Source organism: Brassica napus, chromosome A2 (assembly GCF_020379485.1).
Source record: "Brassica napus cultivar Da-Ae chromosome A2, Da-Ae, whole genome shotgun sequence".
Lineage (NCBI taxonomy): Eukaryota > Viridiplantae > Streptophyta > Magnoliopsida > Brassicales > Brassicaceae > Brassica > Brassica napus.
The window spans coordinates 26,194,560-26,263,377 of NC_063435.1; the positions used below are offsets into that span (position 1 = coordinate 26,194,560).

The window sequence follows — 68,818 nt, forward strand, 5'->3', positions numbered from 1 at the left end:
CCAAATCCAAATATCACAAACTCAATAAGATGTTTAGTGGATATCCGGATTGAGGTTTTTAGATAGAAAGGAAAAAACAATATCAAAATCGCTGATTTTTAAACTTAAGAAAGCAAAAAAAAACGAAACCAAAAGTAAATTTTATCTTAAAGAAAATATAGCATGTGTCTAATATGTGAAGTGTATAGTTTAACAAGCAGTCGGGACTGTAAATATGAAAGAATTCTATGACCTCAAGCTGTAGATTTCATATCATATAACATGTTTGACGTTTCCAGTAGTCGCATAATCGATAAGAACATTTTACAAAACTAGATTCTTCTGAGTAATTAAAATGCCACGTTAGATATTATAACCAAGGTTTTTGGCTACATGCTTTAGAACAGCGCTTCTCAAGGTCACCTGTTCAAAGCTTGCCGTCTACAAGGTAAAATTAATATTTTACATGTTCTATAATTGGGCTCAAGTGGATAACATCCCGAAAGCCCACTACTATTGGCAATTAGAATAAGGCGGCCGAGATTGCTGAATAGATACCATTATAGCAAATGCTAAAAACAAAAGACGAGTCCAATTCATCAAATCAGAATCACTAATCTCCTGCAATACTACAAATGCTTTCCCACATGCCATTCAACAAGTCTTATATATAGAAGTAGAAAGCTTCCATAAGATTAAAGAAAGAATGGCTGTTTAGTGCTTATTCAACGAGTGACAAAACAACAGACATGTAGACAAGACAACAAACAAAGAGACCAGACAGTTGATGCGAAGCGAGAATGATTTTATAACTAAATGAAAGCAGAGGAATTAGACCCCAAAATCTTCTCATAATCAAAAAGGAAAGAAGGTCACAATACAATAAGAAGTACTAAGCAAACTGAATAAAGATCTTGACTTCCCTCACAGATGAATTATTCTTTCACTTCTTCCTGAAAGAGCATCCCTCAGTGAGCCTGGCTTTACCACCAGTGGGCTGGCACAGAACCGTCTGACAGTTTCCACACACTACAACTGTTTGCGAGTGGCTGAACACTGTCGTTCTGCAAAATAATAATTACACTGTTTAGTCTCTTTGCTAATACTAATCTCTCCAATTAATAATAAAAGTCAAACAGTGTTCTTACAAAACACTAAACAGATTCTTCCTAACACTGTAATAACAATCTATATTCAACACCTAAACTAATACTCAACATACGAATCAATGAAGAGAGGATTAGAAAACTCACATGTTGAAGCATCCCTGGCACTTAACGTCCTGAAACACAAACACAAACACCGAACATCAGACTTAATTGTGTCTTAGTGATTAAAGAGAGAGGGAGAAAGACGTTACCATGAAGAAGGAGTTAGGAGACTGCACGAGACGCTTGAGCTTGTGCTTTCTCTTCTCGAGCTCAGCTGGAGGGTTGAGCAGATCGATGTCGTTTTGGAGAACCTAAGAGAGTTTAAAAAAAAACTCAGAAAATCATCAAGAGGAAGAGAAGAGAGAAAGTACGAGAGACGGAGAAAGGAGATTTCACCATTGTTGCGTTGAGGAAATGCGACGAAGACGACTCTGTGAAAACCCTAGACGGAGGATGCAAGAGAAATCACTCTAAAATGCGGCGGAGGCAGAAACTATTTTTGAGGACTGTATATATATGGCTGTGTGTGGGCCTACGTTGGGCCCGATAGGCCCAGGCCCATTACTCGTTCTGGTTCGGATTGTAATGAGAACTATCCCAAAGACAAGTTCACCAGACATGTCTTCACTCCTGCTCCAACAGAGACTGAAGATTCAAAGCTTGTCTAGACTCTAGACTCTAGTATCAGTTTAGCATGTGTGCGTGACTCATGAGTCTACCTCAAATAACTTAGTGAAATAACATATTCGCCATTTGACATGAATGGAATCAATATTCCATGAATTCTACAATTAAATAGATAAAATACGAAGAAAATCATTCCATAAAAATTTTGATTATAAATGAGTGGAATGAATTCTATTTCTTTTTTTTTTTGTTTGTATTCCATTTTTATAATTCTATTTATTTTAGTTCCTTCAGTTCCTAAACATTTTTTACCAGTTACATCCATTGTATTTGCACGTTTGTAACATGTTAGATTTCATTAACAACAAAAAAATTGAGTCATAGTTGAAGAAATTGGTAGACATGTTTGGCTTTGTCATGGCCTATACATTTAGCAGATATTTCATGAGAACAATTGTTCTTTGATCTGATATATCCATGAGAACGAACTTGAGACTAAAGGAACTAAGATACCTTTGTTCCTGGAGAAGACATTGAAAACTAAAGCAAAAGGTTATTGCTGAACACCATAGGATCATAACTGAAAGTGCCTGAACAGCAAAGCTATGATATAATATATCTGACGTGTTCGACCCACCATTGTATCCACAGAGAAAATGGTCCAGACAAAATCTTATTACTTTCAGCGAGTAATATTGAAAAATGGTTCCACAATCAAATTTTCCATTTTCTATAGAATCAGTTCGAAGGAACAAAAACAAAAACGATACTCTTTCACTAATTCTAACGCAATATTGATCTCAATCATGTCTGACTGGTATATCGATTAAGAAAGATGGTCCAGAATTAGGAAGATGCAGAAGCAGTTCGCTTCTCATAATCGCCTTGCTCTTCTTTAATAAACTCCTCGAGCAGTTCACGCTGTCTTTGCGTTATATTTCTGCCAAATAACATAAACCAAAACATATAACAGATTACAAGATGCGTCAACGTGAAAAAACTACAGAGCTCTACTTGGGGATTTATGGGGGAGGACTTACGCAGGGATGCTGACGTTGAAATGCACATATTGATCCCCAAATTTAGTTGACTTTCTTGCTCTAATACCTGTTTTTTTGTATAGTATTTCATTTGATAAGTACACAAACAGAGAAGATCACACTCACAGTTTCAAGGATTCTATAACTGACGACACAAGGAAGAAGAAAAGAAGCTCACCTTTATTTCTTAGGACTACCTTCTGACCAGGTTGGGTTCCAGGACGGACCTGCACCAAAAAGAGTTTCCAAGTTTAGAATTCTAAGGCAGTTCCAAGAGCAGCCTTTAAACTAAACTGAAACTGTAATTAACTAGCAATTAACCGGCAAGTTACGGTAAAATTTAAAAACATGTAAGAAATGTGAAAAAATATTCAGAAACCTTCACAACAACATCACCGGTGAGGGTTGGAACTTGAATGGTTCCTCCAAGAATGGCCTGACAAGATGAAGAATATACAATTAGTTAAAATTGGTCTCATGGACACTACACTAGAAGTTCAAAGCACCTATGAACAATTTAGAGACATGATTGATAAGAGATGTTACTTCACCTGAGTAACACTGATAACCGAATTCACATGAATATCTGATCCCTCTCTGCGGAACACGGGATCTTCACGAACCTTAAAACGAACACAACCGAGTTATTGAGAATGTTACTCAACTATGATTGTCCATTGGAAAGGTTGTAACTAAGTAAAGTCACCTTAAAAATAACATATAGATCTCCAGGTTGGTCACCATCAGGATCAGCCCCACCAGACTTTGACACCTTTAAGGTATCAGTATTGTCAACCCCTGCAAAGATTCAACAAATGTGTACAACTCAAGAGCTTGAAGGAGAGTGAAGACTACACAGACTTTTTTCAGTGCTCTAAAAATCGATCTCAAATCGGATTTAAACAAAATAAATTTTTCTAAACCGATAACACTTAAAATATCAATCTAGACATCCGCTTAATCAATAATCTTAATTAAAAGGTCTAGCGATTATGAATAATATATGCAAAAAAAAATAAAAAAATTACCTGGATCAATATTGACTTTCACTGTCTTCTGTCCTCGAACCACTCTACCCCCTCTACAGGATTTGCAAATACTCTAGCAAAACCCCAACATAAGAAAATTGATGAGTGGTCCAAACCTACTCAAAGGACCAAAACATTTGGGATGATTCTAATAGAAAATGGTATTATTTAGACATACATACACAGATAAACACTATTCATATGATATATATAAAGTGTAAAATGACATACCGAGAAGGTTTGACCAGCTCCACCACACTTATCGCATGTTCGTTGGATGCTTAACATACCCCTTCTCATTGTTGTCTGCAAAAACGTAACTGTCTCACCTTAAAAACCATTTAAAAAAAATAATCATAATTACAGTGGCCAAACTAGAGTTTTTGTAACATGACACTGACCATCCCAGAGCCGTTACAGGCTTTACATCTCTCACGTTTGGTGCCAGGAGGAACACCTTGTCCACCTAAATGTAAGAGGACGAACAAAAATTATAACTTTAGATTGATACAAATATCAACATATAAATGATTGTAAGAGTATATACATACCACAAGTGTTACAAGCAAGTTCGGTTTGAAAAGTCACGGTTTTGGAGCATCCTTGAACAGCTTCCATGAAAGAAAGCTCAAGCAAAACCTTACACAAGGAAGAAAAAAAATAAGAGAAAAGTATTAATCATGGAGCATAAAAGTTATTCTTAGAAAAAAAATAAGCAGATGGTAATATACCTTGACATCTTGGCCTCCGAACTCTTGCTTGTTCCTGCTGAAGATCTGATAATTTAAAAAAGAAATAGTGTTTTAACATTTGCATTCAAAATATCAACGAATATGAACTGTAGAAAATATTATTTTCTATGGAACATATTAGATGAAAATAAAAGTATTACATCGAAGATATCAAATGGATTAAACCCTTCACCGAAACCTCCATCATTTGGATACCCACCGCCGCTAGCATTTTGCTCAAATGCTTCATGCCCAACCTGCAGACATTACAACAAACTTATATCACATCTGCACAAACACTACAGCTTGTAATAACGAAATTCAAAATAAAATAAAATAAGAGGCCTATGTACCTGGTCATATAGGTCACGCTTCTCCTTATCTTTCAAAATCTAATCCAAAAAAAAAAAAAAATTCCCTTCAGTATAAGATTCTAAGGGATGATACTAAACAAGTTCAAACTCACTTCATATGCTTTTGAGACCTCCTGGAACTTCTTCTCAGCTTCAGGGTCATCTTTATTCATATCAGGATGGAGTTTCTTAGCTAGCTGCAAAAAGAAACAGCATCAACCAATGAGAAACAAGCAGACCTATCAAATGAACAAACTAAACGATGCAAGCACACAACCATACCCCATAATAAGCCTTCTTGATTTCACCATCTGGAGCATTCTTGCTCACTCCAAGAACTTCATAGTAGTCCTTAGCCGACATAAACGAAGAACCTGATTATTCAAAAGAACGTTAGAGATTCAATTACAAAACTGTCAGAGACAAGGAAGCTCCAAGGCTAACCTGTTCCATGAATAGACCTTGTCGAACCAAAACTAGAATTAAAACCTCCAAAATTGATCCATTTCCGACCATCCCCTTCATTACAAGAACATAAAACAATGTCAACCTCTCCGACAACAACTCAATTAGACTCATTAACACACAAAAACCAATTCACAAATTTACCAGATTTGGAAGCGTAATCTCCAAGAAACTTGGCAGGATTGGTAGTACCAGTATTCAATCTCCTAAAGCTCCCGATAGCTACTCCCCTGAGTCTCTGCAGATTCCAAAGAACTGAGTGTGTGAGAGAGATAGAAAGAGAGGTAAAGAGAGTGAGAGAGAAGAACCAACCTGATTGGTTAGATCTTGTACAAGAGTTGAGGAGAGACATCGACGAGTCAACAAGCGAAGAACCCTTGCGCCATTGGTAGGGATCATTCTTCCTCGAAGCCTTTAAAAGATTCGATTTTTATTAATATCTAATGCTCGAATTAAATGGAGATTTAAGGTTTAGGGGAAAGCATCAGACAGAACAGCCAACGACTTAAAACCCTAGCAAAACCCTGTTTTGGAAGATGCTGCTGCTTCAGAACTTTGTAGAAGACGCAGTTTCTGTTTTGTTCGCCACACAATGCCGGGTCAACCCGACCCGGAATATTATTACACATTTAATGGGCCCACCGGCCCATTAAAAAGCCTGAACTCAATTAGTAATGCTTCTTCTTATTCTTTAATCAACTTGTGGAAATTAATTCACACAAAGTTTTAGGATTATTACATTGGAGTAAATTTAGGTTATTACAACAATAATTTACAATAGATTAATGTCATTTTTGGTTAAGAGACATGATAGTGATTTTTACATAATTGGATTATTGATTAGTAACAAGGAGGCAAGTTAGGAGGTGGAGGCAGAATCTGCTGGTTTAGTCCTCTTCCATTCATGACAATGAAGACAACTTTCATTCCCCACGTGAGATGTCTATCAAAGTGGCAGTGCATGAACCATACCCCTACAAACACACAAATTACAAACATGACTATAATAATGAAGAAGACACCAAGGTAACGTTGATCTAGGTGTATAACGAGGACCATGTCCTTCACATATGCAAATGGAACTTTCTAGAATTCTAAAATTGTAAAGAGTTAATATAAATTACATAAACCTTAGTTTTTTTTTATCGTTCATATTTTGTTTGGCTTTTATTTCTTGAAATGATATACATTTTTAGAAGAAACAATTATTTATAAACCTTTGAATTGTTAAAAACAGAAATTTTATGTAAAATGTTTGTAGGTCCAAAAATTTAAGGGCCGGGCATGTTTATAATAATAAGCTTGTATGGATAATGCAATTTACGTACCAGGATTATCAGCTATGAATCTGATAGCGACCCAACCGTTTCTTGGCACAGTCGCAGTGTTTATGTACGGAGGATCTTTGAGATTATAGTTCGACGGATCTTCAGTTACGTTATAGTTACCAAACCCGACACCAACCTCGTAGAAACTAAAACCATGGAGATGCATGGGATGATCGATTCCACCACCAACTAAACTCGTCCCTTGGAGAACAATCTCAACACTTTCCCCAAACTTAAGTATTTTCACCTCCGTAGCAAATCTTGGAGTCTGCAAAAACAACGGTTGATCATCCGCGGTAAAGTTGAAAACCAGCGGTGGAAACTCCGGAAACCGCGTTCCGTAAACGCCCCTAATGTGATAATAGTAAGCTTTTAGTATGTCCACGTGACTTGGTGTAACGAACGATATGTTGTTCATACTCGCCGCTAGTCTCGACCCGTTTGGACCTTCACACAAGTTGTTGGGACACATAAGGTTGTTTATTGAAACCGTCGAGATTATTCTACGCGAGATCTTCACGGGAACTTGTCCGGAGTATAAGCATTTGATACTGGTGAAGAATCTAAACGCTGCTGATGTGTCATTGTAATAAGGAAGGTTTGGGTAGCGTTTTGAAGACGATGACGTTGAAGAGGTGTAACGTAAGATCCCTATAGTTGTGGAGTTGTTGAAGTTGATGTTAGGGTTGCTATGGTAAGCTCTGGCAGCCATGTAATAAGTACTTTTTGGGTTTTGGTCGGCGTGTAATAACAAGTCTAGCGTTTGGCCTGGAGAGATGGTGATGTAAGTAGCGTTTATTGGTTTGGTGTAGTGGCCATCGGCGGCAACCACGGTGAGGTTGTGTTTTGCGATTGCGAAGAAGAGGATTAAGTTCAGTGCGGCGTTTACCATCCGAATGCGATAGGTTTTGCTTTTCTCCACCATGAGCTCGAATGTATCTGTTTAGCATATAGATATGCATGTCAAATAACGAATTATTTAATAAATTTAAACTTTAAACATATGCATATGCATATGCATAATGCATTCATATTGCATTTTTCAAATATATAACACAATGTATTAAAAAATGCAGAGACAGCTCTTTCGGTTGAATTAATATCCCTCACGTTTTCGTTATATATCAATCAGTGAGAGACTCACAATTCCTAACGAGTTTAACAACCAATATAATCAAATACAGTTAATATCTGATCAAATCCAGATTAACTAACCTATATATGTACCTAATTGTAAAATTTATTATGTTTTCATCCCCTATATATTATTTGAGAAGCATTGCAACATTTTTTTGTAGCCACATGTCATCACTAGAATGATTCTTAGAATCCTTAGAGAAATAGGTTGGTCCATCTAAATATATAATAAGCTTTTTATTTAACCAAAGTAAATACATTATTAATGTGCTTCATTATTTCCTTAAATAACATTACAGAATTGCCTAATGTGACTAAAGTATATATGACAATTAATGATTTTGAATAATAAAGATTTGATAAAAATAAGTGTGTATTATAATTATATTTGTTTAATTTTAAGCTATTAAAATAAATTAAACAATTATAGTAACCATATAATAAAATTTTTTAAAAAATTATTTATATATTATATTTTGAATTTTTAAAAACGAGTATAAATTACTAAAACTGTTAAAAGTTCCACATTCAAATTTTGTGATCTATGATTTAAAACTTTTGTTATGACATGATACAAATAATTAAAAAATAATATAAGTTGAAAGTCTCATTTAATAAGTATCAAAAATAAAAGATATATAAATATATGTATCATTTTAAATTAAACTATATGCCATATAAAATACATAAATATCTTAATTTTGAAATTTACTTTGAACATTTTTTGATAAAAAAATTGAAAAAATATTGACAACTTAATTTTTCTAAATATTATAAATTACTTAAACCATTAATTCCACAGTGCAAATTCTGTTATCACTAATTTAGACTTTTTGCTATAACAAATACAAATGATAAAAAAAAATATGAGCAAAAAGCATCATCTGATAAATATTAATATTAAAATATACCATATATGTTACTATCATTTAAATTTAATTATATATCATATCAAATAGAAAAAATATTTTTTCGATTTATAAAATTTATTTATATGTTCGCACCAATTTAATTATATAAGTAGTAGATAATGACTTTTTTATTCAATATATATTTATTATTTCATAATATGTTATAAACATATAATATATAAAATAATTTATATACATAATATTCATCCCGCGCAAGGCGCGGGTCTTAACCTAGTATTATATTAGAAAGAAAGGTAACGATCTTTTGCTTGCATGCAAACATAATTAATTAACGCTATATATTTTGTTTTATCATATCTAAAACTATATTCAGTTTTCTTAACTAATGGACATTCGAGTGTCTGTAAAATGAAACATATATATTTCTCTATCTGTTTAAACTAAAAATCATGATAAAATTATTTTACGGATAATTACTTAAAGTATATAACGTTTTAAAGTAACTAAGTTTGGAAAAAAAAAATTTTGTACTAAAATGTGTTTGATCAAACACTATGATTAACTAATTAGATGAGTAACTTTTTGAAAACATGGACTTTTTATTTATTTTTAGATTACTTGAATCTGTTAAAGCAAAATAACGATTACTTAAAACAGATGCTCATTTGAGTAATTTTATTTCATTACCCGTACATGTCTTTTCATCTCCATTAAAGTTGGGTTTATTTGTGAAATAAACAAAAGAAAAAGGAAAATTAGATTTGTAATAAGATGGTAGAGAGAGATAGGAAGAGAGAGGGTAGGGTTTTGATTATTTAGTGAATTATAGTTTTTTGGGTTATTGGGAATAATTTCCCTTTAAAGTTTTTATCCAACAGTTCTAATCAAAAACCAAAAAAAAAACTTTAAGAAAGTACTCATTACATGAAGGGATAAGATTATTAATAATAAAACCTGATTTAGAGCAAGGATACAAGAAACCAGGATGTCCATTGATGGTCAAAGCATCGGAAACATTTGGGTCACCTCCTGTCCTCATGAACAGCTCCACTACTTCTCTCACATCCTTCTTCCACCACTCTCCTAAACATTTTTATAAAATTTTAAACATTTTGTTCAGTTAAGAAAAGTATATAGTATATGCTTTGTTTTGTACCAAAAATCAAAGGGACTTCGTGATCCGATTTTGGAAAAGGGAGGGATTTCGGGGGCCGAGGATACACAAAAATAAGACCGTGTACGGTAGCACGCGTCCAAGAGCTATGAGCATGCCACCAAACAGTCGTCTCTTCGGTGGAAAATATGACTTCATAAATGAAATCAGACCCAGGTCGAATTGGGCATTGTGTGATGTATTCTGGTCCATCTGACCATGGGTTTCTCGGCTGCTCTACACCATGCCTGTATTTATTCAACCACCGAGAGAATCGTTATAGGTTTGTAATAGGCACGGTCGGATTCGAGATTGAGAAAACTATAAACATTTTGGGTTATTTTCAATAAATAATTTTTTTGACAATTCGGGAGTCACTTGATCTATTATAATAACTTTAACATTTGAGGACTAAGACGTCGGGATTGGCCAAAAATAGACTCTGGTAATTAGTATAATCTACTCAAACAGGGAAAAAGACGGTGTGGTTTTAGATTTACCAATGCATGGTGATATTTTCACTAGCTCGGTTACGAACGTTAACGTAAATGGTGTCTCCTTTGTAAACCTTTAAAGTTTGTCCAGGAAACCGACCATTAACTGTTAAAATCTTCTTCGTGCTACACAGTTTCTTATATGGAACTTCCTTAACCTGCCAGTAATCAACTCTTACTTTATGACCGATCCAAGTTAGTTTACTCACGTCCTATTTAGTGATCATTGAAAAAAAAAACTCACCGTGAATGTGTGGCGATGTGCAGTGCAACTACTGTAGAGGGAAAGAGAGATTAGAAAGTAAATGAACAAGGGATGTGACATTTTGAGAGTGCTTTAGCAAATGCTTATTGGAACAAAGGTTAAGCGGAGAAGATAGAGGCTTGCGTGTGTATTTTATATACGCCTCTCTCCACGTCTTTCTCAAGTTGGTTAGTTTCGTATATAAGAACTACGGAATTACAAATTTACAATATTAGTATGTTCTTCCATTGATGTTCATACACAAATCCTGTATTTATAACGTAAACGTTAAATATAAGATATATACTCCACTATATATATATATTATTACTAAAAATCATGACTATAGTCTATATATGTTGTTGATCAAAAAAAAGAAAGGTCTATATATGTTATATAGTAGTTTGAATAGTTAAATAATTTTATTAATTGTTTTTAACGATTTAATTAATTAAGGTACGTAAAACTAGCAATGTGTTTCTAGAACAATTTGCGAAATAATTTTATGAATCTGAATTTTTTTGGTCGACAATGACAATAAATGTAACATCTCGTTTGTCCAATTTTAACTTATGGGTTTCACATTGTCAACAAATATGTAACTACATCGCTTTGGTCAAACGAAACGTTCAATTTAGCTAAAACAGTATAGTCGTTAAGAGTGGGAAAATGAATTTTCATTAATTTGAGTAGTAGTTAAAAATTATTACTATGTATTCCAGATCATTTGAGAACTTTTAGGTGTATTTTAAACATCTTAAATTTAATCGCCTAACCCATTCTCATACCGTTCGAATATATTGAGTTACCTCAAACATATAACATTTCAACAGATATGTTGTACTTGTATAGGTATGTGACGAAACAATTGAAACTTATAATATTCCATTGCATTTATGTCACTATAAATAGTCGAAACTGTTACTCAACTATAGAGATATATCCTTGGAAATTTCTAATGTATCTAAACTACATAATCGAATCTTATTTGATATCTAACACAAACATGTTCGCAAATGGACAAGTTTGATTTCTAGTTAAACAACATTGAGTTTGATTAGTTGAAGCTTTCTTCCTTTATAGAAAATCCAAAACAAAAAAATATTTAGAAACTCGTTAACTTGTATTGTTGTGATGTTCGTAATATCCGTGAGCTAGCATTACCCTAAAGCGAAGGAGATGTTTATTACCTTATACCGAAATAATGTTATAAAGGTATCTTTGCGAATATTTGCCCAAGTTAATGTATATATGTACAACACTGAAACTTTTAAACCGAGACTGGTGAAATGTCGATTTATATAATCCATTACCGACAGACTAGAATACACTAACTTTTCTTCTATACTTCCCATACACACGTAACATTTTGAAATTTGTCAAAGCTAATCCTTAGTTTTATTCCAAGTGGTTTCAGTTGTCATGCTTATCTTCTAGCTCGGATTGTCCTCGAGAAATAGGGTGCCCTAGTCAAGATTATTATTTTAATTGATTTATATTTTAAAAAAGGAACTAGATGTAGTGTAGTCAAAGTCTAGGAATGACTCGATCAATATTAGATTAGATGAAGACTTGTCTATTAATATCCTTCATATATAACAGAATAGCAAATAGGGGTATAAATGTGTCATAAAGACCAAAAGACTTGAGACTCGAGAGGATACATGTGCCACTGCCCCTAAGGAAACTAACTCTATAAGAATACAGTAAAGATACTGCATTGCTTCAAGAAACATAACTTGGCTTCATGAATCTCTGAATCAAACTTCAGAAAGGGGTACTCCTGGATGAGATCGACGTCCTGCTTTTGACAATTCATCAGAATCATATCCCAAGATAATGGCTAATACGATGGATCAATTTAATGTTGACTTACCAAGCCTGCCTGCATTTAATCGCTTCTTCCCGAACTCTACGTTTTGGATCATCAAGTGCCTTTGTTACCGCTTGTAAAACCTTAAAAGCATACTTTCAAAGTCATGAAAACTGATTTCTTTCTAAAACCTGTGTTAAGATCTTTCAACTAACCTCTCTTCTGAAAGGATAGATTCTTCTATGGGGCAATTCCAACAAAGTAGCAAGACACTGAATCGCCGTCTCCCTTACAACCTGCACACCATTTTAACATAAAAGTCTACTTATAAGATCCAAGAATCAATCCCACTGGGAGCAAAAAGAAGATACAGAAGATGCTTATGCAGAGAAAATGATTTGTTACCATTAGATGTGGGTATGATGTAAGCTTGACCAAGCATTCAATGATTCTGTGTGCATTATCACTGACAGATTGTTGTCCTGCCAAACAGAGCAACGAGGTTTCATATAATGCAATAGCTTTCACATTCCAGCATCTAATTTTTCTTACCTTTAATATCAGTAAGCGTTCCAGATAAAACCAGTAATAGACTGAAAAGTGTTTCTTTATGCTCAGAGTCAACGCTCAAGACAGACAAGCCTTCCAGTATCACCGGGAGCAGCTGCACAGACAATGGTCTACTAAGAAACTGTTTATAAAGGTAGAAAATACAAAGTCTATCTTGAGGCTTACCTTTTTGGTATTGTCCAGTATGACCGTGACTGGAACATTTGATATAACATGCGCGAGAGCGACATGCAACATTGTTCTGAAACAATGACGAAACTAGTTAGCTGGAATTGGTTGTTACAATACACAGAAGTTTAACTATCTATAATGTGTACTTAAACTTGGCGCAACAACAAAGAAAATAAAACTATTATGAGTTTCATTCAAACCTACAGCATATAAAGAAGTAACTAGAAATAGAGTTAAAGATTGGTCTACCTTGAGAGTGGAGTCTGGGAATTCACAATCAACGACTCCAAAATAGGGACTGTTATAGAGAAAAACCGTTGCTTATAGAGTGGCCGTATAACTGCATGAAACTTTCTGTTCAGACACACTTCCGAATCAGACATTAGTGTGAGGAATGCATCAGCTGCATGTTTCAAGGCAGAAGGATGTAGAGCATTCCCGGAACTGTTAGTTGATTTTAAGCATTCCACAAGTACATGAGCTATCTCATTAACTCTTTTATCACCCCTCATGAGTAAACCTTTCCCAATCCACGCTAGACCTGTGATGGCGCGGGTCTGAAGGTCCAGCGAACCGTAGAAACCTAAACATATCTTTGCCAAAAGTGTCTCACTTCCACCGATACTTTTACTAGAGTCAACAGAAGAAGTATTGTTTCCAGATGCAGAACTCTCGTGAAATATTGTATCACATGCTTCTTCCAAACCCGTTCCCAATTTGTTAACCATTGAACCCAAAGCTTGAGCCGCTGAGATATAACCCTTGAGAGAGGATACCATAAACAGCTTTATAAGTGATTTCACATCTGCAAAGGACGCCATGGGAGATGCACCTATGACAGCCGACGCAAATAGTGAAAGTATCAACTCATCCCTAGTGGACAGGTCACGTTGTAAACCCTCTAACGCAGCAAAGGTCAGAGGTATCGACTCCATCGCTGGAAGCGTGCTTGATGAGATCACATTATAAGCTTTTTGGATTATACTATTCTGTGAGTCTACCGAAGCAACTCCTACAATTTGCCGCATTGTTTTCATTGCTGCCTCAACAAACTCCTGTAGTAGAAGAGCAATACATTCATAACGTCAACAACAGATTGAATCAAATCTACTTTGAAGAGAAACAATTGGTATAAATTTTATAGGAGCACTTACCCTGCCATTAAAATCATAACTGAAAACGACAGAGGATTCAATTTGATTCCACATACTGATAGCAAAATGCACCAAGCTTTTCTCGAGACCATCGATCTCTGTCAGACTATCGGAGGTCAAAACAAAATACCACAAATCAAGATTGAGGGGGAACGAAAAATACAGTATAAATTCATATTAAAACCAACAAGCAAGGCAATCGATAAGATGTATCATACATAATAGTTGGCTCTTTATAAACAACTAAGAGTCTAACTAAATACACACGCTGAAAAGCTAGTTTAAGAAAAGTTTGGGTACCGTGGAAGCAATTTATTGGTCACACACTCCAGGAGCTGAGAACAATTTTCGATTGACTTGAAGTTTCCATTGACCTGACAAGTGTTTTCCAAATAATAGTTAGATATGAGGAAGCTTTCAACCCTTGCTTGTTGGAGATAGAAACCACTTAACGAAAATATAATGAAAACTTTCCAATCTAGAGTCATGGGGGCAAAGACTTACACAGAAATCAGAGAAACTGGAACAGAAAGCTTCTTCAAATCCTTGAACCATTTTCTCTACATACGTTGGCCTAGTAGAGCAAACTTCTGAAGTTGCTTCTAATATCATTGGATGTGGAAGAGAACAATGACTAGAGCGAACCAGCGAGACCAAATTTTCTACAACTATACCCATGTAGCTCATAGCCTTTTCACTCTCATGATACTGATCAATAAATGAACCCATGCAGACCAGCGCTTTCAATGCCAGTTCCCATTTCACTGTTTTGGCACTATTGGCTGTGATGATTGATGTTAAAGTCGTCAATATCTTCTCGAATTCAGATCTCGATACAGGAGAAGAGCCGCCCCGGAACATACCCATAGCCAGCAAACCCTTAACTGGATATTGATCAAGGAAAAAAAATTAGTTAACAGGAATAAAACAAGGAAACCTAGAAGGATATGTTAAATATCTGTTAAGTAAGCACATGCATTCACCTCCAAGATATGCATCTGCACTACAGTCATCATTAGAGCTTTGTACTGCAGAAGTAAATGCCTCGATTAGTGAAACTGAGAACCTGTTAACTATAGAGCACCATGATTGCTGCGCGCTTTCAGGTGTTGAAGAATCTTCCTCAGAACTCGGAATAAGATCTTTTGATGCTGTAAGAAGTTCGATGCAAAGATGAAGACCTCCATGGTAGAGTCTAGTAGAAACCGTCGAGTTTTCGTTGTGCACAAGATCACCAGATGACGTTTTCTCTACAATCCCTAGAGTATTCATAAGGCGGACGAAAAAGGTTTCAAAGATTGTATTGCATGACTCAACAGAAGCTCTGGCAGACACAGACAGTATCTGACTGACAACAAGAACCTCCAGTTTGCTCGTGTCAAGCATTTCTTCATACCGCGAGTATCTAGAAATGGTATCGAAGATCATCTTTACACGTATATCATCAGCAACAAGACCTAAAAACGAGATATCTTGCTTAACAAGCCTCTGAAGGAGATTAACAGCTTCTCTGTGGATCTCACCCATTTCAAACCCTGGACTAGTGAGGGATTCTAGACCAAAGGACAAATCTGTCCCGGTGGAAGCATAAAGTGCATCTTTTATTGCCGACCAAATGCCTTCATAGTGCTTCTTCATTCTGCTTACTCCATAGTTCACAGCGCAATCTTTCAGACATTTCAAAGAATCAACCTAGACAGATTTTAATGGAACAAAAGTAACTATACTTGTCCAGCATCCAGAGTAGCAAATCATCTAGAAGGAGTATTTCCTCTAGATGGACGAAGATCTGATGTATTATAACAGAAAACCACATGTTCAACAAACCTTTGCGACTGGTAGAGAGGATGAAAGCTTTTCAAGAAGCAACGGAATAGCATACGGTTCAAAAAAAGGAGTGGAAGAGATTGCCAGCTGCAAAATTGAATGAAGTACATCAGTGAATTCAATATAATGTAAATAACAAATATTGAGGAAATACTCACGGATAGTCCCCTTGAGAGGTCTTCTCTTGGAATACTAGTTTCATCACCTTTTGTCTAAAATCCCAAGAGGAAAACACCAACTGGTTAACGAAAGAAGGATAAATCCATCATTAAATCGCATCATAAAAAAGGTTAGGCTTTTTAAACTCACATGCGTATAATGAAGTGGGAAGTAGCAACTTATAAACTCAAAAAGATCAGATGCCTCAGACGCAACTGGACCGGAGGGACTGGGAAACAATCGAGCCAAAAGCTCCACTACATGAAAAGCTACCATTAAGCATGGAGGGTCTTTTTCTCCATCGATGGCCTCGCATGTAGCATACACCATCAAATCTCCCTAGGAAAAATGATCGTTTAGTCAATCGGACTGTGAGAAAAAATGAGGAAAAGCCCACACCCCACAGTAGATATAAACAAAGGAAAACAGAAAACTAAGATGAAGTTCTTTGTTTGCAGAGAGTTATAAAATTAGGAGAACTAGGATAACCTGAACATGAAGCTTGTGACAAGATAAGAGCATGTATTACATATTTTCATATTAAAATAATTATATCAAATTTATTTGAAAACATTCCTCATACACTTAGTCTGAACTTTGGATTCTAAACTACGTATCCCCAAGTAGAGAGCATAAACATACCAAATTTATCATAGCTTCAGGGTATTGCTCTAGAAGGCACTCCAACAGTTCAAAACAGAGCTGCAAAAAACATTCGTAAGAAGACAAATCAATAATAAGGAACACAATGATTCAGAAAACAAAATGCTACTAGTAATAGTTTTACACCTTGCGATCATACAGTGCTAAAGACTGCACTTGAACACTCTGTGCCATTGACTTCGCCACAGCTTCTGCATCAACAGCAGTGACCAAACCAGCTACGCCTTTCCTCTTAATCAGAGCCAAGCAACCAGTAAGTGCACCGCGCACCGATCTCCACTCTGCCTGGCACAACAACATCAACATCACAATTTTTAAGAAACTGAATAATCACTGTACCCCCAACAAGAACTAGAAGAATCAAATCACCAGCTTAGCGGTAAAGAATCCAACGAGACTATTGACAACTGCATTGTCCAAAGGCTTAGGCTTTAGATAATCCAGCATCTCCGCAAGCAAGAGAATCCCTAACAAAAAGACAAACCCTTTCTCAGTATCCTAACCGTTACATTTAAAAACATTTCAAAGAGAACAGAACTACCTCGTGCTCGGACAACATCATCAGTGGTCGTCAAATACATGTCCATCTCCACGACCTACACTTCACACAAGAATACATAAGACAAGGAGATCACATAAGATGATGATTAAAAAGAATGTTTTTTTTACCAATTGGTTTATAGACAAGACACTCTTCTCCAAGGAAGTAGCAATCGCTCTCAGACTCTCAGCCTACACAAAAGTTCAAAATCGATTTCCACCACCAATGTGCAAACAACACTAAGGCGGGAGAAAGTATCTCAAGGAGTAAGTAAGTAAGTAAGTACATGGTGAGTAGGGGAACGAGTGACGTCGACGAAAGCTTCGAGATGCTCGGTGAGATTATTCAGTGCAGCCATCTTCGCACGGAGTTGAGACCTTAGATGGCTTCGATTTTGACCTAGGGGGAGAGAATTGGAACCAAGTCACGGCGGCGATGGCTGCAACAGTAGAGAGTGAGAGACGAGAGAGAGAGAGAGAGACGCGTGCGGCGGCCTCTGATGCTCAAGGAGGAGGGAAATAAAATAGAATAAGTTTTTTTTTGTGGGTTGAACACTAGTCCTTTATATATCAACCGACTGTAAATAAATATTTTCTTATTAATTACTTTTCTGTATATTGGTAAAAAGAGGAAAAAATAAGGGCAAATCTCCAAAATAGCACTTTTCTAAGTTTATATCACAAAAATAGCACTCAAAAACTAAAATGACCAAAATAACATTTTATCTTTTAAAAAATTTAAATTTTTTTATTTTTCAAAATTTAAAATCTTATCCCCAAAACCTCACTTCTCAACTCTAAACCCTAAAACCTAAACTCTAAACCCTAAACCTTAAATTCTAAAACCTAAACCCCACCCCTTAAGTGCTATTTTTGTGACTTTTGGCCTTGAGTGCTAGTTTGGGAACAAAAACTTGATTTAGTGCTATTTTGGTCTTTTTCTCAAAAAATAATTACTTTTCTGTATCAAAATAAACCATACATTACTTTTTATTTCACGTTTATGCGTAAAAAATGTATTCGTGTATTTCTTTATAATTACATTTTACATGCACATTCGTGTGGATATATTTTTATTTTATAAATATATACATTTAACATTATTGTAAACATTTTAAATATATGATTTATATTTGAGTGTTATATATTGTGTAGCTTTATAATTTTACTGTTTATTTTTTTATTCAGCATTGTTAATATATAATCATTTGTTTTATACTTTGTACTTTGTTTAGGACACCAGTGTCGAATGATAAAAAAACACGCAATAAACCATATTTGTTATGAAAAACATAGAGATATCATTAATATCTTTTGAAATTTTTTTTCTTGATATCCTATTTTGTAAATAACGCATGATGTAAAAGTTAGTTATGACTATTATATTTTTTATATAATCATTTTAGATAATATATTGTTGTGATTTTTAAATTAATTAAATAATATATAGTTGTAGATATAAAAGTTTAACATATGCTAATATTTTTTGTATAAAATATACATACTTTATGAATTTAATCCTTTTTAACTGTGAATGATAGTTTATTTTATTTATTTAAATGAAAGCAATTTTAAAATAAAATAGGTTAATTTACCCAATTTATATATTTTTTTATTTAATTCTATAGTACTTCAATTTTATATAATATATTATAAAATTTATAAAATAGCAAAGAATTTTTTGTTTTATAATAAAAATTAATTAATATTAATGTATAATCATATTATATTATTAATTACGAAATTACTTATTGCATGATTTTAAAATAATACTTAAAACTTTTAATAAGATTTGGGTAGATATTTTCTCATCAGATTTTGTTATAATTAAAAATAAAATTTAAATCTATATTTACTCAATAATCATTATGTCATATTAATTAATTAATCAAATGGTCATATTAAGACTTTTAAATAGTAGATAAAAATTAGGACTCTAAATTAATAGATTAGATATTATTGATATGAATTGTAAAATTAGGACCTCAGAATTTTAGGATGTGAAATACGTTTATATACATATTTATCTTCTGATCCAAACTGTCCTCTTAAATTTGAAATCCATATTTATATAACAAATTTATTTTCGTTAGTGTTGATTTTTTTGTATCATTTACTTATTGTATCTATTTACTTGTTTCCATATTATTTCTGGTTATAACAAAAATATATATTTATCCAAGTTAAATAAAAACATATTTTTTTCTTAAAAGCTAAAGACCCATAGATTAATAGATTTGAATATGGAGGAAGTAGTGGTGAATGTAGCTTTGAGTTGGGAACAAGGGGATATCCTAGAACCAGTGGCGGATCTACTAAGGAGATTGGAGTGTCACATAACACCCCTTAAATCTATATAAAATTTTAATTGTGTAAAATCAACAAAATTTTCTTGGTAGTTTGGGTAAAATCCTCATGTTGACACCCCTCAAACCACAGTTTATGAGTAATTTACAAAGTATGTTTGGAAAATTATCATCTAAGTTGTTCTAATATGCGGTTTTATTTACGGTTTGATTCTTAGACCATCCGCAACGGAGGTCCCTAAGGAATCCTTAACATTAATCCTTAAGGTTAATGAAATATAATAATAATATTTTGGCTTAACTAACTATGGATCAATCCTTCAAGAAGGATTGGAAGGACTTGATCCTTAATACACGTGTCTCCTTATCCTCCTCTTTCTCCTTCGCTCTCTCTATATCTCCTCCCTGGCTCTCTCTCAATCTCTCCTCGCTAGCCCCATCATCGCCCACCATGGCTCCTCTATCATCTTCCTCTTCTTCTTCATCACCCAACCCTAGATTATTTTCATAAAAATTGGGGCTTTCTCATCCGATCCCAATCGAGTTCTCACCTCAGGTTCGTCGAAAATTGGGGCTTTTGCTGGATTAGATCAACACTATGCTCGTTGCTATTGGGAGTTTTCTAAAGCTCGACTCAGGTATCGTAAAGTTCGAACTTTTAATTCAAATCCTTTGTTTAATAAAGTTCGAAACTTTAATTCAAATCCTCTGTTAAAAATGGTATCTTTTAGTGCTAATTGATGATACTAATTAAGGCATGTGTTCGTGTGTTACAGGAAGCAGATTCGTATGTTTCCTTCTCCACGACTTCTGTATTTTGACACATTCGTTGTTTCTTTTGAAGATATAAAGTTGGAAGAATCGAGCAGTTAGAAACATCTGACCAGGCAAAAGCCAGAGGTGCAAATACTGTAAGTTGTCTTGGGAAGATGTCAACAAGGGTGCAGACTGTTCTTGATTATTTTATTTTTCACTACACTAGTTTCACACTGTCGTTAAATCAATGCCTGTTCTGATCTGATTGTTAGATAATACCGAGGAAGCTAGTTCAGGTATTAACTCCATCAACAGCAAGTGAGGGTAATCTAGGGCCTGATCCCGTCCATCTCCTTGCTATAAAAGAGGTTTGTTATTTGTCTTAGACAAGTGAAGTTTATTCAAGTATTCGAAACTTATACTCTTCTTTAGCAACTTTCTTCCAGCAGTAAGACTTTAGGATTAGAATGCCAACATTTGCTGGGTAGTTTTATTTGCTAGAGAATTGCCTTGCATTATATTTAACCGAACTGCAGACTAATTCTCTGTATGATATCCTCTGAATTTTATTGTCAGTCCTTGTCAGCTTTGCTTCTGAACTTTGGCTTTAGGTGAAAATGGAGCTAGAAAAGTGTTCAACTGTCCAGAAGTGGCCTGAGCTATGGCCTAAACGGCTTGTGAGTGTAAAGCCTCAAAGTGTTTCGGCTGACACAAAAACATCCAAGAAAGATACAGAGAAATGGTCAGAGATTGTATCTGATGTCTATCTTGAACGTTTAGCTGTAAACTGGTCTAGCGTGAGGAATGTGATGGACATGAATGCTGGTTTTGGCGGGTAACTTTTTACATTTTTTTTTTAATTTCTAAGAACTCCTAAAAGGGAAACACCATTGGACACACAAAATAGTGTGGAGTCCTTAACTATTCAAAAAAAAAAAAAATACTATAATAATCTTAAGGATTCAAAGAGCAAGTCCACCATTGTGGATGCTCTTACTACATGGTTTTGGCTTACCTAGAACTTGTAGATTGAGACAAGGTAAACAGCTTCTCTTGGCGAATCTTTTTTTTTTTGGGCAAACCATTCATTCATTTAAAAGTCTGAAACAAAGTAGCAAACTACTCCGACAAGGGGGAGTTCTGCAGTTCATGCAAGGCTGACTTCGCAAGTGAATCAGCCCGTGCATTGCCAAGCCGAGGAATAAAATGAAAAGTGAAGGAAACAAAGGAGTTTGCTAAAGAGGTGATATCATGAAGAACATTAAGGATAGAGATGTCTCGTTCCTTCTTTTTGAGCAGACAAACGAGAGGCAAAATTAGAGCAGCTCAATTGTTGAATTTTAGTTAGGTATCTGAAGATTAAAAAGTATAGAACTAGGAGAAAAAGAAAAAGCTGATTTTTTAAAACCTCTTTTTCTATTTGTCATTATATTAAATGTGGTTAATTGATTTTAAAGTGATTTTATCGAATAAAAGTGTTTATTTTAAAATTTTTGAGAACTTTAAGAGAGTTCTACCATCAGCATTCAGCAATGGGGAGTTTTCACGTTTAGTCTTTCATGAATATACGAAGAAAATAAACAGTTTTTTTACCATATGTACGAGAACAATCATAGCTTTCTCATTTACTATGTTAATTGCACGGAAATCTTAGTTTCTCATTGCTACATTATTATATTTTTACAAAAACGACGCTTTTTATACAATCAATAAAGCTAGCAAAAATGCAAAATTTTGGGGGCCAAAGCGGCAAAAATAAACAGTTTTTTTTTTTTACAAAGATCAAAGGAAATAACATACACTAGGGTGTACATTTTAGAGTAAATTTTATATACACTCCGAGCTTCTAGTGGCCTGGTAGCTTCGTCACTGGGCTGCTACAAGCTTTAGGGCACTGTTTCCCCACCAACTTCGGAGATACGTTGGAGCACTGGAACGTTGCTGGACCGTCTTTTCCATTATATGTAATATCAATGTCGCCGATCTCCACGTTCTTACACGGAAATCCCTTGCTGCACAATAGCTTCACTGCGTCTTTGTTCCCTGATGATCCTTTGATATTCTTGAACTTTATGTCCACCAGCTTGATGGATGATGGTTTCTACAAACAAATAAAACAATTGAAAATGATAATCAGTGGACTATGATCGTTTAGATTCTCTTGAAAAGTGCTATTCTGTGCATACATTCTTGTTGCATCGGTTCCAGGGGCAGTACTCTTGGTCGATGAGGATAGGGTTGCTAACATTGTGGAGAATAATATTCTCGAAATGGATACCAGAGGCGGTCGTGGAGCAAGCTGCAGAGGGCCATGTCTTGATTCTCACACCATTGTCAGTATTTCTGAGGGTGCAGTTCACGACCTTGACGCCAGTGACGTCTTCCTCGTGCCCGTATAATCCGAGGCTTCCAATACTGATTCCGTGTCCCGGACCGCATGAAACTCTTTCGACAAGAAGGTTTTTCATCCCGTCCCCAACAGAGATACAGTCATCTCCGGTTTTGATGTTGGTGTTGATGATCTTGATTCCGTCACTCCTTCCCACGTGGATTCCATCGGTGTTGGGACTCTCTTCAGGGGCTACGATCCTGATGTCTTCGAATGTCAGGTTCTTTGCCCCGATCACGTTAATGTGGAAGTTCTTTGCATCTAACGAGGTTATGTCTCTTACCTTACCGTCAGTTATGTAATCAAACCGTATGCTCTGTTCAACAATGACAAAACATCAACAAATTAACAATGCTATTTGCTATTTAGCTGAGTTATTATAGATAGACAGATAAATAGATAGACAACATACGATAGGGAGTCTTTTGCACTGAGTTAATGACGTCTTGTGGCAGTTATTAGCCCTCCATGAAGCGTTACCTTCACCGTCAAAGATACCACCTCCGTTCAATCTAAAGTTAGTAATCCTGCGGAAAGCGACCCAAAAGTCCTTCCCGTTAACGTTCCCATCAGCTCTCACAGTGCCTTGAAGAACAAATATTATAGGAGCTTTGCATGGACCCATCATCTCTATTTCCCCAAGCTTGAATTCACCTTTTGGGATCAAAACGGTGCTCTTGTCCACGCACTGACATGCCTCCTTGAATAGTTTTGACAATTCCTGCATCCCAAAGATCTTAAGATTTCTTGGAGAACAAGAACACTAATTGGTTAATGGGAAGACTAATAAAGTAGCAGAAAAACTTACGCCGGTGATATCAGAACCTGGACGAGCAGTGATTCTGAATTCTCTAGCATTTGCTGATAAAGCTAACAAACAAAAAACAAAGAATGTGGCTACTCCAAAATGTTCACCCATTACTGAGATTTATTTTACTCACTAGTGATTACAGATTTTTTTATGTTTTTTCTTTTTTGTAAATCACTAGGTTTTTTTTTTAATATATAAAAATTTAGTTTTCGTATTTATGTTTTGTTCCTTGATTTGTCTGCCATTATATAGTCTCTGAGAGGAGAGAGTTTTTAAAGTTGGGTTTCTTATCCACCGTTCCTTTCACCTCTTCTTACCGATATTCTTGGAAACTTTTTAGTCGGAGTTTGACATAGACAAACACTAATAATACCATTGCTTAAAAATAAAGCTTATATTACCTTAATGCACATCAATTGGAGACAAAAAAAATTTCAAATATCTATAAATTTAAATTCATTTATTAATTCAGGAAAATATACATGTATGCCCAAAAACATTTCCCCAATTCTATCGTTCGGCATGTTTCTCGTTTATGCTGCATGTTATGCACATGGTGCACCCAGTCTTCATTCAGCAGGATTCATGTCGATACAGTTTTATCTTTGTAGATATCTAAACCTTTTAATTAATTGTTTTAGTTTCGTTAGTTAAAAAAAAAACAACTAAAAAATTCTTCTTGAATGCCAAAGACACATAAATTAATAAGTTTGGGTATGAAGGAAGTAATGGTGAATTTAGTTTTGGCTAGGGAACATGAGGATATGCAAGAATAGCACTATCTTTCTCTACCACTGTGAGAACAAACACTGGCTATGATGTATGTCTTGGTAGAATTTTATGAGAATGCATGGTGTGGTTTACAGTGATCCGACTTATAGAGGATCGAAATCTGAGCAAGAGTGTAACATTTCGAGCTGTTATATATGATGTACGGAAGTGCTTAAGAAAATTGATTTGGCTACCTACATCACCAAAGTGCGCTTATCTTTTCTGGTACACATCCGTTTAGAACTTCGGAGTTAATCGTATTTGAACTGGAGTAATGGAATGATAAGTGACCTATCGAGAAGTGATTCACGATAGCGTGCGAATGAGACCAAAAAACAGGAAAATGTCATGTGGTGATTGCATGGATCAGTAAACAATAATTTTGAGCCTTCGAAAAACTAACGCACCGCTCGTTAAATGGGATAGGACCCACGGATCGAGTGAGCGGGCGTGAGTGACCCATTAGCCGTGGGCGGTCGGAGCGTAACAAGTGGTGTCAGAACTGGTTAGACATCTCGATTCTGACCCGAGAGGCGTCTTGAGACATGTCGTCAGACGCAACGAGGACGTTGCGTTCTTTTAGAAGGGTGAATTGTAACATTCCGAGTTATGATATATGGAAGAGCTTGAGAGAATTAATTTGGCTACATATGTCACCAATGTGCGCTTAACTTTTACGACACACATATGTTTAGAACTCTAGAGTTAAGCGTACTTGAACTGCAGTAGTAGAATGATAGGTGACCTATCGGAAAGTGATTCATGATAGCGTGCGAGGGAGGCCAAAGAACGGAGAAAATTCATGTGGTGATTGCAGGATCAGTAAATAATAATTTTGACCTTTCAAATAATTAACGCACCGTTCGTCAGATGGGATGAGGCCCACAGGCCGAATGAGCGGGCTTGGATGTCCCATTAGTTGTGGACGGTCGGAGCGTCACGAATGAATTACACAGAGACAAGTCGAGTTTATGAATAATTTTGCACAAATATTTTTGAAAAAAATATCATATAAACTATTCTGATGTGGTTTTATTTACAGTTTTAATATATTGACGATGCATGAATTGCTATTTAGAACATCTTTATTCATAGTACTATGGAAAAATTCTCAACAAAATAATACTGAAAATATAGTTGATATATTCATGGGGTTCCCAAAATCTTGAGATATGCATGCAATTGCCTCAATGAGTATCTCATTTTTGAAAACCACACATATACATGTTAATTAGAACTGAAGTCAAGACCTTGAACCCACCTAGTCCTATAAATTACTTGTTTAGATTTAGTTTTATATGATCCCAAAATGATTTTTTCTAACTAAGCTTATTTGGACTTTAGATTTTTGGTCTGAAATCCATTTGGATTAAGACTAGCCCGAAAAAACTAAATCTTTATATGTTTTAATTTATATGTGATTATTTAAATCTTGTCAAATTTGATTTGTCTATAATTTGATTTTAAAGTTTATGAAAAACACTTTTGTTAAAGAGGAAAATTTTAAACAGATTTTATATTCTAAGACAAAAAGTTGAAACCGATTTTTATGAAAATTTAGATGTTTTAAAACGGTAAAATGATAGATATAACAATATAATTAATAATTTCGAAAACCCTTATAGCTCTTTTAGAACTGTGTGATCTTTTTTTTGCGGGCCGAACCAGGCTAAGTTTAAATAATAATAAATTTTATAGGTTTTGGGTCGGGCTGCAGCGCGCTAGCCCAATTGACACCCACAACATATAAAGATACTATGTTTTTCATATATTGTTTTGTTGAGAACTTTTCCTCCGTACTAGAGATGGAAATATTCTTAGTACATGGTTTTGACTTAGAGCATCCACAGCGTTAAAAGACTATATTGAGTTCTTTAAAATTGAAAAGTAAAACAAACATGTGGAGGGAAAGTTTCTTTAAGAACAAGAAGAGTACGGTCGCAGAGAAACTTCTCTGATTTTCTTTCTTACTTTACCTATTTGTTTAAATTTTTTAATCTCTTGAAACTGATTGAGATACTAGCACTGTGGATGCCTTTAGAACACCTCTAATGGTGAGTATTAGAATAGGTTATAAGCATTTAAGAAAAAAAAACAAAATAAAGAAATTAGAAGAGAAAAGACCAAAAATTCTTATTTCAGAATTTTTTAAAAATTCTTAATATCTTTAAGAGACACATGTTATCATGTGATAGGAAATTAATGTTTTGTTTGGTTTAGAAAAAAAGAACATGAATGAATAATTATAATAGTAATATTTTGTTGTTTTTAGAAACATGTATGGTTTCTATCCGTTGGAGTTGCTCTTAGAATGCTAATACTTGCAGGGTTTCTATAAAAAAAAAATATTATAGCTATTTAGTTTTTTTTATACACGTTGAAACATTGTCTAAAGGACAACTTTTTTTTAAAATACCAAACCGGTTAGTAATTAAGAACTTTTGTGATGTTTCTCTTTTCTAAATTATTAGTTTTCATTTATTTTTATCAAAAACTCTTTTTCACTTCCACGTCGAGGTGCTCTTATCTAGACTGAGACAAGCTGAACAACTTATCTTGGCGAATCCTATTTACATTTCCGTGGGGCGAAACTGTTGGGTTTTCCTCCATTAACCAAATCCAACTAATAAGTGGATAAGGATGATGAATAAAATCTAATCAATACAATACTAAAAGGGGAATAAGGGCTCCCCTCATGCCTCCACATCCTCAAAAATAATCAGCCAATAGGAGAGCCCCGTTAAGCCACGTCGGACGCGCATCGCGTCTCATTTGGGCCTCGCGTCAAATTGGCCTGTTAGTGTTCGAACCTACCTCTCTCCTTCGGCTCCGACTCTTCTTCTCCATCACGATCGTTTCAAGATCATTCTTTTTTTACCTGTTTCTAAATCTAGATCTAAAACGCAAACAGTTAACTCTTCCACATCCTCTCTCTCTCTTAGTAACCGGTTGTCCCTTTTGATTGAAGGAGTTATACATCGGAGAAGAAGATGGTCTCCACCAAAGAGATAGAAAATTAGTGACTTCGAGCTATTGGGTGGTGTCTCTACCAGTGAAGGACTCTGCTTGGAAGCATTCCTTTGATACTCATGTTTATCGGGAACTCAATAGTTTCATCGATTCCATTGAAAATTAGCAAAGATCTCCCGATTGCGTTCTGACGATCTGATATCTTCCACTTCACAGCTTAAATTCCTAATCTTTGGGTTGGAACATTAAATCTCTCTCGAAGATGGTCTGCTCAAAGGTAATATTTTGCGTTTTCATCTCCAGATTGGATCATATTTGGAATTTGTTCTAGGTGATTATGATGATGATTATCTATTGAGATATGCAAATACTGATGATTAGTTTCTTTTGGTGTTTTTCACAGAACAAGGAGAATTACAAAAAAAATTGCTCCACAGGGTGAACCGCAATAACAGAATATGAGAATCTTCTGAGGTAATGTTTTTGGAGCAAAATTTTAAATTGGATTCTACAGATTTTAATGATTTTGGTACTATTAATTAGCTTACGATTGTAGCCTCACCAATGCAATATTGTATATCCTTCAGATGGTGCTATTCTCCATCTCAATTAACCAAAGAGGTAAGCACATTGTCCCATCCATGATGTGTAGTTTTTGTTAAGACAGCCAATGTTTGGTATCAATGTGTCCACATGATTATCTCATGTTTAAGATTTTTAAGACTGAGATGAAGTAATTCAAAAGCACAGACGGTATTAATGTTCTTTGATTTGCATATAGTTTATAGTGATAAAATTATTTTAATTAAAAAAATTCAACAGAAAGGCCATGATCCAACAAGGAAGTTAAGCTTATCTCACAACAGTCCTTACAATATTTTTTTGCTAAATTGCAGGCCTACATGATGTCCTATGTGATTTTATGTTGTCTTTTGTTCGAAAAGCCGTAACTTTCTCCTCTAATCCTTCGATAGAATTAATAATGGGGAAAATGAAATCTTTAGTCTGTGATCAGTATGTTCTAAAAGGAAATGAAAAAAAATATAATAGTCTTTCTCTAATTGCTTGCGTTTGCAGGAAAATACATGATCACCCTAAAGTATAGCGTGTTTGTGATTGTTTTATACTAGCAATATTTTTTTAGGAATAAGAAGGTTAGAAGAAAACTGTTTGTTTGATAGATTTTTGGATGAATTTGTTTTAGCTGTAGAGTATGGAATTATGCGTTTGTGTATTACTATTTCATAGCTGGAGACTGGATTGTGGAATCTTACAACCAAGTGTTTTCACTGCATATAATATAAAGAGTAAAAATCCTTGTGATGATACTATTTTTTGTTTGGCGTTACCTTTCAGAGTGCGTTAAATATTTGCCTGGCTGGTATTGAAGACACGACGGAGCCTTTGGAGACGTAACTAAACTTTTGAAATATCAAACATGTTGCTAGAGGAAGCACTGACACTGGCTCGTGCCTTCAGCCACTTTCTTAACATGATAGGCGTTGCCAAAACCCATCATAGGCTAGCTAACTACACTAGACATCCGTGTCACAAAAATAAAAAGATTTAGTCGATTTATGTTTTCATACACTTGGAAGATTGCTTTATCATTTAGAATTTTGTTTTCCTATTTTCAGAGTTAGTAGAGACTGCAACCTTCCACACCTCATGAGGTCATGCAACGATGTATTCACTAAGCCGAGGCAAGGTGGTATTTCCCCATATGAGCTTCACTACTTAGTTTGCAAACAGGTTATGATTCATTGTCCTACTCACTTTTACAGTTTCATCATTGCCAGCTCTTCTCAGATGCCTTTAATTCTTGGTAGGCTCCTAAGTCCTAATTAAATACGTTTTTCATGAGCCATCTTCAGTGTAGATGATGAAGAAAGATCAGAGCAGCATCTCATAAATGCAGCAGACAAAGAGGTTGTTTATCTAAAAATAAACCAATGGGACTTACTAGAGAAGATACCTAAGAAGCCAACCAGCGATTACTTCCTTCTGAAAAATCATAAACAAAGGGAGTAAAGTAGCATTCGCTCCTAATTATTGTGATTGAACTACCCGTAAAATTGGTTCAGTATTCTTCTCACTCTACGAATGTAAAAGAAAACATATATATATATATCTAGGAAGCGATGTTCTCTTCGAAGGAATGAGACATTTTAATCTATGAGCAAAAGCCACTAGCAAGTTCTTTGTTTCCTGATCTGAAACATTTTATATCCTATGTAAATTATGTCTCTTGATGACCTGAAGAAAATATAATATGTATTTTTTTATATTATTTTTTTTGTGTTGTGAATTAATAAGAAATAAATCTTCGAATATGAACAAGTTACCGAAGACTTATTCATTTTAGTTTTTACTGCATGTGAGGCTGGGTAAAAGAATACACGGTTTACAGGCCCGTCCCTTTACTAAAGCTGGTAAAAGCATTGGTTTCAGGCCACATCAAATAAAAGTAAAATTTGGACCACAATATGTAATATTTGTTTATAGCTTAGATGGTTAACCAAGTGGAAATTGACTTCTTTAGCTCCTGTTAAAAAATGTCCTATGACACCTCCCAATATTTTAAATCATGTTTTTGGTAATTTTAGATAAGCATCTCATTATAAGGCCACATTTTTTTACAGACTTTAGGTCTCTAAAAAGTTTGGGACGGCATTGACGGTTTGTAACGTAAAAGAATACCAGGCCAGGTTTATCAAAACTGAACCACCATTTGCAGTAAAACTTTGAAGTTTACTCCGCATCTTTCATATTTTACTTCTTTATGATATTTTGTCTGAACATATAAGTAGAAATATTCTTTTTTATTTATTTATTAGCTTTTAACATTCTATTAAACATTGCATGTTAACTTTGTTCATGTTTCTATGAGCGTAAGTGTTTATAAATCCAAAATTATTTTATTTGAAACCTTTAATAAATTTTACATAAAATATCAAGTCATGTGTAATAATACTTCCTCCATTTCAGTTTAATTTTCGTTGTAAAGTAAAATTTTTGTTTCAAAATAAGTGTTGCTTTAGAATTTAAAGAAAAATTTATTAATAATATTCTCCAGATTATTTTTATATTGGTTAAAATATGGTTAGGTGTATAAATAATGGTGTTTTTTATTTTAAAAATATGCAAAATTAAATATTTTCTTATTCTGTGTACATAAACCTCCACAATTAAAATGAAATGAAGAGATTACATGTTTGTATGATTTATAACTTCTTATAAAACATATATTTATTTGATTATAAGTCTATTCAGACATTGTTATAAATGATTTGTTAAATTGTTATAAATAATTTTAAAATTCTTATAAATGATTTTGTATACTTTTAATAAATGATATATAGGCTTTTATAACAATTTGTAAATCTTATAAAAATTTTATAAATGATTTTATAAATCTTAATATTGAATTTATAAAAAATTATAAATAATATTATAGTTATATTAAGTATGAATTTTATTAAAATTAGTATGTTATTATAATGTGTTATATAAAATGTAAAGTCGTTATATTGGTTGCCACAACTTATTCTTTTAAAACAAATTGTATAATTTATAAATTCTTAATTGGTAAAATTAATTGATGAAAGATTATATATATACTTTCCATAATTTTATAATTAGTTAAAACATGTATATATGAAATATAATTTTTACATTTCAAATATACCTTCCATCTTATATAAAACTTATAATATACACCAACGATTGTAAAGCTTTCACAACAACTAAGCAGCTATGTTGACATAGCTAAAAAGCATAAATAATCAAAAATATAAAATTATTGTGGTGGAAAAGATTACATGTTCAATATATAACTGTCAAAACAAGAACCCAAAATGTAATACATTATGATTAATATCTCCTATTTACAGGGAAGCTAATGCGCATTTCATCGATAGCGACACAATTTTACTTTGACAACATAATAAAAATCATCAAAAACATCTAAGGCAAGATAAAATTCAAGTTTAATGTATGAATTTGAGCAAAAAAAAAAACGATACAATTCATAGGATGATCTTCAAGAAAATCCAACTAAAAGCAACTTTTTCGATCTGTCTTTCAAACAGTTTTTGTATTGTAAACTTAGTCTTAATATTTTAAAAAACTTATAAAATACAATTTAGAAGAACAAAAAAAAATAACATGCAACATTTAAACAACTAAAATCAGCACATGTCAACATTTATACAATTCATAGGATGATCTTCAAGAAATTCCAACTAAAAGCAACTTTTTCGATCTGTCTTTCAACAGTTTTTGTATTCTAAACTTAGTCTTAATATTTTAAAAAACTTATAAAATACAATTTAGAAGAACAAAAAAAAAATAACATGCAACATTTAAACAACCAAAATCAGCGCATGTCATCTCTCCCCCCCCCCCCCCCCCCCCCCCCCCTCTTTTTATACTACTCCATATGTTCCATATGCTCCATTAAGATAGACTTTTTAGAAAAAAAATTTGTTTCACAAAAATGTATTTTTTGTATTTTTTTATGAAAAAATTATAAACTTCAAGAAAATTAATTGACTTGAAAATTGAAAATTATAGAGAATAATACATATATTGTGGTAGTTTGATGTGTTTTCTTAATATGTGTGAAAATATTAAAAAGTCTATCTTTTTGGAACAAAGAGAGTACATGTTAAGGGTTAAAAAAATTGTTAAATTGTTAACTTTAAAAGTAAATTATCCGCGCGTAGCGCGGAAAACGAACTAGTAAAGATTAGAGAGTGTTTATAGAATTAGCTTGTTACCTTCACTAAAAAAAAAAAAAAAAAAAAAAAGTATAAGTAAGATGTTTTATTTCTTTTTTTTTCTGAAACACAAATAAGATGTTTTAATAGCATTTGTATTTTGTAATCTATCCAAGAACAAACACTAAGAAAGCAAATCTAAGCGAGAAACATTTTTTGAGAGTGATCACAAAAAGAGTTTTTTTTTATTAAATTCTCTTTCCTAAGAGCACTCGCAATGAGAATCCTTAAAGATAAGTCATTAAGAAAAAAATAATTAAATAATCAGTAGACTCCACCAAAAGCTAAGGATTTAATCCTTAAAATCCTTAAATAAAGACTATTTCTTAGTGAATTTTTGCACTATTTGCGGGTTCCCATGACATGTGGTGATTCACGATTGATTGATATTATTATTTTTTTAATCTAAAAGGAAATGAAAAAATAATATTTAAAAAATCAAAATACACTTTTTCTAAGTACTCTCTTTGGATAACACCATTGCGGGTGCTCTAAATAGAAACGTCTTTCTATAATTTGAAGTTGTCTCCTCCCATATCAAACTTGTGAAAGACATTCGGCTAGCTTTCCCAACAGAAACCTCTTCACCACCTTTCCCTAGCTAAATGGAGTATCCTGATCCATCGAGTTTTGGCTCACATGGTATGATTGATTAGATGATATTGTCGAGGTCTAGGGACCAGGTTTTAACAGAAGTCGGTCATGTTTTCTTATTCGTATGACTAGAAAATCAAATCACTGTTCATTAGACCTGCATGTTGTATAACATCTGCAAAATAAATCTTTTTAATGACTAGGAAGTTTTAAACACGAAAACACGCAGAATAATTCTTTTTACAGCGCAGATCTCTCCCAACAAAAATAACTATATAAATTCTAGTTGACAACAAAAATCGTGTGCAAATGTAATATGCATGCATACTCAGTTTTATTATTTCAGGTGTTTGATTTCAAACATCGATCTGATAATGGGATTTGGATGTAACCAAAAGGAACAAAAGGCAAACTTAAATCCGTACCAGATCATCATAGAGCATCCATGCATCTTCCCATTTACTATACTTACTAGGTGTTTTATCCGCGATGCGGACTTAAACATTTTCATAAATTTTTGAAAAGTTCTTTGTATACTATTCTAGTTATATTGTGTTTTCCAAAAAAATTCTTGCGATCAATTTAGTATCATCTATGTATTGTCTACTCTCGAATATATAAATATATATATTTCTGAACAATTAAATATTAAAATATTTTAGTGGTATAATTTAAACTTGGGTCTATAGTCAAAAAACAAAACTTGTTTCCAATTTATGTAAAGAATATTATTTTTTGAATGAGCAAAGATTTAAGGATGGTTATTTTTTTAAGAACATTAACTTGTTATTTCTGAACAATTAAATATTAAAATATTTTAGTGTTATAATTTAAACTTGGGTCTCTAGTCAAAAAAAACAAAACTTGTTTCCAATTTATGTAAAGAATTTTTTTTTTTTTGTGAATGAGCAAATATTTAAGGATGGCTATTAGCAAATAAATGTTTGAGAACTTTAATTTTTTTTTTTTGAGATTCTACTGCTATAGTAGTTTAAGGGTTTTTAAAATATTACTAATTAATTGTTATTGATTCGAAGATTTTCAAATTTCATCAAAATTCTTTATTTATTTATGACAATAGTTTTTCATTCTATTTTAACAAAATTTAACTTTTTTAAAATATAATTTCCCTTTTTTATTCATAAGATACAACTTTAAAAATATTTTGACAATTAAAATAATGAATGTAGGATTTAAAATCCGCTATGTAATTTGTATTTGAATATCACAACAACAATTTATATAGCGGTAGAGTTTAGGTCTTTTTAGCTTTAAGTTTTAAGATTATTTTTTAGTGTTTAGGGTTGGTAGAGTTTTAGCGTTAGATGAGATTTATGGTTAGGTTTATGTAGGGTTTTAGGATTAGATTTAGGCAGGGTTTAGGGTTAGCAGGGTTTAGGGTTCGGTACGGTTTTTAGGGTTAGGCAGGGTTTAGGGTTAGGAAGGGTTTAGGGTTAGGCAGGGTTTAGGGTTAAAAAGGGTTTAGGGTAGGTAGAGTTTAGGGTTAGTAGGGTTTTGGGTTAGGTAGGGTTTAGGGTTAGGTAGGGTTTAGGGTTGGTAGGGTTTAATGTTAGGTAGGGTTTAGGGTTCGGTAGGGTTTAGGGTTAGATAGGGTTTAGGGTTAAAAAAGGTTTAGGGTAGGTAGGGTTTAGGGTTAGTAGGGTTTTGGGCTAGGTAGGGTTTAGGGTTAGGTAGGGTTTAGGGTTGGTAGGGTTTAGGGTTAGGTAAGGTTTAGGGTTCGGTAGGGTTTACGGTTAGGTAGGTTTTAGGGTTACGTACGGTTTAGGGTTAGGTAGGGTTTAGAATTGGGTATGGTTTAGGGTTAGTAGGGTTTAGGGTTAGGTAGGGTTTAGGGTTAGAAAGGGTCTAGGGTTAGAATGGTTTTAGGGTTAGGTAGGGTTTAGGTTAGGTAGGGTTTAGGGTTAGTAGGGTTTAGGGTTATGTAGGGTTAGGGTTAGGTAGGGTTTAGAATTAGGTAGGGTTTAGGGTTAGCATGGTTTAGGGTTAGAAGGGTTTAGGGTTAGTAGGGTTTAGGGTATGTAGGATTTAGGGCTAGAAAGGGTTTAGGGTTAGGTAGGGTTTAAGGTTAGAAGGGGTTTGGGGTTAGGTAGGGTTTATGGTTAGAAAGGGTTAAGGGTAGGTAGGGTTTAGGGTTAGGTAGGGTTAAGGGTTAGGTAGGGTTTAGAATTAGGTAGGATTTAGGGTTAGGTAGGGTTTAGGGTTAGAAAGGGTTTAGGGTTAGTAGGGTTTAAGGTTAGTAGGGTTAGTAGGGTTTAGGGCTAGAAAGGTTTTAGGTTAGGTAGGGTTAGTAGGGTTTAGAGTTATGTAGGGTTAGGGTTAGGTAGGGTTTAGGGTTAGTAGGGTTTAGGGTTAGGTAGGGTTTAGGGTTAGGTAGGGTTTAGGGTTAGGTTTTAGGTAGGGTTTTAGGGTTAGGAAGGGTTTTAGGGTTAGGAAGGGTTTAGGGTTAAATAGGGTTTAGGGTTAGGTAGGGTTTACGTTTAGGGTTAGGTTGGTTTACGATTTGATAGGTTTAGGGTTTAGGTAGTATGAAGGGTTTAGGGATTAGGGTTTGGTTTATGTAGGGTTTAGGGTTAGATAGGGTTAAGGTCTAGGTTTAGGTAGGATTTAGGGTCAGGTAGGATTTAGGGTTTAGGTAGTAGGAAAGGTTAGCGTTTGGTTTAAGTTGGGTTTAAGGTTTGATTTAGAATAATGCTTAGGATTATAGGGTTTAGGGTTTGTTTGTTTTTTTGTTTATGCATTTAGTGCTGAGTTTTTCGGATAAAATTTTATATTAATATTATTGATTCATAATTTTTCTTAAAATATTAAAATTATTAAAGTGATTTTTAATGTTTTTAAAACAAAATATGTATTTTTTTATTAAGTTTTTTGTGACAATAAGTTGAATATATTTTAAACCACAAATCATAAATATTCTCAGTCTTATACAATTTGTTCTTTAAGTTATTGTTACTTTTATTTTCTTTTATACATTTCTCTTAATATTTATGTATGCATGCATAATATTTTTTTAAAAGGATTTTTCATTAACTAATGTATTTATTGTAGTTTTAAATATATTATAGTTTTCGTGCACTTGATTAAAATTTTTTGGCGTTGGTGGTATTTGAAGTTGTTGAGAACTTGAATGTATATTTACTTTCATAAAGTTTTTGGTGTATGTTTTAAAATAAAAATTTTTAAAGGCTTTTAAATCATATGAATATAATATTCAACACACTACTGTTGACTATTTATATATTAAAAATTATGAAGTAGGCAATTGCAAATTTGCTGAATTTATAGATTCGTTGCTACTTTATAAATTGTCACACGATGAGGTACATATGGTAAAGTTAAACTCAAATCTGTGTTTTTTTTTGTTTTATCTACTATGTATTAAGAAATAATTAACACATTCAATAATATTAAAGAGTAAAAAGTCCTATCAATTGTTCATAGTATAAGCCTAAAGTTAAACTCAAATCTAGCCAAAGAAATAACACCCAGATACGCGTGTCGGTCTGTCAGATAGTGACTTTCCACGTGGATAGCTTAGAAGAGAGGCAAACATATTTATATATATATATATATATATATATATATATTCATTACTAAAATAGATCTTAAGATAACTCAATATTATATTTTTAATTATATAATTAAAAAAATTATTTGATTAATATTTAATTATATAATTTACGTTTTTAAAGTTTTACTAAAATACTTTTTTCATATAATAATATAATATATATATATATATAAATTATCTTTTTAATTATAATTTTTAGATTTTGGATAATTCAATATTCTATTTTTAATTATATAATTAATATTTAGTTATAGAATTTATGTTTTTAACTTTTTACTTAAGACCTTTTCAGATAACAATACAATATATACAAAAGTTATCTTTTTTAAAAAAATTATATTTTCAGATTTTGGATAATTCTTACTATTCTTAATATTGATCAATTATCTAATCAAAATCAATTAAAATTTTGTTCTTAGTTTTTAATTTATTTATACATTTTATTCATTAACAGTTAAACGATATTAACCACTCTAGCTTTCAACGTGAGAACTCCATTGCGAAAATTTACTTCGCAAATAATAGTTTTAAATTATATAATTAAAAAAATTGTTTGATTGATATTTAATTATATAATTTATGTTTTTAACGTTTTACTAAAATACTTTTTCAGATAACAATACAATATATATATATATATAGAAATTATCTTTTTAAATTATATTTTTAGATTTTGGATAATTCAACATTTCTGTTTTTAATTATATAATTAATAATTTTATTTAATTAATATTTAGTTATAGAATTTATGTTTTTAACTTTTTACTTAAAGACTTTTTCAGATAACAATACAATATATACATAAGTTATCTCTTTTTTAAATTATATTTTCAGATTTTGAATAATTCTTACTATTCTTCATAATAATCAATTATCTAATCAAAATCAATTAAAATTTCGTTTTTATTTTTTAATTTATTTATACATTTTATTCATTAAGGGTATAAACGATATTAACCACTTTAACTTTCAACGTGAGAGCTTCATTGCAAAAATTTACTTCGCAAATAATAGTATAGATTGCAGTAGGGGTGTTCAATCCGGATATCGGTTCGGTTTTTTTTGGTTTTCGGTATTTCGGTTAGTAAAATATAACTACCATTCTAAATCCATATTTACTTCGGTTTGGTTCGGTTTATATACCGTCGGTTTTCGATTTTATACCAAAATACATAATTATTTAGTTTGAGATCATATAAAATGAATTTTAGAGTCATATTGTTATCACAGTCATTTATTAAAAATATATTACATGTTCAAATAAATGAACAAAAACGTAAAAATGCTTCTACCATCAAATAAAATCATCAAATCTATAATTAAAATCAGAGCCTGAAATTTTGAAAATAAAAATATGAAACAAAACAGAAACATGAAAGAAAAGTTTTTCCACTCTTCATGTTTAGTGTTCATTAAAGTCATGATTTTTCGATTGAACACGAAACTCTGTTTGTTTATAGATAAAAATAAAGTTGTGAAAATTTTCCATTAATTATTTTTCATCAAATTTATCATCTTCATATTAATTTAGTGAATACTAAAATAAAGCAAAAAAATAAAAAAAAGACTTAGAAAATAAGATGTATGAATTGCGATGTATTGTTATTTAATTATAGTTCAAGTGTTTCACAAATTATATAAGGTTATTTATTACTATAACATGATGGTAGTAGTTATTAACACAAATTTAACTTATATAACAAATAGATTTTCATGTATTGTTATAAAATAGATACATATTTACATGTTTCTACTTTTAATCGGTTTTGTTCGGTTTATTCGGTTTAATCGGTTATATACCAAACCATATCCAAATCCTACGGTTTTTATAAAATTATATCCATTCGGTTTATATGGTATATACCAAAACCAAACCATATTGTCTATTTCGGTTCGGTTCGGTACGGTTCGGTTTTACCATATTGAACAGCCCTAGATTGCAGTGAAATCTTAGTTTCTCATTGCTATCTTAGATTTTTTTACAAAAACGACGCATTTTATACAATCAATAAAGCTAGCAAAAATGCAAAATTTTGGGGGCCAAAGCGGCAAAAATAAACAGTTTTTTTTTTTACAAAGATCAAAGGAAATAACATACACTAGGGTGTACATTTTAGAGTAAATTTTATATACACTCCGAGCTTCTAGTGGCCTGGTAGCTTCGTCACTGGGCTGCTACAAGCTTTAGGGCACTGTTTCCCCACCAACTTCGGAGATACGTTGGAGCACTGGAACGTTGCTGGACCGTCTTTTCCATTATATGTAATATCAATGTCGCCGATCTCCACGTTCTTACACGGAAATCCCTTGCTGCACAATAGCTTCACTGCGTCTTTGTTCCCTGATGATCCTTTGATATTCTTGAACTTTATGTCCACCAGCTTGATGGATGATGGTTTCTACAAACAAATAAAACAATTGAAAATGATAATCAATGGACTATGATCGTTAAGATTTTCTTGAAAAGTACTTTTCTGTACGTACATTCTTGTTGCATCGGTTCCAGGGGCAGTACTCTTGGTCGATGAGGATAGGGTTGCTAACATTGTGGAGAATAATATTCTCGAAATGGATACCAGAGGCGGTCGTGGAGCAAGCTGCAGAGGGCCATGTCTTGATTCTCACACCATTGTCAGTATTTCTGAGGGTGCAGTTCACGACCTTGACGCCAGTGACGTCTTCCTCGTGCCCGTATAATCCGAGGCTTCCAATACTGATTCCGTGTCCCGGACCGCATGAAACTCTTTCGACAAGAAGGTTTTTCATCCCGTCCCCAACAGAGATACAGTCATCTCCGGTTTTGATGTTGGTGTTGATGATCTTGATTCCGTCACTCCTTCCCACGTGGATTCCATCGGTGTTGGGACTCTCTTCAGGGGCTACGATCCTGATGTCTTCGAATGTCAGGTTCTTTGCCCCGATCACGTTAATGTGGAAGTTCTTTGCATCTAACGAGGTTATGTCTCTTACCTTACCGTCAGTTATGTAATCAAACCGTATGCTCTGTTCAACAATGACAAAACATCAACAAATTAACAATGCTATTTGCTATTTAGCTGAGTTATTATAGATAGACAGATAAATAGATAGACAACATACGATAGGGAGTCTTTTGCACTGAGTTAATGACGTCTTGTGGCAGTTATTAGCCCTCCATGAAGCGTTACCTTCACCGTCAAAGATACCACCTCCGTTCAATCTAAAGTTAGTAATCCTGCGGAAAGCGACCCAAAAGTCCTTCCCGTTAACGTTCCCATCAGCTCTCACAGTGCCTTGAAGAACAAATATTATAGGAGCTTTGCATGGACCCATCATCTCTATTTCCCCAAGCTTGAATTCACCTTTTGGGATCAAAACGGTGCTCTTGTCCACGCACTGACATGCCTCCTTGAATAGTTTTGACAATTCCTGCATCCCAAAGATCTTAAGATTTCTTGGAGAACAAGAACACTAATTGGTTAATGGGAAGACTAATAAAGTAGCAGAAAAACTTACGCCGGTGATATCAGAACCTGGACGAGCAGTGATTCTGAATTCTCTAGCATTTGCTGATAAAGCTAACAAACAAAAAACAAAGAATGTGGCTACTCCAAAATGTTCACCCATTACTGAGATTTATTTTACTCACTAGTGATTACAGATTTTTTTATGTTTTTTCTTTTTTGTAAATCACTAGGTTTTTTTTTTAATATATAAAAATTTAGTTTTCGTATTTATGTTTTGTTCCTTGATTTGTCTGCCATTATATAGTCTCTGAGAGGAGAGAGTTTTTAAAGTTGGGTTTCTTATCCACCGTTCCTTTCACCTCTTCTTACCGATATTCTTGGAAACTTTTTAGTCGGAGTTTGACATAGACAAACACTAATAATACCATTGCTTAAAAATAAAGCTTATATTACCTTAATGCACATCAATTGGAGACAAAAAAAATTTCAAATATCTATAAATTTAAATTCATTTATTAATTCAGGAAAATATACATGTATGCCCAAAAACATTTCCCCAATTCTATCGTTCGGCATGTTTCTCGTTTATGCTGCATGTTATGCACATGGTGCACCCAGTCTTCATTCAGCAGGATTCATGTCGATACAGTTTTATCTTTGTAGATATCTAAACCTTTTAATTAATTGTTTTAGTTTCGTTAGTTAAAAAAAAAACAACTAAAAAATTCTTCTTGAATGCCAAAGACACATAAATTAATAAGTTTGGGTATGAAGGAAGTAATGGTGAATTTAGTTTTGGCTAGGGAACATGAGGATATGCAAGAATAGCACTATCTTTCTCTACCACTGTGAGAACAAACACTGGCTATGATGTATGTCTTGGTAGAATTTTATGAGAATGCATGGTGTGGTTTACAGTGATCCGACTTATAGAGGATCGAAATCTGAGCAAGAGTGTAACATTTCGAGCTGTTATATATGATGTACGGAAGTGCTTAAGAAAATTGATTTGGCTACCTACATCACCAAAGTGCGCTTATCTTTTCTGGTACACATCCGTTTAGAACTTCGGAGTTAATCGTATTTGAACTGGAGTAATGGAATGATAAGTGACCTATCGAGAAGTGATTCACGATAGCGTGCGAATGAGACCAAAAAACAGGAAAATGTCATGTGGTGATTGCATGGATCAGTAAACAATAATTTTGAGCCTTCGAAAAACTAACGCACCGCTCGTTAAATGGGATAGGACCCACGGATCGAGTGAGCGGGCGTGAGTGACCCATTAGCCGTGGGCGGTCGGAGCGTAACAAGTGGTGTCAGAACTGGTTAGACATCTCGATTCTGACCCGAGAGGCGTCTTGAGACATGTCGTCAGACGCAACGAGGACGTTGCGTTCTTTTAGAAGGGTGAATTGTAACATTCCGAGTTATGATATATGGAAGAGCTTGAGAGAATTAATTTGGCTACATATGTCACCAATGTGCGCTTAACTTTTACGACACACATATGTTTAGAACTCTAGAGTTAAGCGTACTTGAACTGCAGTAGTAGAATGATAGGTGACCTATCGGAAAGTGATTCATGATAGCGTGCGAGGGAGGCCAAAGAACGGAGAAAATTCATGTGGTGATTGCAGGATCAGTAAATAATAATTTTGACCTTTCAAATAATTAACGCACCGTTCGTCAGATGGGATGAGGCCCACAGGCCGAATGAGCGGGCTTGGATGTCCCATTAGTTGTGGACGGTCGGAGCGTCACGAATGAATTACACAGAGACAAGTCGAGTTTATGAATAATTTTGCACAAATATTTTTGAAAAAAATATCATATAAACTATTCTGATGTGGTTTTATTTACAGTTTTAATATATTGACGATGCATGAATTGCTATTTAGAACATCTTTATTCATAGTACTATGGAAAAATTCTCAACAAAATAATACTGAAAATATAGTTGATATATTCATGGGGTTCCCAAAATCTTGAGATATGCATGCAATTGCCTCAATGAGTATCTCATTTTTGAAAACCACACATATACATGTTAATTAGAACTGAAGTCAAGACCTTGAACCCACCTAGTCCTATAAATTACTTGTTTAGATTTAGTTTTATATGATCCCAAAATGATTTTTTCTAACTAAGCTTATTTGGACTTTAGATTTTTGGTCTGAAATCCATTTGGATTAAGACTAGCCCGAAAAAACTAAATCTTTATATGTTTTAATTTATATGTGATTATTTAAATCTTGTCAAATTTGATTTGTCTATAATTTGATTTTAAAGTTTATGAAAAACACTTTTGTTAAAGAGGAAAATTTTAAACAGATTTTATATTCTAAGACAAAAAGTTGAAACCGATTTTTATGAAAATTTAGATGTTTTAAAACGGTAAAATGATAGATATAACAATATAATTAATAATTTCGAAAACCCTTATAGCTCTTTTAGAACTGTGTGATCTTTTTTTTGCGGGCCGAACCAGGCTAAGTTTAAATAATAATAAATTTTATAGGTTTTGGGTCGGGCTGCAGCGCGCTAGCCCAATTGACACCCACAACATATAAAGATACTATGTTTTTCATATATTGTTTTGTTGAGAACTTTTCCTCCGTACTAGAGATGGAAATATTCTTAGTACATGGTTTTGACTTAGAGCATCCACAGCGTTAAAAGACTATATTGAGTTCTTTAAAATTGAAAAGTAAAACAAACATGTGGAGGGAAAGTTTCTTTAAGAACAAGAAGAGTACGGTCGCAGAGAAACTTCTCTGATTTTCTTTCTTACTTTACCTATTTGTTTAAATTTTTTAATCTCTTGAAACTGATTGAGATACTAGCACTGTGGATGCCTTTAGAACACCTCTAATGGTGAGTATTAGAATAGGTTATAAGCATTTAAGAAAAAAAAACAAAATAAAGAAATTAGAAGAGAAAAGACCAAAAATTCTTATTTCAGAATTTTTTAAAAATTCTTAATATCTTTAAGAGACACATGTTATCATGTGATAGGAAATTAATGTTTTGTTTGGTTTAGAAAAAAAGAACATGAATGAATAATTATAATAGTAATATTTTGTTGTTTTTAGAAACATGTATGGTTTCTATCCGTTGGAGTTGCTCTTAGAATGCTAATACTTGCAGGGTTTCTATAAAAAAAAAATATTATAGCTATTTAGTTTTTTTTATACACGTTGAAACATTGTCTAAAGGACAACTTTTTTTTTAAATACCAAACCGGTTAGTAATTAAGAACTTTTGTGATGTTTCTCTTTTCTAAATTATTAGTTTTCATTTATTTTTATCAAAAACTCTTTTTCACTTCCACGTCGAGGTGCTCTTATCTAGACTGAGACAAGCTGAACAACTTATCTTGGCGAATCCTATTTACATTTCCGTGGGGCGAAACTGTTGGGTTTTCCTCCATTAACCAAATCCAACTAATAAGTGGATAAGGATGATGAATAAAATCTAATCAATACAATACTAAAAGGGGAATAAGGGCTCCCCTCATGCCTCCACATCCTCAAAAATAATCAGCCAATAGGAGAGCCCCGTTAAGCCACGTCGGACGCGCATCGCGTCTCATTTGGGCCTCGCGTCAAATTGGCCTGTTAGTGTTCGAACCTACCTCTCTCCTTCGGCTCCGACTCTTCTTCTCCATCACGATCGTTTCAAGATCATTCTTTTTTTACCTGTTTCTAAATCTAGATCTAAAACGCAAACAGTTAACTCTTCCACATCCTCTCTCTCTCTTAGTAACCGGTTGTCCCTTTTGATTGAAGGAGTTATACATCGGAGAAGAAGATGGTCTCCACCAAAGAGATAGAAAATTAGTGACTTCGAGCTATTGGGTGGTGTCTCTACCAGTGAAGGACTCTGCTTGGAAGCATTCCTTTGATACTCATGTTTATCGGGAACTCAATAGTTTCATCGATTCCATTGAAAATTAGCAAAGATCTCCCGATTGCGTTCTGACGATCTGATATCTTCCACTTCACAGCTTAAATTCCTAATCTTTGGGTTGGAACATTAAATCTCTCTCGAAGATGGTCTGCTCAAAGGTAATATTTTGCGTTTTCATCTCCAGATTGGATCATATTTGGAATTTGTTCTAGGTGATTATGATGATGATTATCTATTGAGATATGCAAATACTGATGATTAGTTTCTTTTGGTGTTTTTCACAGAACAAGGAGAATTACAAAAAAAATTGCTCCACAGGGTGAACCGCAATAACAGAATATGAGAATCTTCTGAGGTAATGTTTTTGGAGCAAAATTTTAAATTGGATTCTACAGATTTTAATGATTTTGGTACTATTAATTAGCTTACGATTGTAGCCTCACCAATGCAATATTGTATATCCTTCAGATGGTGCTATTCTCCATCTCAATTAACCAAAGAGGTAAGCACATTGTCCCATCCATGATGTGTAGTTTTTGTTAAGACAGCCAATGTTTGGTATCAATGTGTCCACATGATTATCTCATGTTTAAGATTTTTAAGACTGAGATGAAGTAATTCAAAAGCACAGACGGTATTAATGTTCTTTGATTTGCATATAGTTTATAGTGATAAAATTATTTTAATTAAAAAAATTCAACAGAAAGGCCATGATCCAACAAGGAAGTTAAGCTTATCTCACAACAGTCCTTACAATATTTTTTTGCTAAATTGCAGGCCTACATGATGTCCTATGTGATTTTATGTTGTCTTTTGTTCGAAAAGCCGTAACTTTCTCCTCTAATCCTTCGATAGAATTAATAATGGGGAAAATGAAATCTTTAGTCTGTGATCAGTATGTTCTAAAAGGAAATGAAAAAAAATATAATAGTCTTTCTCTAATTGCTTGCGTTTGCAGGAAAATACATGATCACCCTAAAGTATAGCGTGTTTGTGATTGTTTTATACTAGCAATATTTTTTTAGGAATAAGAAGGTTAGAAGAAAACTGTTTGTTTGATAGATTTTTGGATGAATTTGTTTTAGCTGTAGAGTATGGAATTATGCGTTTGTGTATTACTATTTCATAGCTGGAGACTGGATTGTGGAATCTTACAACCAAGTGTTTTCACTGCATATAATATAAAGAGTAAAAATCCTTGTGATGATACTATTTTTTGTTTGGCGTTACCTTTCAGAGTGCGTTAAATATTTGCCTGGCTGGTATTGAAGACACGACGGAGCCTTTGGAGACGTAACTAAACTTTTGAAATATCAAACATGTTGCTAGAGGAAGCACTGACACTGGCTCGTGCCTTCAGCCACTTTCTTAACATGATAGGCGTTGCCAAAACCCATCATAGGCTAGCTAACTACACTAGACATCCGTGTCACAAAAATAAAAAGATTTAGTCGATTTATGTTTTCATACACTTGGAAGATTGCTTTATCATTTAGAATTTTGTTTTCCTATTTTCAGAGTTAGTAGAGACTGCAACCTTCCACACCTCATGAGGTCATGCAACGATGTATTCACTAAGCCGAGGCAAGGTGGTATTTCCCCATATGAGCTTCACTACTTAGTTTGCAAACAGGTTATGATTCATTGTCCTACTCACTTTTACAGTTTCATCATTGCCAGCTCTTCTCAGATGCCTTTAATTCTTGGTAGGCTCCTAAGTCCTAATTAAATACGTTTTTCATGAGCCATCTTCAGTGTAGATGATGAAGAAAGATCAGAGCAGCATCTCATAAATGCAGCAGACAAAGAGGTTGTTTATCTAAAAATAAACCAATGGGACTTACTAGAGAAGATACCTAAGAAGCCAACCAGCGATTACTTCCTTCTGAAAAATCATAAACAAAGGGAGTAAAGTAGCATTCGCTCCTAATTATTGTGATTGAACTACCCGTAAAATTGGTTCAGTATTCTTCTCACTCTACGAATGTAAAAGAAAACATATATATATATATCTAGGAAGCGATGTTCTCTTCGAAGGAATGAGACATTTTAATCTATGAGCAAAAGCCACTAGCAAGTTCTTTGTTTCCTGATCTGAAACATTTTATATCCTATGTAAATTATGTCTCTTGATGACCTGAAGAAAATATAATATGTATTTTTTTATATTTTTTTTTTGTGTTGTGAATTAATAAGAAATAAATCTTCGAATATGAACAAGTTACCGAAGACTTATTCATTTTAGTTTTTACTGCATGTGAGGCTGGGTAAAAGAATACACGGTTTACAGGCCCGTCCCTTTACTAAAGCTGGTAAAAGCATTGGTTTCAGGCCACATCAAATAAAAGTAAAATTTGGACCACAATATGTAATATTTGTTTATAGCTTAGATGGTTAACCAAGTGGAAATTGACTTCTTTAGCTCCTGTTAAAAAATGTCCTATGACACCTCCCAATATTTTAAATCATGTTTTTGGTAATTTTAGATAAGCATCTCATTATAAGGCCACATTTTTTTACAGACTTTAGGTCTCTAAAAAGTTTGGGACGGCATTGACGGTTTGTAACGTAAAAGAATACCAGGCCAGGTTTATCAAAACTGAACCACCATTTGCAGTAAAACTTTGAAGTTTACTCCGCATCTTTCATATTTTACTTCTTTATGATATTTTGTCTGAACATATAAGTAGAAATATTCTTTTTTATTTATTTATTAGCTTTTAACATTCTATTAAACATTGCATGTTAACTTTGTTCATGTTTCTATGAGCGTAAGTGTTTATAAATCCAAAATTATTTTATTTGAAACCTTTAATAAATTTTACATAAAATATCAAGTCATGTGTAATAATACTTCCTCCATTTCAGTTTAATTTTCGTTGTAAAGTAAAATTTTTGTTTCAAAATAAGTGTTGCTTTAGAATTTAAAGAAAAATTTATTAATAATATTCTCCAGATTATTTTTATATTGGTTAAAATATGGTTAGGTGTATAAATAATGGTGTTTTTTATTTTAAAAATATGCAAAATTAAATATTTTCTTATTCTGTGTACATAAACCTCCACAATTAAAATGAAATGAAGAGATTACATGTTTGTATGATTTATAACTTCTTATAAAACATATATTTATTTGATTATAAGTCTATTCAGACATTGTTATAAATGATTTGTTAAATTGTTATAAATAATTTTAAAATTCTTATAAATGATTTTGTATACTTTTAATAAATGATATATAGGCTTTTATAACAATTTGTAAATCTTATAAAAATTTTATAAATGATTTTATAAATCTTAATATTGAATTTATAAAAAATTATAAATAATATTATAGTTATATTAAGTATGAATTTTATTAAAATTAGTATGTTATTATAATGTGTTATATAAAATGTAAAGTCGTTATATTGGTTGCCACAACTTATTCTTTTAAAACAAATTGTATAATTTATAAATTCTTAATTGGTAAAATTAATTGATGAAAGATTATATATATACTTTCCATAATTTTATAATTAGTTAAAACATGTATATATGAAATATAATTTTTACATTTCAAATATACCTTCCATCTTATATAAAACTTATAATATACACCAACGATTGTAAAGCTTTCACAACAACTAAGCAGCTATGTTGACATAGCTAAAAAGCATAAATAATCAAAAATATAAAATTATTGTGGTGGAAAAGATTACATGTTCAATATATAACTGTCAAAACAAGAACCCAAAATGTAATACATTATGATTAATATCTCCTATTTACAGGGAAGCTAATGCGCATTTCATCGATAGCGACACAATTTTACTTTGACAACATAATAAAAATCATCAAAAACATCTAAGGCAAGATAAAATTCAAGTTTAATGTATGAATTTGAGCAAAAAAAAAAACGATACAATTCATAGGATGATCTTCAAGAAAATCCAACTAAAAGCAACTTTTTCGATCTGTCTTTCAAACAGTTTTTGTATTGTAAACTTAGTCTTAATATTTTAAAAAACTTATAAAATACAATTTAGAAGAACAAAAAAAAATAACATGCAACATTTAAACAACTAAAATCAGCACATGTCAACATTTATACAATTCATAGGATGATCTTCAAGAAATTCCAACTAAAAGCAACTTTTTCGATCTGTCTTTCAACAGTTTTTGTATTCTAAACTTAGTCTTAATATTTTAAAAAACTTATAAAATACAATTTAGAAGAACAAAAAAAAAATAACATGCAACATTTAAACAACCAAAATCAGCGCATGTCATCTCTCCCCCCCCCCCCCCCCCCCCCCCCCTCTTTTTATACTACTCCATATGTTCCATATGCTCCATTAAGATAGACTTTTTAGAAAAAAAATTTGTTTCACAAAAATGTATTTTTTGTATTTTTTTATGAAAAAATTATAAACTTCAAGAAAATTAATTGACTTGAAAATTGAAAATTATAGAGAATAATACATATATTGTGGTAGTTTGATGTGTTTTCTTAATATGTGTGAAAATATTAAAAAGTCTATCTTTTTGGAACAAAGAGAGTACATGTTAAGGGTTAAAAAAATTGTTAAATTGTTAACTTTAAAAGTAAATTATCCGCGCGTAGCGCGGAAAACGAACTAGTAAAGATTAGAGAGTGTTTATAGAATTAGCTTGTTACCTTCACTAAAAAAAAAAAAAAAAAAAAAAAGTATAAGTAAGATGTTTTATTTCTTTTTTTTTCTGAAACACAAATAAGATGTTTTAATAGCATTTGTATTTTGTAATCTATCCAAGAACAAACACTAAGAAAGCAAATCTAAGCGAGAAACATTTTTTGAGAGTGATCACAAAAAGAGTTTTTTTTTATTAAATTCTCTTTCCTAAGAGCACTCGCAATGAGAATCCTTAAAGATAAGTCATTAAGAAAAAATAATTAAATAATCAGTAGACTCCACCAAAAGCTAAGGATTTAATCCTTAAAATCCTTAAATAAAGACTATTTCTTAGTGAATTTTTGCACTATTTGCGGGTTCCCATGACATGTGGTGATTCACGATTGATTGATATTATTATTTTTTTAATCTAAAAGGAAATGAAAAAATAATATTTAAAAAATCAAAATACACTTTTTCTAAGTACTCTCTTTGGATAACACCATTGCGGGTGCTCTAAATAGAAACGTCTTTCTATAATTTGAAGTTGTCTCCTCCCATATCAAACTTGTGAAAGACATTCGGCTAGCTTTCCCAACAGAAACCTCTTCACCACCTTTCCCTAGCTAAATGGAGTATCCTGATCCATCGAGTTTTGGCTCACATGGTATGATTGATTAGATGATATTGTCGAGGTCTAGGGACCAGGTTTTAACAGAAGTCGGTCATGTTTTCTTATTCGTATGACTAGAAAATCAAATCACTGTTCATTAGACCTGCATGTTGTATAACATCTGCAAAATAAATCTTTTTAATGACTAGGAAGTTTTAAACACGAAAACACGCAGAATAATTCTTTTTACAGCGCAGATCTCTCCCAACAAAAATAACTATATAAATTCTAGTTGACAACAAAAATCGTGTGCAAATGTAATATGCATGCATACTCAGTTTTATTATTTCAGGTGTTTGATTTCAAACATCGATCTGATAATGGGATTTGGATGTAACCAAAAGGAACAAAAGGCAAACTTAAATCCGTACCAGATCATCATAGAGCATCCATGCATCTTCCCATTTACTATACTTACTAGGTGTTTTATCCGCGATGCGGACTTAAACATTTTCATAAATTTTTGAAAAGTTCTTTGTATACTATTCTAGTTATATTGTGTTTTCCAAAAAAATTCTTGCGATCAATTTAGTATCATCTATGTATTGTCTACTCTCGAATATATAAATATATATATTTCTGAACAATTAAATATTAAAATATTTTAGTGGTATAATTTAAACTTGGGTCTATAGTCAAAAAACAAAACTTGTTTCCAATTTATGTAAAGAATATTATTTTTTGAATGAGCAAAGATTTAAGGATGGTTATTTTTTTAAGAACATTAACTTGTTATTTCTGAACAATTAAATATTAAAATATTTTAGTGTTATAATTTAAACTTGGGTCTCTAGTCAAAAAAAACAAAACTTGTTTCCAATTTATGTAAAGAATTTTTTTTTTTTTGTGAATGAGCAAATATTTAAGGATGGCTATTAGCAAATAAATGTTTGAGAACTTTAATTTTTTTTTTTTGAGATTCTACTGCTATAGTAGTTTAAGGGTTTTTAAAATATTACTAATTAATTGTTATTGATTCGAAGATTTTCAAATTTCATCAAAATTCTTTATTTATTTATGACAATAGTTTTTCATTCTATTTTAACAAAATTTAACTTTTTTAAAATATAATTTCCCTTTTTTATTCATAAGATACAACTTTAAAAATATTTTGACAATTAAAATAATGAATGTAGGATTTAAAATCCGCTATGTAATTTGTATTTGAATATCACAACAACAATTTATATAGCGGTAGAGTTTAGGTCTTTTTAGCTTTAAGTTTTAAGATTATTTTTTAGTGTTTAGGGTTGGTAGAGTTTTAGCGTTAGATGAGATTTATGGTTAGGTTTATGTAGGGTTTTAGGATTAGATTTAGGCAGGGTTTAGGGTTAGCAGGGTTTAGGGTTCGGTACGGTTTTTAGGGTTAGGCAGGGTTTAGGGTTAGGAAGGGTTTAGGGTTAGGCAGGGTTTAGGGTTAAAAAGGGTTTAGGGTAGGTAGAGTTTAGGGTTAGTAGGGTTTTGGGTTAGGTAGGGTTTAGGGTTAGGTAGGGTTTAGGGTTGGTAGGGTTTAATGTTAGGTAGGGTTTAGGGTTCGGTAGGGTTTAGGGTTAGATAGGGTTTAGGGTTAAAAAAGGTTTAGGGTAGGTAGGGTTTAGGGTTAGTAGGGTTTTGGGCTAGGTAGGGTTTAGGGTTAGGTAGGGTTTAGGGTTGGTAGGGTTTAGGGTTAGGTAAGGTTTAGGGTTCGGTAGGGTTTACGGTTAGGTAGGTTTTAGGGTTACGTACGGTTTAGGGTTAGGTAGGGTTTAGAATTGGGTATGGTTTAGGGTTAGTAGGGTTTAGGGTTAGGTAGGGTTTAGGGTTAGAAAGGGTCTAGGGTTAGAATGGTTTTAGGGTTAGGTAGGGTTTAGGTTAGGTAGGGTTTAGGGTTAGTAGGGTTTAGGGTTATGTAGGGTTAGGGTTAGGTAGGGTTTAGAATTAGGTAGGGTTTAGGGTTAGCATGGTTTAGGGTTAGAAGGGTTTAGGGTTAGTAGGGTTTAGGGTATGTAGGATTTAGGGCTAGAAAGGGTTTAGGGTTAGGTAGGGTTTAAGGTTAGAAGGGGTTTGGGGTTAGGTAGGGTTTATGGTTAGAAAGGGTTAAGGGTAGGTAGGGTTTAGGGTTAGGTAGGGTTAAGGGTTAGGTAGGGTTTAGAATTAGGTAGGATTTAGGGTTAGGTAGGGTTTAGGGTTAGAAAGGGTTTAGGGTTAGTAGGGTTTAAGGTTAGTAGGGTTAGTAGGGTTTAGGGCTAGAAAGGTTTTAGGTTAGGTAGGGTTAGTAGGGTTTAGAGTTATGTAGGGTTAGGGTTAGGTAGGGTTTAGGGTTAGTAGGGTTTAGGGTTAGGTAGGGTTTAGGGTTAGGTAGGGTTTAGGGTTAGGTTTTAGGTAGGGTTTTAGGGTTAGGAAGGGTTTTAGGGTTAGGAAGGGTTTAGGGTTAAATAGGGTTTAGGGTTAGGTAGGGTTTACGTTTAGGGTTAGGTTGGTTTACGATTTGATAGGTTTAGGGTTTAGGTAGTATGAAGGGTTTAGGGATTAGGGTTTGGTTTATGTAGGGTTTAGGGTTAGATAGGGTTAAGGTCTAGGTTTAGGTAGGATTTAGGGTCAGGTAGGATTTAGGGTTTAGGTAGTAGGAAAGGTTAGCGTTTGGTTTAAGTTGGGTTTAAGGTTTGATTTAGAATAATGCTTAGGATTATAGGGTTTAGGGTTTGTTTGTTTTTTTGTTTATGCATTTAGTGCTGAGTTTTTCGGATAAAATTTTATATTAATATTATTGATTCATAATTTTTCTTAAAATATTAAAATTATTAAAGTGATTTTTAATGTTTTTAAAACAAAATATGTATTTTTTTATTAAGTTTTTTGTGACAATAAGTTGAATATATTTTAAACCACAAATCATAAATATTCTCAGTCTTATACAATTTGTTCTTTAAGTTATTGTTACTTTTATTTTCTTTTATACATTTCTCTTAATATTTATGTATGCATGCATAATATTTTTTTAAAAGGATTTTTCATTAACTAATGTATTTATTGTAGTTTTAAATATATTATAGTTTTCGTGCACTTGATTAAAATTTTTTGGCGTTGGTGGTATTTGAAGTTGTTGAGAACTTGAATGTATATTTACTTTCATAAAGTTTTTGGTGTATGTTTTAAAATAAAAATTTTTAAAGGCTTTTAAATCATATGAATATAATATTCAACACACTACTGTTGACTATTTATATATTAAAAATTATGAAGTAGGCAATTGCAAATTTGCTGAATTTATAGATTCGTTGCTACTTTATAAATTGTCACACGATGAGGTACATATGGTAAAGTTAAACTCAAATCTGTGTTTTTTTTTGTTTTATCTACTATGTATTAAGAAATAATTAACACATTCAATAATATTAAAGAGTAAAAAGTCCTATCAATTGTTCATAGTATAAGCCTAAAGTTAAACTCAAATCTAGCCAAAGAAATAACACCCAGATACGCGTGTCGGTCTGTCAGATAGTGACTTTCCACGTGGATAGCTTAGAAGAGAGGCAAACATATTTATATATATATATATATATATATATATATATATTCATTACTAAAATAGATCTTAAGATAACTCAATATTATATTTTTAATTATATAATTAAAAAATTATTTGATTAATATTTAATTATATAATTTACGTTTTTAAAGTTTTACTAAAATACTTTTTTCATATAATATAATATATATATATATATAAATTATCTTTTTAATTATAATTTTTAGATTTTGGATAATTCAATATTCTATTTTTAATTATATAATTAATATTTAGTTATAGAATTTATGTTTTTAACTTTTTACTTAAGACCTTTTCAGATAACAATACAATATATACAAAAGTTATCTTTTTTAAAAAAATTATATTTTCAGATTTTGGATAATTCTTACTATTCTTAATATTGATCAATTAGCTAATCAAAATCAATTAAAATTTTGTTCTTATTTTTTAATTTATTTATACATTTTATTCATTAACAGTTAAACGATATTAACCACTCTAGCTTTCAACGTGAGAACTCCATTGCGAAAATTTACTTCGCAAATAATAGTTTTAAATTATATAATTAAAAAAATTGTTTGATTGATATTTAATTATATAATTTATGTTTTTAACGTTTTACTAAAATACTTTTTCAGATAACAATACAATATATATATATATAGAAATTATCTTTTTAAATTATATTTTTAGATTTTGGATAATTCAACATTTCTGTTTTTAATTATATAATTAATAATTTTATTTAATTAATATTTAGTTATAGAATTTATGTTTTTAACTTTTTACTTAAAGACTTTTTCAGATAACAATACAATATATACATAAGTTATCTCTTTTTAAATTATATTTTCAGATTTTGAATAATTCTTACTATTCTTCATAATAATCAATTATCTAATCAAAATCAATTAAAATTTCGTTTTTATTTTTTAATTTATTTATACATTTTATTCATTAAGGGTATAAACGATATTAACCACTTTAACTTTCAACGTGAGAGCTTCATTGCAAAAATTTACTTCGCAAATAATAGTATAGATTGCAGTAGGGGTGTTCAATCCGGATATCGGTTCGGTTTTTTTTGGTTTTCGGTATTTCGGTTAGTAAAATATAACTACCATTCTAAATCCATATTTACTTCGGTTTGGTTCGGTTTATATACCGTCGGTTTTCGATTTTATACCAAAATACATAATTATTTAGTTTGAGATCATATAAAATGAATTTTAGAGTCATATTGTTATCACAGTCATTTATTAAAAATATATTACATGTTCAAATAAATGAACAAAAACGTAAAAATGCTTCTACCATCAAATAAAATCATCAAATCTATAATTAAAATCAGAGCCTGAAATTTTGAAAATAAAAATATGAAACAAAACAGAAACATGAAAGAAAAGTTTTTCCACTCTTCATGTTTAGTGTTCATTAAAGTCATGATTTTTCGATTGAACACGAAACTCTGTTTGTTTATAGATAAAAATAAAGTTGTGAAAATTTTCCATTAATTATTTTTCATCAAATTTATCATCTTCATATTAATTTAGTGAATACTAAAATAAAGCAAAAAAATAAAAAAAAGACTTAGAAAATAAGATGTATGAATTGCGATGTATTGTTATTTAATTATAGTTCAAGTGTTTCACAAATTATATAAGGTTATTTATTACTATAACATGATGGTAGTAGTTATTAACACAAATTTAACTTATATAACAAATAGATTTTCATGTATTGTTATAAAATAGATACATATTTACATGTTTCTACTTTTAATCGGTTTTGTTCGGTTTATTCGGTTTAATCGGTTATATACCAAACCATATCCAAATCCTACGGTTTTTATAAAATTATATCCATTCGGTTTATATGGTATATACCAAAACCAAACCATATTGTCTATTTCGGTTCGGTTCGGTACGGTTCGGTTTTACCATATTGAACAGCCCTAGATTGCAGTGAAATCTTAGTTTCTCATTGCTATCTTAGATTTTTTTACAAAAACGACGCATTTTATACAATCAATAAAGCTAGCAAAAATGCAAAATTTTGGGGGCCAAAGCGGCAAAAATAAACAGTTTTTTTTTTTACAAAGATCAAAGGAAATAACATACACTAGGGTGTACATTTTAGAGTAAATTTTATATACACTCCGAGCTTCTAGTGGCCTGGTAGCTTCGTCACTGGGCTGCTACAAGCTTTAGGGCACTGTTTCCCCACCAACTTCGGAGATACGTTGGAGCACTGGAACGTTGCTGGACCGTCTTTTCCATTATATGTAATATCAATGTCGCCGATCTCCACGTTCTTACACGGAAATCCCTTGCTGCACAATAGCTTCACTGCGTCTTTGTTCCCTGATGATCCTTTGATATTCTTGAACTTTATGTCCACCAGCTTGATGGATGATGGTTTCTACAAACAAATAAAACAATTGAAAATGATAATCAATGGACTATGATCGTTAAGATTTTCTTGAAAAGTACTTTTCTGTACGTACATTCTTGTTGCATCGGTTCCAGGGGCAGTACTCTTGGTCGATGAGGATAGGGTTGCTAACATTGTGGAGAATAATATTCTCGAAATGGATACCAGAGGCGGTCGTGGAGCAAGCTGCAGAGGGCCATGTCTTGATTCTCACACCATTGTCAGTATTTCTGAGGGTGCAGTTCACGACCTTGACGCCAGTGACGTCTTCCTCGTGCCCGTATAATCCGAGGCTTCCAATACTGATTCCGTGTCCCGGACCGCATGAAACTCTTTCGACAAGAAGGTTTTTCATCCCGTCCCCAACAGAGATACAGTCATCTCCGGTTTTGATGTTGGTGTTGATGATCTTGATTCCGTCACTCCTTCCCACGTGGATTCCATCGGTGTTGGGACTCTCTTCAGGGGCTACGATCCTGATGTCTTCGAATGTCAGGTTCTTTGCCCCGATCACGTTAATGTGGAAGTTCTTTGCATCTAACGAGGTTATGTCTCTTACCTTACCGTCAGTTATGTAATCAAACCGTATGCTCTGTACAACAATGACAAAACATCAACAAACTAACAATGCTATTTGCTATTTAGCTGAGTTATTATAGATAGAGAGATAAATAGATAGACAATATACGATAGGGAGTCTCTTGCACTGAGTTAATGACGTCTTGTGGCAGTTATTAGCCCTCCATGAAGCGTTACCTTCACCGTCAAAGATACCACCTCCGTTCAATCTAAAGTTAGTAATCCTGCGGAAAGCGACCCAAAAGTCCTTCCCGTTAACGTTCCCATCAGCTCTCACAGTGCCTTGAAGAACAAATATTATAGGAGCTTTGCATGGACCCATCATCTCTATTTCCCCAAGCTTGAATTCACCTTTTGGGATCAAAACGGTGCTCTTGTCCACGCACTGACATGCCTCCTTGAATAGTTTCGACAATTCCTGCATCCCAAAGATCTTTAGTTTGCTTGAAGAACAAGAAAGCTAATTGGTTAATGGGAAGATGAATAAGGTATTAGAAACTTACGCCGGTGATATCAGAACCTGGACGAGCAGTGATTCTGAATTCTCTAGCATTTGCTGATAAAGCTAACAAACAAAAAACAAAGAATGCTGATACTCCAAAATGTACACCCATTGTTGTGATTTATTCTAGTCACTAGTGATTACAGTTTTTTTTATGTTTTATTTCTTTTTGTAAACCACTAGGTTTTGTTTTTTTAGTATTTGAAAATTTATTTTTCTTATTTATGTTTTGTTCTTTGGTTTAGCTGTCATTATATAGTCTATAAGAGGAGAGAGATTTGAACGTTGAGTTTGTTATCCACCGTTCCTTTCACCTCTTCTTACCGATATTTTTGGTAACTTTTTAGTCGGAGTTTGACATCGACAAACACTAATAATACCATTGCTTACCGAAAATAGTTACTTTGCATTAAGAAACGAAGACTTTTTCTCTGTTCAATTTAAAAATAGGTACATAATTTGCATGATTTATATTTTTATCATGTCTTAATTTTGGGGTTTGAGTACACTCATATAGTAAATAAATTGTTACTGATGTATTGTGTGTCCACACAAAATGCCTGAACTAGTATTTCAAGACATGTTCTGCCATGCAATGGTTTCTAGAAGTAGACGGACATGAGATTCTTCTAATGTTTTTGAAGATTCAAATGAGCAACTGAAACTGCATACAAGTAGACACACTTTGATTACGGTTACAATAAAGACTTATCTCCGTGTCATTTCCATGCACACGAGGCGACCAAATCTCGTCTCATCCAACCAAGATACAAGGCTCCATCTCTTTCTTCCAGCCTATACTTGTCCGAATAGTTCCTGAGTAGACTTCTAATAGTGGAATTCACAAGAGGACTCAACGGGTAAGGAGTGAAACCAGCCATCCCAAACCGTGACCTCCATTTCCCTAGGAGCTCGTGCCGCTCCACCCTATCAGCTCCTTCACAAGCGATGATGTTCACTACATCTCTTGCTAGACAATGTTGCTCCACGTTAATCCTCTGTTTGTGATTCCTTGGGAGAGTCACATCTATTGACTCGAACATGGCGTCATAGTAGTCCATTGTCTCTTTGAACCTGGGGAAGAAAGCAGCCGTGTTTGTGTTTGATTCTTGCTCCACTAGAGTCACCACTTTGGGAGATAAGCTCTTCACCATTCTCAGTAACCGGTCACTGCACAAAAATATACTTAGTCAAGGGAATGTAAACACACTAGAATCACTCTATTAGGTACATCGTCCTACGTCGGAAGTTGAAATGGATCCTAAATAATATATAAGGGAAATTGTCAATTTATCGGACGCTCATCTAACTTAACACACTTTATGTTTCTAACAAATTTCAAGAAAGAAACTGTACCGGTGATTCTCGGTGCTCACGCTTTCGTCAGGCATATGATGAAGCACAAAGGCAAAGTTAACGGCTAGAGCTTCCCCTGGTCGGACTCCGAGGTTCTTAGGTCTAACCTCAGACACTGACACCGACACCGAGTTAAACTCAAACGGAACGTTGAACTGCTTAGCAAGCTTAGCGAGTCTGTTCCCTACAATGTTTAAGCCACCTCCACGAGCATACGCTGACGTTGTATCATCAATACCCGTTATCCGTATCCGAGGAGGCCCACCGGGCCTAGCTGCAAAAGCCTGGATAAGAGTAACCCATTGACTCCCTTGACCTATTTGGAAATCAATAATGTGAACTCGGTTTTCTTCCTTCATGGCTTCAGCAATGGCCCCATTAGCTGACATGTATCCGAACTTGAAGTAAGGACAAACCTCATAGAGGATGTGCATGTAAGAGAGCAGGTCGGTGCTTGCGGGTTCAGGGCACTGGTTAAGTGATTTGTATATGGAACTACCGGATGAAGATAACTGAGCCACTAGACCTTCTAGTAAGTAAGCTCCCAAACGTTCAATAGGCTCACCAGAAACGGAGACCATAAGACGCAGCTTCTCCATCATCGAACGTGCCATCATAAGATCGTTTTCAGACATAGCTTTTGCACATGAAACAAGATCAGCTCTTAGGTCACGTCTAGAGACGGCCTCTAGAGTTGATCTCCAGGTATTAGTCTCTTGACACGACGTGGAATCAAAGGAGTCGTTGTAATCTAGGACCAAGTCCAATGAGTCAGGCCCCATCATCACCGTTTCGAGTTCCTTTATCTTGTCATTAAAATCATCCGTCACACAAGAGCCAGACGTATCCTCGTATGCAGAGTTGTTATGTGATACCAAGGCCGTAGCGTTTGAGAGAACATCGTAAGCAGGAGAGTCAGGTGATGATGACTCTGGCGTGCAGTACCGTTTACGTGAGTTGTGAACCGGTACGTACCTACGCTTCCCAACAGAGTTGGCAGGCAAAGAGTAGGCCTCAATCTCTTGTCTTGGATGCTTGTACATTTTTTTTTGTCACGTTTATGATTCACACCTTAAATAATCTGCACAACCACAAGTACAAAAAAAAAAATCAAACATGACTCATCTACAACTATCCAAGAAAAGCTCAAGCTCATGTCAAGACTTAAGATATAGTTTTTGCAACTCAGATCCACCTGATCCCTCTATTTGTAAGGAACCCTAATAAGTGAAAAACATGTAATTTAGTTATATGCATACTAATATTTTCTGCAGCTACTCATAGAAACAGAGATCAAGAACTCAGCATAGAAGCAAATACTATACCTTAACATTTAATCAAGAATTTTTCTGACAGGATCAAGAAAGAGAGAGAGGGTTTAGAATCTTATGTGACGGCTGTAATTCAATAAGGACCATATTACAGTTAGAAAAACAGAGGAATTAAAAATCAAACAGAACTGCTCGTGTGAAGAAAGATCTAATCTTTGTAGTACCCACCTGACTTTTTCTGAGATGAAAAACCCTTAAAAAAATAGTGAATCTTGAAGAAGTACCATGTGAACCAGAGGCATGAGCAAGAAGAGAGATAAAGTTGTCGGAGACAAGGCACATGGGAATGACTTTGAAACACAAGTCACTCTTCTTATCATAGAGAGAGAGAGAGAGTAGAATCTCAATCAGGCGTGTTATTTACGATTATAACACTCAAACACGTCCCGACCACCACCACACCATTTTATTTATTAACCCTCACTGATCCACAAGATACATGTCCCCCATCCAATTTTTGTCTAAATCCGTTTTTTTCAACTTTGAGAATTTCGAATATATTTTATAAGGAAAAGGGTGTGGAAAGATATATTTAGTTTTAATACAATAATACATATAGAAAAACAAACAAAACTAGAATACAAACTAGTTGGTTTTCAATAAGCAAGAAGACTAGAACACCATGGAAAATCAAAGTCAAAGAATGTTGACCGCGTAGAGAAAGAAGAGTGTATAAACTGATGTAGATAGATATTTAGAATAAATATCTTAATTATTTAGTGTTTTATTTATTATTTGGATAATTATCTTTAATATTTTAGGGTTTTATGATTTCTTATATATAGCCGTCTAGGCTTAAGTTTGTATTCAGTTTATGATTTGATTAATAAAAAGTTAAGAGATTTCTCTTTATTCCTTGTTTTCGGCTAGATCATAGGTGATCTCAACGAATTTAAGAAGACATTGATCTTAGGCATTCTTAGACTAAATAAGATCTTTGTGATTATCCTAGTTTTCCGGGTATTCTAAGAATCAACGGACCTCTAGTTCTATCTTATAAGGCTTCCGCTACATCAGTTGGTATCAGAGCTGCGTCTCTTTGGTTTTTCAATCGAAGAACGATTCTGGATGTCATGGTGAGTATAAGCATCTATTCTATCCTGGACGAAAGTCCTTTTGTTGTGAGAGAAGAGAACCATGAGATCTATCGAGAGATCTATGGTGATCCAATCTATGATATATATGAAGACGATGTCCTTCATATTGACTTTATTTTCAAAGAGGGTTCCATTGAAATTTCGCGTGCAAAGTTAGGGCAAAATCGTATTGGTGAAGATTTTCTGCAGATTCTTAATTATCTGTCAGGTGCAAATTTTGTGCGAAAACGGATTTGTGAAGATTCAAGTTACAAACAGATCAGTGCAAAAATCGTGCAAAACATGCTATTGAAGATTCGAGGAAGAGTTTTTCTTGGAAAACGTTTTGAATTCGAAGACTACGATCAAGATTCGAGGACGAATCTTTTCCAACCCGGAGAGAATGATGTAGATAGATATTTAGAATAAATATCTTAATTATTTAGTGTTTTATTTATTATTTGGATAATTATCTTTAATATTTTAGGGTTTTATGATTTCTTATATATAGCCGTCTAGGCTTAAGTTTGTATTCAGTTTATGATTTGATTAATAAAAAGTTAAGAGATTTCTCTTTATTCCTTGTTTTCGGCTAGATCATAGGTGATCTCAACGAATTTAAGAAGACATTGATCTTAGGCATTCTTAGACTAAATAAGATCTTTGTGATTATCCTAGTTTTCCGGGTATTCTAAGAATCAACGGACCTCTAGTTCTATCTTATAAGGCTTCCGCTACATCATAAACACACAGCTATGTTGTTGTACTACCATGCCACACACGACTGTGCAAAACACAGCTATGTTGATTTTGACTCTCTTTCATGCATTTGTAAGATTGAATTATTTTTATTTAAATTTTGGGATAACATTTTATGACCATATATCTATAAGGAAAATACATTCAAAATACACTATAAAGTGGTCAAATATAAACAGCCCTGACTGTGCATTAAATTTTATGTATTATTCTAATTTCTAAGAAATTTATAAACCAAACACTTCAAGCTGAAAATAAATATTTATAAAAATATTAAGAAAATTATAGAATATCACTTTTGTTAACCTTTACTCTTTTTTTTTTGTTAAGTTAATGCTGTGTCACTGAGACCCCACAACACAACTCCCTCTTGCCGTTCTTTATTCTTTTCTTTTTTACAGCCCTTCCATTATGAAAAGGGGTGGAGATATCACTTTTTTACAAAAAACATTGATACTGATTGCGTTTAGAAACATGGAATTACATACACGAAATCTATCTTTTTGTCTTTTTCTAAACTTCATCCATGGAGTTATGAATGTATTTTTTTTTATAAGGATGGAGTCATGAATATATATATATATATATATATATATTAAGCAAATTAATGTGTATGTTTTTTTTTTTGCTAAAATTATTAATGTGTATGTTCATGACATTTGAACTTAAAGAAAACCCAATACTAACTCTTTTTCGTTCTTCTTTTCCTAGCTTAGCTAGTTAACTTTATCAGCGAAAAGAAGATCCACTGTACCATTGAACCCTAAACATTCAAAAAAAAAAGTATTCAAACAAAAACGAAAATGCAAGCTTATGTGATTGTAATCCTTCTTTTTTTGTGCAAATATGATCGTAATCTAATTTTGTAAAACTAGTAATACAGTAAAACCTCTATAAATTAATAAATTTTGCTAGTCCCAATTTTGACCGGTTAAAAATTTAATACAAATTGATAAAATAATAAGATAATAATTATTTAGAAAATTTTGTGTAAGTATATGGTTCCAATAACTACAAGGATGTCGAAAGAGACTATCAGCCCTCTATGCCGAGATGGAAGAACTCATTTGGACGATGTCTTGCCTACGAGAGTTTCGTACCGCGGTTCACATCGAGACGGATTGTTCCGACTTAGTGGACATGATTGATAGCCCTGCTGACTTGCCGGCATTTGCTTCCGAGCTAGTCTCTTTCTGTCTTCTAAAAGATGGTTTCTCGAATTTCACCATCACCTACATAGGACTAGTAATTTTCGTGCAGATTCTCTCACTAAGGAGGCAAAGAATAACGATACTCTTTTTTCATATAGATCAAACTCAGCCGGACATAGCATCTCTTCGAAATGACTCAGACTCGCTTACCACTTGATCTTAGAAGCTGGGAGCCGACAAAAAAAAAGAATATATATATATATATGGTTCCAATAAAATTATAAATTAATAATTTATATGTATACATATAAGTAAGAACTTATTATTATATTATTTGTTTAATATTTACAATAGAATTATCTTTATACTTTCTTAACACTTCATATATTTTTGAAGAGATTTAGTAATATTATATCTAAAACCACATTTAAGTTCTATGCAATATATATTATATACAACAAATAATATAATAAAATTAATATAAATGTCAAATTTCAAAAAATAAAAATAATGTCTATACACTAAATATATCTTAAAATAAGAAATCTAAATAAGAAAACTTTTGTAAATTAATATCTCTATAAATTAATAAAATTTCAAAGTTTCAACATTATTAATTTATAAAGGTTCTACTGTAAGTTGAATGTCCACAAAGAAAATGATTATGCGTCGCACAATGTGTAAGTTTTTCTTTATAACTATTTTTTTTGTAAAGTTACAATAAGAGTATAGAAAATACTAGAAACACAATCAAATGCAAAGTTAAAATTAAAAAAGAAATACAACATAAATATTAAAATCTAAAGAATCTTTCTTCTGGCTCATCTTCCTTCTCCTTATGCAACACCATTTATATTTGGTTATCATCTTGTTGAAGAAATTCCAAATTTTTGTTTTTGAAAATTTCTTTGTTGTATAACATTGACCAGATTTCAAATAGGATCTATATATATTCTTTGAAAAAAAAATCCAATTTATTGATTTTTTCAAAAGAATTAGTAAGTAAAACTACCAATTTTTAACGATTCTAACAACATCTCCTTGCAACAAAGAAAATACATTTTCAATAAAGAACCACCAAAAAATTAGTATTGTTAGATGACCTAGAATTTAACGACGACAAGAGAGAGAAGTTGAAAGTCACCGTCTTTTCACCTTCTCCGGTCGATGGCTCCGGCCGTTGGTACTGTGAGAGGGTGGATCCCCTTTTTCCTTCTTGTTTCAGTCTTGTTTATGGTTTGCTTATTAATCTAAAGGGTTTCAGATCTGGTCGGAAGCTTCATTCATTCGTGTTGAAGCGGAGAGTCTCAAATCGGAATCCATGGACCTCGATCTCTTCAGATCTACGGTTTGTGGTGATGGATTTATAATTACCGGCTGGTTTGAGTAAGAGTATGCTTCGAGTAAGGCTTGGTTGGCTCCGCTATGGTGTTGAGACGCGTAGACGGCGCGTGGTGAGCTTCTACAGAGGTCAATGGCGAGTTTAAGTTGGATCTGAAGGGAGGCGGTGGGGCAGAAGCGCTTATGAGACATATTCTACAGCAACGGTTATCCATAAACTATCGATCCGGTTTGTTCTTTCTATGGAGGAGTTTGATTCTTATCTAGATTGGTTGTGTTTTGGCTTCTTATGTTATTAGCTATGTTCTTGTAGTCCGTGTATGGTAGTTTGATTTTGTCTCCGGGATTGTATTTGTGCAGTTGCCGGCTTATGGCTCGGGTTGTGTCTCTTAACTGCCCGCTCTAGATTATGGTGTCGTTTCATTACGACAGCCTTTGTAACTTGCCTTTTGGCTTAACCAGTTTCGAATCAATATAACAACAGATGACAAAAAAAAAATAAAGAACCACCAATAAATATTTTGAATAGTAATCTTCAATGTTAAATACTTTTGTGGTCACATTGCTTACGTACCCATGATGTTGACACACCATGTTGGTTTCCATGGTACTTGTTTCCAAAGCAGAACAATTAGGATAAGTTTCTTACCACTTGATCATTGATTCAACATAACTGAATTGTATTTCTTGTCATCGATCATAGTCATACAGATTAAACCGGAGATTACAATGGTGGAGTGGAAAAAAATTAACTGTTAATCCACCATGTATAAATCTCTTTTCAGTGAAGAACAAAAAATAGAAAAGCATATAAAATTGATCATGTCTCGATCAGATTAGAGTTTGAGTAATTGAGAATCTCTCCTTCTCCATCGCCATTAACGTTGCATCGCAACGAGAGAGAGAACGGTTTCCCATAATGTGTCTAAAATTCTGTTTTTTTGCCATTTTTTTTCTTCTTTGAAACTAATCCAGATGATTATAAGCAAAAAAAAAACATGCCATTTTAAAACAATTTTGAACATCTCTATTGCCATAAAATGTAAATATTCAGTATTTAGCCTACTAGATAAATGACTTGTAAAGTATGATTCAATGAGTAAGCGCTTTTATGTAAAGTAAAATGATATGTGTTCCCCCACTTCAAAACCCAAGATGATATATCCTAAACTTTTGGTTTCTTTGTTGCAGTGCAAAAGAAATAATAGTTCCAGAAACTGAGTATACGTAAACAAGCTCCAACACATGTGAACAAGCACACACATAGACATTAGTTTACAAAGTCAAGAAAGGAAAAAAATTATATAATATGTTGGGGAGAAACACTAATGTGGAATGAGAAAGGACTCGATAAATCAAGCTTTGCAACTTGTTAAGTAGAGACAAATCAATAAACAAAGGACTTTTTCTTCTTCAGGTTCCTATCAGAAAACTCCTCCAATAAGAAGAGTTAGATAATCTCAAAGGCAATGTTAGAGTTGTAGAAAAGACATACAATTATATTCAAACATAATCAACCAGTGAATAGACCACATGATAGGATATGAACTTAATAACAACAAAGTGAGAACACACAAATATAGAGTTATCAAGGCTACAAGCACTCCTTTTACAGAGATACTGCTTCTCTGCCTCATCCTCAGATGAGGTGATGCCTGTTGAGATAAGCTTGAAGTAGCTTGGGATAGAAGCTACCTAATCCTAATGTGTTGTGGTTATCTAAAAAGATTAGGAAATAATGAGTTGTGTTAATCCTAATGAGTTTAGGATAATTAAAGTGTTATATAAGGATATGCAAGGGTGTTGCATAACTTGTGAGAGTTGAGAGCTTTAGTTTTTGAGATAGTTTTCTAAAGCGAATAAAGAGTTTGAGTTTGAGTTATAATCTTTGAGCAAGAACTTTCTGTTTGATACAATAAGTGGTATTAGAGCTTCAGGAAGCCATGGGAGATATCATTGTGTCAACAGAAAAGAAAGACAACGGAGGGGGGCCTTCGACCATCAAATGTCCGATGCTTACGGCCACAAATTACACAGTTTGGGCCATGAGAATGAAGGTTACTCTTAAGGTGCATAAGGTCTGGGAAGTCATCGAATCAGAGACAACGGAAGGCGAAAAAAACGACATGGCCACAGCCTTGTTGTTTCAATCCATCCCGGAAGCACTGATTCTACAGGTTGGCGATCTTAACACCGCTAAGAAGGTATGGGATGCAATTAAAGCACGGCATATGGGAGCTGAACGAGTAAGAGAAGCAAGACTTCAGACACTAATGGCCGAATTTGATCGCCTAAAGATGAAGGATTCCGAAACCATTGATGATTTTGCAGGAAAACTTTCGGAAATCTCGTCAAAATCAGCGGCCTTAGGTGTTGAAATCGAAGAACCAAAGATGGTCCGAAAATTTCTTAAAAGTTTGCCTCGCAAGAAATATATTCAGATTGTTGCTGCTCTAGAACAGGTTCTGGATCTCAACAAAACAAACTTTGAAGATATAATCGGACGGTTAAAAGCATATGAAGAGCGGGTTACTGAAGAAGAAGAAACAGAGGACAATCACGGGAAGTTAATGTATGCAAATTCTGAAGCACAAAACGGTCAGACAAATCGCAGTCCTTACAATGGAGATAACTACAGAGGCAGAGGTCGTGGAGGACGCATCTATAGGGGAAGAGGACGAGGAAGATACAATGGAGAGCGATATAATGGAGAGCAATATAAGTTCGAGAGAGATGCATCTAGGGTAACATGTTATAGATGTGACAAGCTAGGACATTTTGTCGCAGATTGTCCCGAGCTTAAACTAAAGCTACAAGAAGCTCATGAGACTGATAACGCCGAGACACAAACCGCCGAGGAGCTCATGATGCATGAGGTAGTGTTCTTAAACGAAAAGAACGTATTACTGGAGAAGTAAGAAACAAACACAGGAGAAGGTAACATATGGTATCTCGATAACGGCGCAAGTAACCATATGACAGGAGATAAAAGATACTTCTCATGGATCGACAATACTATTACTGGAAAGGTGAGATTTGGTGACGATTCAAGGATCGATATCAAGGGAAAAGGGACTATATCGTTTACTGATATGCATGGAGAGTCCAGAAAGATGACAGACGTTTACTATATTCCAGACTTAAAGAGCAACATCATTAGTCTTGGGCAAGCAACGGAGGCAGGGTGCGACATACGGTTGAGAGGTGAAAAGCTCACCATGCACGATCAGAAAGGAAAACTACTTGTTACTGCTAGCAGATCAAAGAATCGGTTATATAAAGTACATATGGGGATCAAGAATCAGTCACAGTTGCATCTTACAAAGGCGAGCGAATCAAATACTTGGCACGCACGTTTGGGACATATAAATCTCGAGACAATCAAATCAATGAAGCAAAAGGAGCTCGTACTAGGACTTCCGAGCATTCTTGTTGAGAAAGAGGTTTGTGGATCTTGTCTGATGGGAAAACAAACTAGACAAGTATTCCCTCAAACAACCACGTATAGAGCCACCACGAAGCTGCAGCTGATCCACGGAGATCTATGCGGTCCTATAACGCCAAGTACGCAAGCAGGAAACAAGTACATCTTTGTACTTGTTGACGACTACTCAAGATACATGTGGAGTATCTTAATGAAAAACAAAAGTGACGCCTTTGAGAAGTTTAAACTCCTGAAAATCCGTGTAGAGCAAGAAACAGGGGAGAAAATTCAAACTTTAAGAACAGATAGAGGTGGAGAGTTCATATCCCACGAGTTCAACTTGTTTTGTGAGAAATCAGGTATAAATCGACATCTTACAGCTCCTTATACGCCACAACAGAATGGCGTTGTAGAGAGAAGGAATAGAACGCTACTAGAGATGACAAGGAGCATGCTGAAGCACATGGATATGCCAAATTTGTTTTGGGGAGAAGCAATCTGGCATTCAACATATCTATTAAACCGGATAGCAACACGAGCTTTGAAGGATCGAACTCCATATGAGCTCTTCCACGAGAAAAAACCAAATATAAGCCATCTTAGGATTTTTGGATGCATTGGCTACGCGAAGATTGAGAAGTCAAAGTTAAAGAAACTAGATGATCGGTCAAGAAAGCTCATAAATCTCGGAACAGAACCTGGATCGAAAGCCTATAGATTATATGATCCTCCAAACCACATGATAGTAGTAAGTCGAGACGTGATATTTGATGAAACTAAAGGTTGGGACTGGAATAAAACCAGTCTAGAAGAGAGACAAGATGAAGAATTTGACTCCACTCTTGGTAGAATTGTGAATCGTGGAGCTCAAGAAACGATAGAAGGAGATAAAAGTGTCGATGAGGTCGACGAAGCTACTAAAGACAGAGGAGTTGTAAAAGAAGGTGAACCTGTTATCGAAGTTGAGGACAGCGAAACAGAGGAAGAAGATGATCAACCGGCTCTGCGTAGATCAACTAGACAAAGTAACAAACCTAAATACCTAGAGGACTATGTTCTTCTAGCAGAAGAAGAAGGAGAGAAGCTGCTACTATGTCTTAACAATGAGCCGGTTAACTTCAAAGAAGCAAGCGAGTCTAAAGAGTGGATAAAAGCTTGTCTTGATGAGATCGACTCCATCATCAAAAACAACACATGGGTCCTCGTCGAGCTTCCGGTTGGAGTCAAGCCAATAGGTCTAAAGTGGGTTTTTAAGCTAAAACGTAATGCGGACGGAAGCATCAACAAATACAAAGCTCGGCTTGTAGCTAAAGGGTACGTGCAACAGCATGGTATCGACTTTGATGAAGTATTCGCTCCAGTAGCACGACTTGAGACAGTTCGACTACTCATCAATCTTGCAGCAGCTCGTGGATGGGAAGTGCATCATCTTGATGTAAAAACAGCTTTCCTGCATGGAGAATTAAAAGAAGTCGTCTATGTCTTGCAACCCGAAGGATTCGTGAAGCAAGGAGAAGAAGAGAAAGTATACAAGCTTCATAAAGCACTATATGGGTTAAGACAAGCACCGAGGGCTTGGAATACAAAGTTGAATCAAATACTTATGGAGCTTAAGTTCACCAAGTGTACAAAGGAGCCTTCTGTATACAGAAAAACGGTAGATGAGCATCTCCTTGTTGTTGCAGTCTATGTGGACGACTTGTTTGTGACCGGGAGCAACAAGGAAGTTATTATGGAGTTCAAACAAAGGATGGCGTCGAAGTTTGACATGAGCGATCTTGGCTTATTAACTTACTATCTAGGGATAGAAGTGTGTCAACATATTGGTGGCATCGTGTTGAACCAAAGGCGTTACGCTCTCAAGATCTTAGAAGACGCAGGAATGGATAAGTGCAACTTGGTTCAGACACCGATGGAAGCTGGTTTGAAGCTCTGCAAGGCGGATGGAGAAAGAGAGATTGACGCCACAGATTACAGAAGAAAGATAGGCTGCCTACGTTATCTACTTCATACAAGACCGGACATGTCTTATTGCGTTGGTGTGTTAAGCCGTTTCATGCATTGTCCGAAAGAGTCACACGGTGTTGCGATCAAACAATGTTTGAGATATCTACGGGGAACGACTTGCTTGGGTTTGACATTTCCACACACACCGTCAGTGGTACCAAGGCTGTTGGGATTTAGCGATAGTAGCTACAACACTGATCAAGACGACGGAAGA

At 33.6% G+C, this 68,818-nt stretch overlaps 9 protein-coding genes and 2 long non-coding RNA genes across 20 annotated transcripts; 3 read left to right on the plus strand and 8 right to left on the minus strand.

Annotated features, from left to right (window-relative positions):
* Positions 1-674: 674 nt before the first annotated feature.
* LOC106399308 (40S ribosomal protein S27-2) lies at positions 675-1,646 on the minus strand. Its single transcript, XM_013839783.3, has 4 exons — positions 1,527-1,646; positions 1,340-1,441; positions 1,233-1,261; positions 675-1,043 (listed from the first exon to the last, which is right to left on the minus strand). The coding sequence occupies exons 1-4, from the start codon at positions 1,527-1,529 to the stop codon at positions 923-925; spliced, it is 255 nt and encodes an 84-aa protein (XP_013695237.2). The 5' UTR covers positions 1,530-1,646; the 3' UTR covers positions 675-922.
* A 768-nt stretch (positions 1,647-2,414) lies between these two features.
* On the minus strand, positions 2,415-5,956 carry LOC111207396 (chaperone protein dnaJ GFA2, mitochondrial-like). Its single transcript, XM_048745332.1, has 18 exons — positions 5,687-5,956; positions 5,519-5,612; positions 5,354-5,428; positions 5,192-5,283; positions 5,023-5,106; positions 4,910-4,948; positions 4,718-4,813; positions 4,557-4,601; positions 4,377-4,464; positions 4,227-4,291; positions 4,057-4,131; positions 3,826-3,898; positions 3,504-3,595; positions 3,349-3,420; positions 3,177-3,233; positions 2,976-3,024; positions 2,798-2,864; positions 2,415-2,697 (listed from the first exon to the last, which is right to left on the minus strand). Exons 1-18 carry the CDS (start codon positions 5,771-5,773, stop codon positions 2,604-2,606), a joined length of 1,344 nt encoding a protein of 447 aa, XP_048601289.1. The 5' UTR covers positions 5,774-5,956; the 3' UTR covers positions 2,415-2,603.
* Positions 5,957-6,042: 86 nt separating this feature from the next.
* Positions 6,043-10,729, minus strand: LOC106399890 (laccase-15-like). The gene is given in 6 exon segments (NM_001316030.1): positions 6,043-6,348; positions 6,703-7,641; positions 9,666-9,794; positions 9,868-10,112; positions 10,365-10,516; positions 10,603-10,729. Coding segments are annotated over 6 exon segments (1,680 nt in total). The 5' UTR covers positions 10,684-10,729; the 3' UTR covers positions 6,043-6,214.
* Positions 10,730-12,162: 1,433 nt separating this feature from the next.
* LOC106402247 (MMS19 nucleotide excision repair protein homolog) lies at positions 12,163-18,040 on the minus strand. The gene is made up of 20 exons (XM_013842942.3): positions 17,787-18,040; positions 17,629-17,691; positions 17,501-17,555; positions 17,329-17,426; positions 17,086-17,244; positions 16,939-16,998; positions 16,447-16,635; positions 16,296-16,349; positions 16,138-16,224; positions 15,294-16,002; positions 14,815-15,194; positions 14,611-14,684; positions 14,311-14,416; positions 13,406-14,211; positions 13,151-13,226; positions 12,968-13,079; positions 12,821-12,897; positions 12,631-12,711; positions 12,479-12,558; positions 12,163-12,403 (listed from the first exon to the last, which is right to left on the minus strand). The coding sequence occupies exons 1-20, from the start codon at positions 17,856-17,858 to the stop codon at positions 12,370-12,372; spliced, it is 3,372 nt and encodes a 1,123-aa protein (XP_013698396.2). The 5' UTR covers positions 17,859-18,040; the 3' UTR covers positions 12,163-12,369.
* A 1,959-nt stretch (positions 18,041-19,999) lies between these two features.
* Positions 20,000-21,467, plus strand: LOC106399599 (probable methyltransferase PMT23). Of its 5 annotated transcripts, none has more exons than XR_007318344.1 (4): positions 20,000-20,443; positions 20,582-20,716; positions 20,834-20,929; positions 21,138-21,467. XR_007318344.1 is itself a non-coding variant. In XM_048745342.1 (4 exons), exons 2-4 carry the CDS (start codon positions 20,735-20,737, stop codon positions 21,398-21,400), a joined length of 336 nt encoding a protein of 111 aa, XP_048601299.1. In that variant the 5' UTR covers positions 20,006-20,443; positions 20,582-20,734; the 3' UTR covers positions 21,401-21,467. The 5 variants fall into 5 exon arrangements, 3 of the variants coding, with proteins under 3 accessions (XP_048601299.1, XP_048601303.1, XP_048601305.1); XM_048745342.1 differs by having other exon boundaries at positions 20,006-20,443; positions 20,582-20,746; positions 21,173-21,467; XM_048745346.1 differs by having other exon boundaries at positions 20,006-20,443; positions 20,650-20,746; positions 21,173-21,467.
* A 731-nt stretch (positions 21,468-22,198) lies between these two features.
* Positions 22,199-23,969, minus strand: LOC106429009 (polygalacturonase-like). Its single transcript, XM_013869749.3, has 4 exons — positions 23,759-23,969; positions 23,363-23,671; positions 22,748-23,266; positions 22,199-22,662 (listed from the first exon to the last, which is right to left on the minus strand). The coding sequence occupies exons 1-4, from the start codon at positions 23,867-23,869 to the stop codon at positions 22,408-22,410; spliced, it is 1,194 nt and encodes a 397-aa protein (XP_013725203.2). The 5' UTR covers positions 23,870-23,969; the 3' UTR covers positions 22,199-22,407.
* Positions 23,970-24,206: 237 nt separating this feature from the next.
* LOC111198922 lies at positions 24,207-29,757 on the plus strand. Of its 2 annotated transcripts, XR_002653054.2 has the most exons (5): positions 24,207-27,779; positions 27,906-27,976; positions 28,090-28,123; positions 28,859-29,254; positions 29,377-29,757. It is a non-coding gene; the product is annotated as an uncharacterized LOC111198922 (long non-coding RNA). The 2 variants fall into 2 exon arrangements; XR_007318346.1 differs by having other exon boundaries at positions 28,859-29,757.
* Positions 29,758-38,406: 8,649 nt separating this feature from the next.
* Positions 38,407-40,176, minus strand: LOC106399796 (polygalacturonase-like). The gene is made up of 4 exons (XM_013840250.3): positions 39,965-40,176; positions 39,569-39,877; positions 38,954-39,472; positions 38,407-38,868 (listed from the first exon to the last, which is right to left on the minus strand). The coding sequence occupies exons 1-4, from the start codon at positions 40,073-40,075 to the stop codon at positions 38,614-38,616; spliced, it is 1,194 nt and encodes a 397-aa protein (XP_013695704.1). The 5' UTR covers positions 40,076-40,176; the 3' UTR covers positions 38,407-38,613.
* A 236-nt stretch (positions 40,177-40,412) lies between these two features.
* Positions 40,413-45,963, plus strand: LOC125580615. 2 transcript variants are annotated; one of them, XR_007318354.1, is made up of 5 exons: positions 40,413-43,985; positions 44,112-44,182; positions 44,296-44,329; positions 45,065-45,460; positions 45,583-45,963. It is a non-coding gene; the product is annotated as an uncharacterized LOC125580615 (long non-coding RNA). The 2 variants fall into 2 exon arrangements; XR_007318353.1 differs by having other exon boundaries at positions 45,065-45,963.
* Positions 45,964-54,604: 8,641 nt separating this feature from the next.
* LOC106435698 (polygalacturonase-like) lies at positions 54,605-56,389 on the minus strand. The gene is made up of 4 exons (XM_048745385.1): positions 56,161-56,389; positions 55,767-56,075; positions 55,152-55,670; positions 54,605-55,066 (listed from the first exon to the last, which is right to left on the minus strand). Exons 1-4 carry the CDS (start codon positions 56,269-56,271, stop codon positions 54,812-54,814), a joined length of 1,194 nt encoding a protein of 397 aa, XP_048601342.1. The 5' UTR covers positions 56,272-56,389; the 3' UTR covers positions 54,605-54,811.
* A 284-nt stretch (positions 56,390-56,673) lies between these two features.
* On the minus strand, positions 56,674-59,369 carry LOC106435700 (scarecrow-like transcription factor PAT1). Of its 4 annotated transcripts, none has more exons than XM_048745380.1 (4): positions 59,015-59,266; positions 58,841-58,912; positions 57,516-58,596; positions 56,674-57,329 (listed from the first exon to the last, which is right to left on the minus strand). In XM_048745380.1, exons 3-4 carry the CDS (start codon positions 58,556-58,558, stop codon positions 56,879-56,881), a joined length of 1,494 nt encoding a protein of 497 aa, XP_048601337.1. In that variant the 5' UTR covers positions 58,559-58,596; positions 58,841-58,912; positions 59,015-59,266; the 3' UTR covers positions 56,674-56,878. The 4 variants fall into 4 exon arrangements, with proteins under 4 accessions (XP_048601337.1, XP_048601340.1, XP_013732060.2 ...); XM_048745383.1 differs by having other exon boundaries at positions 57,516-58,735; XM_013876606.3 differs by lacking the exon at positions 58,841-58,912 and having other exon boundaries at positions 59,015-59,369.
* Positions 59,370-68,818: the final 9,449 nt, after the last annotated feature.

What these genes read in the sequence shown, in the direction of transcription:
- LOC106399308 (XM_013839783.3), bottom strand. An exon ending in CTCCTAACTCCTTCTTCATG is followed by an intron (nt 1,262 to 1,339) that starts GTAACGTCTTTC and finishes TTTGTGTTTCAG; the next exon opens with GACGTTAAGTGCCAGGGATG. An exon ending in TGCCAGGGATGCTTCAACAT is followed by an intron (nt 1,044 to 1,232) that starts GTGAGTTTTCTA and finishes ATTATTTTGCAG; the next exon opens with AACGACAGTGTTCAGCCACT.
- LOC111207396 (XM_048745332.1), bottom strand. Translation starts at nt 5,773, where the DNA reads ATGATCCCTACCAATGGCGCAAGGGTTCTTCGCTTGTTGACTCGTCGA. An exon ending in AGGTCTCAAAAGCATATGAA is followed by an intron (nt 4,949 to 5,022) that starts GTGAGTTTGAAC and finishes TTTTTGGATTAG; the next exon opens with ATTTTGAAAGATAAGGAGAA. An exon ending in AGCGTGACCTATATGACCAG is followed by an intron (nt 4,814 to 4,909) that starts GTACATAGGCCT and finishes TAATGTCTGCAG; the next exon opens with GTTGGGCATGAAGCATTTGA.
- LOC106402247 (XM_013842942.3), bottom strand. Translation starts at nt 17,858, where the DNA reads ATGGCTGCACTGAATAATCTCACCGAGCATCTCGAAGCTTTCGTCGAC. An exon ending in ACCTCTCAAGGGGACTATCC is followed by an intron (nt 16,225 to 16,295) that starts GTGAGTATTTCC and finishes TCAATTTTGCAG; the next exon opens with CTGGCAATCTCTTCCACTCC. An exon ending in TACTGGACAATACCAAAAAG is followed by an intron (nt 13,080 to 13,150) that starts GTAAGCCTCAAG and finishes TTGTCTGTGCAG; the next exon opens with CTGCTCCCGGTGATACTGGA.
- LOC106399599 (XM_048745342.1), top strand. An exon ending in ATCTCCTTGCTATAAAAGAG is followed by an intron (nt 20,930 to 21,172) that starts GTTTGTTATTTG and finishes CTTTGGCTTTAG; the next exon opens with GTGAAAATGGAGCTAGAAAA.
- LOC106429009 (XM_013869749.3), bottom strand. Translation starts at nt 23,869, where the DNA reads ATGGGTGAACATTTTGGAGTAGCCACATTCTTTGTTTTTTGTTTGTTA. An exon ending in AGTGCAAAAGACTCCCTATC is followed by an intron (nt 23,267 to 23,362) that starts GTATGTTGTCTA and finishes ATTGTTGAACAG; the next exon opens with AGCATACGGTTTGATTACAT. An exon ending in GGAACCGATGCAACAAGAAT is followed by an intron (nt 22,663 to 22,747) that starts GTATGCACAGAA and finishes ATTTGTTTGTAG; the next exon opens with AAACCATCATCCATCAAGCT.
- LOC106399796 (XM_013840250.3), bottom strand. Translation starts at nt 40,075, where the DNA reads ATGGGTGAACATTTTGGAGTAGCCACATTCTTTGTTTTTTGTTTGTTA. An exon ending in CAGGTTCTGATATCACCGGC is followed by an intron (nt 39,878 to 39,964) that starts GTAAGTTTTTCT and finishes TTTGGGATGCAG; the next exon opens with GAATTGTCAAAACTATTCAA. An exon ending in GGAACCGATGCAACAAGAAT is followed by an intron (nt 38,869 to 38,953) that starts GTACGTACAGAA and finishes ATTTGTTTGTAG; the next exon opens with AAACCATCATCCATCAAGCT.
- LOC106435698 (XM_048745385.1), bottom strand. Translation starts at nt 56,271, where the DNA reads ATGGGTGTACATTTTGGAGTATCAGCATTCTTTGTTTTTTGTTTGTTA. An exon ending in CAGGTTCTGATATCACCGGC is followed by an intron (nt 56,076 to 56,160) that starts GTAAGTTTCTAA and finishes TTTGGGATGCAG; the next exon opens with GAATTGTCGAAACTATTCAA. An exon ending in AGTGCAAGAGACTCCCTATC is followed by an intron (nt 55,671 to 55,766) that starts GTATATTGTCTA and finishes ATTGTTGTACAG; the next exon opens with AGCATACGGTTTGATTACAT.
- LOC106435700 (XM_013876606.3), bottom strand. Translation starts at nt 58,558, where the DNA reads ATGTACAAGCATCCAAGACAAGAGATTGAGGCCTACTCTTTGCCTGCC. An exon ending in GTGAGCACCGAGAATCACCG is followed by an intron (nt 57,330 to 57,515) that starts GTACAGTTTCTT and finishes ATTTTTGTGCAG; the next exon opens with TGACCGGTTACTGAGAATGG.